Source organism: Leucopleurus acutus (genome assembly GCF_964270905.1).
Source record: "Leucopleurus acutus genome assembly, chromosome: 8".
NCBI classification, from domain to species: domain Eukaryota; kingdom Metazoa; phylum Chordata; class Mammalia; order Artiodactyla; family Delphinidae; genus Leucopleurus; species Leucopleurus acutus.
Genome location: NC_139151.1, coordinates 100051301 through 100121054, shown reverse-complemented (window position 1 = coordinate 100121054; position 69754 = coordinate 100051301). Strand labels below are relative to the sequence as shown.

The 69754-nt window shown below is 54.4% G+C and overlaps 2 protein-coding genes across 2 annotated transcripts; one reads left to right on the top strand and one right to left on the bottom strand.

The window, feature by feature from the left end:
• Window positions 1-1124: 1124 nt before the first annotated feature.
• FADS3 (fatty acid desaturase 3) lies at window positions 1125-16360 on the top strand. The gene is made up of 12 exons (XM_082844045.1): window positions 1125-1394; window positions 10486-10596; window positions 11085-11282; window positions 11678-11779; window positions 11912-12034; window positions 12299-12359; window positions 12917-12993; window positions 13476-13573; window positions 13924-14020; window positions 14133-14212; window positions 14397-14522; window positions 16191-16360. The coding sequence occupies exons 1-12, from the start codon at window positions 1188-1190 to the stop codon at window positions 16240-16242; spliced, it is 1332 nt and encodes a 443-aa protein (XP_082700171.1). The 5' UTR covers window positions 1125-1187; the 3' UTR covers window positions 16243-16360.
• Window positions 16361-22984: 6624 nt separating this feature from the next.
• FADS2 (fatty acid desaturase 2) lies at window positions 22985-56237 on the bottom strand (the record flags this gene model as incomplete). The annotated part of the gene is made up of 12 exons (XM_082844044.1): window positions 22985-23071; window positions 23428-23553; window positions 24003-24082; window positions 24389-24485; window positions 24748-24845; window positions 29604-29680; window positions 30090-30150; window positions 38926-39051; window positions 45220-45321; window positions 45441-45638; window positions 47159-47269; window positions 56031-56237. 12 exons carry the CDS (start codon window positions 56235-56237, stop codon window positions 23020-23022), a joined length of 1335 nt encoding a protein of 444 aa, XP_082700170.1. The 3' UTR covers window positions 22985-23019.
• Window positions 56238-69754: the final 13517 nt, after the last annotated feature.

Genomic DNA, 69754 nt, shown 5'->3' with positions numbered 1-69754 from the left:
CCCCAAACCAGGACATCCGCATCTCCACATCAGCATCACCTGGGAACTTGTTAAAACACGATTCTCTGCCCCCAAAGCAGACCTGCTGAGTCCCACTCCGGGGATGAGCCCAGCAGTCAGTGTCTTGACAGGCCCTCTGATGATTCTGACGTGCACTCAAGTTTGACACTTCCTGCCCTGTAGCATAACCTTAGCCTGATTTCATTCGGTGTTAGGTGTGAATTCTTAACTTTTAGGAACGCGTACCTTTGTCTCAAAAAAACTACAAAGTGTAGGGGAGCAACAACCTACACTCTCAGAGGGAATTTAAGTAAAAAGTAGGCAAGGGCACCGCACCAAGCAAGCCCGCCAGTAGAGCAACCACATCCGGTGAATGACAGCACCCCACTCCCCACTCTGGCGCCCCTGCTCCCCTTCTGCCCCAGTGGCCATCCCAAGGCATCACCGACCCTGCAGCTCCAAAGGCAGGAAGCCCACCGACTTCCATAGATGGGCGGGGCGGGGGGAGGGCGGTCAGGCCAGTAACCTCAGCCCCGATAGAGGGGCCTCGCTGAGCCGATTCTGGGGACCCAGGGTTTGAGAGCTGTTCATGGTCACCCCGAGGTAGTGTCCCCACCTCTGAGCGCTCAGGGTTTAACGTTCTAGGAGGCGCGGCGGGAAGCCCATTCTTCGCAGACTCTTGTTCTGGGCCCCACTGGGCGCGGACCGGACCCCCGAGGGCGCGGCGGACGCCGGCTGTGGGCTTTCCGTCCCTCCGGCCCCGCCCCGCCCCCGCACTGCCGAGCGCAAAGCCCGGCTGCGGACGGTGCCCCCCGCAGGCCAGGGTGTTGTGGCCGCGGAGCCTCGCGGGCGGGGCGCGCCAGCCTCGACACGGCCCTCCCCGCCAGCCCCGCCAGAGCGCGGCGCAGCCAATGGGGGCCAAGGCGCTGCGCCGGGATTGGGGCGGGCACGGGGCGGCGGCAGGGGCCGGGGTGCGGGGAGGGCGAGGCGAGCGCTGTCAGCGCGATTATAAGGGAGTGAAAAGTTGCCGGCAGACAGCCCGGCGCACGCTCGTACGGCGGCCGCAGCGGCAGGGCGGGGCCGCGGAGCAGCGGGTGGCGGCGGAGGAGGTCTTTGAACGCGGCCTCGCTCCTCAAGAGGTCTCGTTCGGCGAGGTCCCGGCTTCGCGAGGACTTTTGCACGCAGCCATGGGCGGCGTCGGGGAGCCCGGAGGGGGACCTGCGCAGCTGGGGGCGACGCTGCCCACCTTCCGCTGGGAGCAGATCCGCCCGCACAACCTGCCAGGCGACAAGTGGCTGGTCATCGAGCGTCGCGTCTACGACATCAGCCGCTGGGCACAGCGGCACCCGGGGGGCAGCCGCCTCATCGGCCACCACGGCGCCGAGGACGCCACGGTAAGGCCGCCCACCGCTGGCGGGGTAGAGCCCAGCGCTCGCTGGGGCCTGCTCGTGGGCACTGTGCCCTGCTCCACCGGCGGGGCCTTAGCATCCTTCTTACTCTCGCTGACCTTTGACCTCCCGGCCGGGGACCCAGAGTTGGGATCTACTAGCCGGGGCCTGATGTGGAGTAGGGAGACCACATCAGCATGGAGGACCCATACCCCCGGCAGTGGACCAGGGCTGGGCTGGAGCAGATCTGTGCGGGGAGGAAGGGGCTCTCAGAGGTGGGTGTGTCATGGCAGGAAGCACTGGCCCTTGGTGAGGGGGCTCCCTGATGCTCTGAGGTTCCTCCTCTCGGTGCTGGCTCTCCCAGACCAGGCTCTTCATGCCGAGCGCTTGCTGGATGCCAGAGGTAGGGCGGGTTCCCCAGGGGCTGGCAAGGATGTGCCTGCCATCAGAGGCTGGAGGCTGGGCAGCAAAGCTTGAGTGAGGCCTAGAGGTCTGTGGCTCCCAAGAGCTGCTGTAAATGGCTCTGAGGAGCCGTGACTCACCTCTCGTGGGCTAACAGCTGCATGGGGGAGAATTTCGCTAGTCAGGCTGGGTGGGCCTCTTTGGGAAGCACGTTCACCCCAGGAACAGGCTGGCCCCTGTGGACCCCAGCTTCCCCTTTGCAGCCACGTTCAGACATGTTCTGGTCAAGCAGGAATGTGGCCTGTCCAGTGGGACCATCTGGCAGAGCAGCATCAGGATGAGAGTCCTCACCAGCCCCTTTTCCCACAGTCCCCCAGCTGGACAATAGGACCTGGGGCCGTGACACTCTGTCCTTGACCATCCAGAATTCTAGGCTGGTCCCACTGGGTACCAGGAAGGTCTTCAAGATTCCAGGGGATGAATCCCTCACTGGCGGAACTTTAGATAACAAAAGCGATTGTGTCCTGTCGCAGGAGGGTCAGTGCCCCTGTTGCCAGAAACATCTGCTCTCTGCCCACTGCCTTCTCCCGTGGCTTGCGCAACCTTCCTGGGACTCTTTTAGGGGGAAAAGTGTGTCTTCCTCACTTCCCCAGGAAGCTGAGAGGTTAGGGTCAGAAACCTCCCGAAACCCTAGAAGCTGACCGAGAAAGCCTTGTGGGTAGTGCCGGGCGGCCCGGCGGTGGCCACGGAGTTGGAGCTGACTGTGGGCCAGGGAGTGCGTGACCGTGTTAGGCCTGTACACGTGCGAACGAGGCGTGTGTTTGTGTGCGTGGTTATACATGTGTGTGTTGCTGCCAGGGCGTGGGGGGCGTGAGGTGCCACAGCCCCTCCCCCCTCAGCCTGGCTGAGCCCTGGCCACCCCTCCGGGATGCTGGGGGCAGCTACTCTGGCCTTTTTTCAACCTCTGACCTGTCGGACGGGATGGAGGCTGGCAAGAGGAAGACGATGGAGAATATTTATGAATCGTTTTTTCCTGCTTGGTGCCCAGGTCTGTGCTGGGGGCCCTCCCGTGTGGGAACCCCATTTAGCTCTAGACCCTGAGACCGCCCCCCCGCCCCTGACAGGTTTCTCACTGATTCATCACCAGTAAGGTCTGTTTTCCCATTTCCATGAAAACACTCTGTCCGTTCCCTGGGGCCAGGTCCCGGCTCTGCCGTTGGAGGCTCTGAGGGACCTGGAGCCAGGCATATCACTCCTCTGAACCTCAGTTTCCTCATCTGTAAAGTGGGGACAGCTGGGCCAGACAGTGAGCCGGCTGAGGGCAGGACTGTGCCTTCTCAGCTCCGTGGCCCCAGAGCTGCTATATAGTTGTTCCTGGTCAGTGTATGTTGCCAGCGGAGAAGTGTGAGTGTGCCCTGCAGACTGTAGAGTGCAGTGGACAGCCACGGCATAGCCACGTCTTTGCTGGGTGACCTTGTCTGGTTCATTCATGGCTGTAACAGGACATGATGTTAGGCCATCTCTTAGCTTCCCCGAGGCCCCAGACCCTGGGCTGGAGTTGCCAGAAATACCTGGTCTGTTCAGGCCAAAGGGGTTGTGAGGAGGCTGGGGTTGGGGGACCCCAGTCTTTGTCTGTGGTGGGCCCACAGGGCACAGCAGGGATCAGATCACCCCAGTGCCCTGTGTGGTCCAGCCCAGACCCCAGGCACGCCATCCCCGGCCCTGGAACACAGGTGGGGGTGGGGCAGCCATCTTGCCGGGCTCTGTTCCCGCAGCCACCTTTTAGCAGCCCCTGCTGCCCATCAGCTGTTCTCCTGTTCACGCCACAAAAGCCTTCCTGCCAGGAAATGCCCAGAGTTCCTGCGCCGTGAAGTCAGTCTGTGGCCATCCTGGGATACAAAGCCGGGTACCCTGGGGAGAGCGCTCTGGGCCTTGGGCCAGGTTTGTCTAAGAGTCACAGGCAGCCTGAGACTAGTGGAGCCAGCCATGGAGGGGTGAGGCCCAGCCGCTGCTGATCATGAGTTTACCAGGCCTGGGTGCCGAGCACCTACTGTGTGCCGGGCTCTGAATTCAGTGCTTGACTTATAGATACCCCCTCTCTGAATCCTCATGATACCTCTATGGGACAGGTACTGTTACTGCTATTTCCATTTTAAAGATGAGAAAACAGACTCAGAGAGGCAAAGTGACTTGACATTAAATGATGGGTCTGGGATTTGAATCCACAGCCCATGCTCTTAACCACCCGTTTCACTGCCACTTAGCTGTTTATTTCATTCATTCATTCATTCTTCAATTATCAAATCATTAAATCCAACAGCAGATATGCAACGAGCATATTCTACGTGCCAAACCCTGTTCTAACCTCTGAAGATACAGCTGTGAACAAAAAAATGTGCTAGGAGGGACTTCCCTGGGAGTCCAGTGGTTAGGACTCCGCTTTTCCGCTGCAGGGGGCACGGGTTTGATCCCTGGTCGGGGAACTAGGAACCCACATGCTGCGGGAAAAAAAAAAAAAAAAAATCTGCTAGGAGGATGTTCCTTGGCAGAGGGACCAGCTAGGGCAAAGGCTCGGAGGTGGGACTCCGTGCATTTAAGGAACAGCAAGGCTATCCGCTATCAGCGTGGCTGGAGCACAGCAGTGAGGAGAAGGGCAGGCAGTGTGGTCCAGAGGTAGCAGGGGAAGCAGGACTTTTGTTTTATTCTAAGGGGAGCTTGAAGGGCAGAGCAGGGAAGCCAGGGGAATTTGATATACATTTAAACAGATCCCTGATGAGGAGGGGGAAGGCAGAGCCTCCTAGGAGAAGGGGGAGGCATTAAGAGAAGAGATGGTGGGGACCTGCCCTCCCCAGGGGAGGCCGCTTGGAAGAGGTGGCCATTCACCTGGGCCCTGGCATGCAGGTACGTCCAGGGCAGGGGGCAGGTGATGCTGTGGGCTCAGGCACACCAACAGGAACCATTAGGATTTAGCTCAGTGTGGTCTCGAGAAAACAAGCTTCAGAGGTAGTCCTAGCGTTAGCCCATTTCGCAGATGAGGAGACTGAGGTTGAATATGGGTGATTTGAAGGGACCTTCTTGGAACCCTCAAAGGGCAGGGCCTTTGTCCTTGGGCTTGGAGGGTGGGGTTTGTATCTGGGAGATCTGGGCAGATCTGAGGCTGTGGAGCGAGGGTGGGGCCGGAGACAGGGGCTGGCCAGGAGCTCAGACAACCTGGCTCCAGAGCTGAGGAAGCCGTACTCTGCTTCCGCTTACCACGCCAGCTGCCTCGAGAGCTGCCCAAGGGCCACTCCCTGTGAAGTGTGACCTCTCTGGGCTCTGTGGGTGTTTTCTGCAGTGTCCCCACCCACCCAGGCCCCTGGTGGGGCAAAAGGGGGATGGCAGTGCCCTGGGGGAGGCGTCGGATCATATGGTGCTGGGCAGGAAGTTGGGGAGCAGGGGTGGGGATGCTAGTATCCTAAGCACGCCGGCAGTCCCTCTGCATTTCCTCCCAAGGATGCCCAAGTGGCAGCCATGGGTTTCTCAGGAAACAGCAGCGGGAAAGAGCCAGAGCTCAGTGGTGGAGAGAGGACCCGGGGCCAGAGGGCCTGGCCACTTCAGGCCACCGCGGGGTCAGTGACACCTGTGAGGCCAAGGGTGCTGGATGGAGGACCCCCCCACCACCACCACACCTGTCACCAGGGACACGAGGGGTGCTGGGGGGACAGGGGCAACTTCCTGAGGACATCCGTCCTTGAGCTGGGCTCTGCTGCTCCAGCGGGAGTTGATGCTCATGTTCAGGGCTGTGTGCCCTTTGGCCTCAGTTTCCTCATCTATAAAATGGGGATACTGATAGTGCCTCCCCATTGGCCTCCTGTGAGGAGACCCAGGGAGAGGATGGGAAGGAGCATCTGACCTGGGTGTGAGATCCTGCTTTATCTTCCCACCCAGGAGAGGGAGGGAGGAAGAAATTCCTGGGTGTGTCCACTCTCCCATCCTCACAACCCCCTGCTGCCTCCTGAGCTGAGGTTAAGAGGAGCAGACCCAGACCACCTGAGCCCCCAGCAGCCCTGCTTCCTTCCCTGCTCTACCCCCTTCCTGATCTGGAACATTCCAGATTCTTTGGAGAAGTGACCAGAAATGCTCCCCGCCCCTACCTTATCCTGGGGTGGAAGGAGGCTGCCAGCCCCTCCTATTTCCTAGCCTCAGGCTGGCCAGGACAGTGACCAGCAGGGCGCACCTCCACCCTCCTGCCTCAGGCCTGCGGGCCTGAATCTCACGGGACACCAGGCCCCTTCTAAGTGCTCTGCCTGCACTGACTCAGTCCTCCCAGCAGCTCCACAAGATGGGTATTTGTGGTTCCTGATTTACTGAAAAAATATAGGATGGAGGGGGGTGCGACCTTGTCTGTGGCTCCAGGGCTCAGCTCCTAAGTGGCGGCTCAGATTCCATCCCCTGCAGGCTGGCTCCTGAGTCTCCCCACTCCCACCCTTAACCAGCTGCTACCTGGAGTTCAAGGCGGGGCTGGGGGCAGGGCAGGAGCCACTCTGAGGCTTCCAGGGACTGAAGCAAGGCTGGGTGGGAGCTCTGTCCTGGGAGAGCAGGGACGTCACAGAAGATAGACCTGGATTCGAATCCCAGCTCTGCCACTACAAACTCTGACCTGGGCAGGCCAGAGCCTCTGTTCCCTCACGGGCAGAATGGTTCAGACGCCTGGCTTGTGCGCTCCCTGCCCACTTAACGCACACCTGCCATCCTGCCCCAGCTCCGTGCAGGGCTCTGAGGCCACCCCTGTGAACAAGGGCCTGTCCCCGTCAACCGCAGCTTATGTTTAGAGACATCGTTTGGATTCTAAAAGTTTCACCCAACTCTGTTCCAAGAACCCGTGAGAGGCCTCAGTTGCCATCCCCGTGGGGGAGGGTCACAAAGTTTGCACCTATGCCCCTGGGAGGACGTTTCCAGGCGCATCAGGGGTGGGGCCTCCTGCAGTACACTGAAACTTGGTCAGTGCAGCCCCAGAAGCACCAGGACCACCGTCCCGACCCCCACAGCCCGGTCTCCGAGCAGCCAGATCCTTGGCTCCCCGGGATGGTGACCAGCCTCGTGACGAGGGCCCCTTCCCTCCACCTGGGAGACCCACTGCCTCCCCTCTGACCAGGAGTGGCCACCCTGGGGCTACTGCCGAGTGGCCACAAGCAGTTTTATGGTCAGACCAAGTTCTGGTCCAACCTCCATCAAATGGAGCTGTGTGACCTCGGGTAAGTGGCTCAACCTCTCTGAGTCTTCTGCCCAGCTCCTGAATCCTTAAACAGAGGCCAAAGAGGACTGAGTCACATGGCCCCAGCCAATGTTCCAGGAAAAGCTGTTTGCTGAGGTTTTGGTCTGCGGCCAGGGACCCACCTTGTTGGTACTCAGACTGCAAGAAGCGTAGGCTCAGCAGTGCCCACCCAGCCCCAGGAGCCCGAGCTGCTATCCGAGGACCTGGCACAGCCCCGCGCTTTCCCACCCACCAGCGGAAGGCTTGTCCACCAGCTCTGGGATGTCCCTGCCCGGACCTGAGGGGGCGCACAACTTCTCTTCTCAGTGCAAAGGACATGCCTGGCTGGGGGTCCCTCGGGCAAGCCTGGCTCTGTCCTCCTTCAGGGCATTTCCAGGCCTGGCTTGGGTGAATCAGGACCAAGGGAAAGGAGTTGGGGAGGGAGAGCTGCTCCCACAGCTCCTCAGCATGGCCCTGGAGTATCTGAGGTCTGCCGGGCGCCGGGGCGGCCCCAGAACAGACACAGAGGTCGTGAGAGCGCGGGGCTGGGAGAGAGGAAAGCCTGGGGCCGGAGCCACAGCACACACATCTGCTCTGTGAGTCTGTGTGTGTGCCAGGCCGTGTCTGTCTGGGTGTTCTTGTGGCCTTGCCTGTGCGCGTATTCCCAAGCGTGTCTGGGAGCCTTAGTGGGTCGGTGGTGGTGTCTGCACGCGTGGAGGCCCATCCTTAAGGCACTGCACTTCCGTGACACGTGTGCACCTCTGGTGTCACGCTCTTTGTAGCGTGCCGTGTGCCTCTGTGTGCCACCAGGGCGGTTTCAAAGAAAACGAGAGGTAATCAGAGTCAACGCTCGCTCAGCCTTAAAAAGGAAGGAAATTCTGACATGCACACATGGATGAACCTTGAAGACATGATGCTAAGTGACGAGTCCGTCACAAAAGGACAAATACTGTATGATTCCTCTTCTACGAGTCAATTCTTCTTTTTTCGGCCGCACCTCGAAGCAGGTGGGATCTTAGTTCCCTGACCAGGGGTGGAACCCGTGCCCGCTGCAGTGGAAGCGCGGAGTCTTAACCACTGGACCGCCAGGGAAGTTTCTGTGAGTCAATTCGTAGAGACAGAAAGCAACACGGTGGTTTCCAGAGGCCGGGAGGAGGTGGAAATGGTGAGCTAGGGTCTCATGGGGACAGTTTCAACTGGGGAAGATGAAAAAGGTTTGGAGATGCATGGCGGTGATGGTTGCCCAACAGTGTGAGTACACTTAATGCCACTGAACTGTACACTTCAAAATGGTGACGATGGTCAATTTTATGTGTGTTTGACTATAAAGAAAAAGAAAAAAACCTTAGTGCTCTATAGTCCAGAGCCCGAAAGGCCCTGGGGGCGCGCCCCTTTGATGTTCCCCCTGGATTTGCCTAGTTCCAGGCAGGAGAACAGCCTCGCTCAAGGTCACAGTAAGCGGGGTCAACCAACCACAAGAGCAATCTTCCTCTTAGCTCCCCAGCCAGTGCCGCTCCCGCGGCTCCCCAGTAGGCCAGCGCCCGGGCAGCTTCCCGTGGGGCCAGCCTCTCCTCCCCCCCTCCCAGGGGTGCTGCCCCTCCACAAGGCTCTTCCGTCGTGAGGGTGAGGTCTGTACCTATACAACCCCTTCCCCTATTATGAGCTCCGCGGAGGGGCCCCAAGTCAGCCTTCGCAAGGGCCTAGGTTATCCCAGAAGCTACATCCTCTGAGCCCCCAGGTCCTCAGACTGCCCTGCGCCAGTAAGAGATCAGGCAGCAAGAAAGGGGACCCCTTGGGTGCATCCTGCGGGGTGGCCTTCAGGTGGGAGCTGGAGGGGCCTGAGGTGTTTCTGTCCCCGGGGATGGGACGGTGTGGGATGTCCTGAAGTGAGTACAGGGCCCTGCTGTTGTAACACCCACCAGGCAGTGCTAGGCTCACTAGCAGCCAGCAGTCACCTTCCCGGCCCAAGGGGACCCGCCACTACTCCAGGCGCTGCTTCCACAGTTGAGGCTGCTGGCCGGCTGGGGGTTGGCTCTCTCAGACAGAGCCTCCGAAAGTGCAAAGATAAAAAGGGGTTGAAGAGCTGTGAACAGCAATGAGCCCGTGACACCAGGGCTAGATCAGGAAGACTGAGTGAGTCCCGAGCGTGAAGTTCAAGTTTACTCACACTTCAGAACTGCCCGGTGCTAGAGGTCGGGGTCACCTCCTGACCGGTCCCTTTCCACAGCCCTTTATCTTTCCTGGGGCCGCTCTCTTCCTCCAACCCCTTCTCCTGCTCTGCACCCTGCCCCCATGACAGAGAATCACAGGAATGTTAGATTATTTATTTAACTTACTGTTTAAAAAACTTATGTTTTCCACTCCTGCTTTTAAAATCAAGCGAGTTTAACTGTTTGAGCATCTTCGGGCTGTGTGGTCCTCGACTGATTTTTTTTTCTCCCGGTGGCCCAGTGGTCGTCAATTGCAAGTTTCCTCACCCACATTTTACCCACTGCTTGTGTTTGTGAAAGGTGATTAATCTGATGTTTGTGACCCAGTAGAAAAGCATATGATTTCAAGAAAGCTTTCCAGTGATCTTTTTGGAAAAGTCAAACCCTTTCAGGAAAGGAATCAGAGTCTTCCAGGGAGAATTTTCTGTAAATCCTGATTTATTTTTTTTAATTAATTAATTAATTTATTTATTTTTGGCTGCATTGGGTCTTCATTGCTGCGCCCGGGCTTTCTCTAGTTGCGGCGAGCGGGGGCTACTCTTCGTTGCGGTGCGCGGGCTTCTCATCGCGGTGGCTTCTCTTGTGGCGGAGCACAGGCTCTAGGCATGCGGGCTTCAGTAGTTGTGGCGCACGGGCTTAGTTGCTCCGTGGCACGTGGGATCTTCCCGGACAAGGGCTCGAACCTGTGTCCCCTGCATTGGCAGGCGGATTCTTAACCACTGCGCCACCAGGGAAGTCCCAATCCAGACTTTTAAAAAATACATTTATTTATTTATTTATTATTGTGGCCGCGCCGGGTCTTAGTTGCAGCACGCGGGCTCTTAGTTGCGCCATGCATGTGGGATATAGTTCCTCCAACCAGGGATCGATCCCGGGCCCCCTGAATTGGGAGCACAGAGTCTTACCCACTGGACCACCAGGGAAGTCCCCTGTTAGTCCAGATTTTAAAATACCCGACCAAATTTGGGGAAGGGCCCCACGGCGGCGTGAAACAGCTGGATCCTGGCAGGCGAGGGGTGTCTGTTGGGACACCCAAGGCCTGGGGAGGACCAGGGAGGGCTCACAGGCAAGGCTGACCCGTGTGGTCCTAGTTCTGTGACGGCTGAAACACCAGCGGACTGCCTGCCTGCCTGCCTGTCCGTCTGTCTGCTCTGCCCTTGCATCAACAGCCCTTCCACTTTGTCTCTGCCTGCTGCCTCTGGGTGCTACTCCAGCCGTCTGTCTGTCCACCTGACTGTCTGCTCTCCTTCAGGATGCCTTCCACGCCTTCCACCAGGACCTCAATTTTGTGCGCAAGTTCCTGCAGCCCCTGCTGATTGGAGAGCTGGCCCCGGAGGAGCCCAGCCAGGATGGACCCCAGAATGTGAGAAGGGCCCTGGTGGAGGCTAAGCCCCCAGTGGGGGGGCTGGAGGGGATGGAAGGCGTTGCCAGTGGCAGCTTCATTCGAATTATCCCAAGGGGCCCTGGGGCCAAGGCTGGGTCTGCTGTCCCTTCCTGGGCAGACAGTTGTAGGCAGAGCCGTAGGGACACCCGCACCAGCGTTTGCCGGGCGACCCCAGGCAAGCCCCTTCCCTGCTCTGGGCTCTGCATCCCCATCTATGATGAGGATTTTGATGAGCTGCACTCTCGGGGTTTTCCCTGCTTCTCAGGTACCCCACACCTTTTGTGGGTGGCGGAGGAGCCTTTGCCGCCAGCCAGCAACCCAGCTCACACCCCAGGCTGGGCACTCTGGTCCCTCCGTCCCCTTCGGCCACTGGGCCTGACGCTGGGAGGAGTGGCTGTTGGGGGGGTTCCGGGGACGCCTGGGGCCTCCCTCGCTTCCTCGGCTGACCGGCCGTGCCGCCGTGGCAGGCCCAGCTGATCGAGGATTTCCGAGCCCTGCGCCAGGCAGTCGAGGACATGAAGCTGTTTGAGGCCAAGCCCACGTTCTTCGCTTTCCTGCTGGGCCACATCCTGGCCATGGAGATGCTCGCCTGGCTCGTCATCTACCTCCTCGGCCCCGGCTGGGTGCCCAGCACCCTGGCCGCCCTCATCCTGGCCGTCTCCCAGGTGACCCCAGCACTGTCTTGCAGACACCTAAACTGACCAACAGACACAGGGCCTGGCACACACGGACACTCGGGACATACTTGCTGAATGAATGAATGAATGAATGACCAGTCCCATAAGTGTGTATCTGTGGGTCAAGCTACAGTTTAAATATGCGAAGGAAGCTCTTTACTTAATAAGCCCAGAGGGAGCCCACGGCTGGGAGCTGGACGGCTGCCGCCCACAGCTGCATGACAGACCCGCAGCCCCTGGACCTCCCGAGGAAACTGGCCTACTAGGGTCTAGAGTGGAGTGCCAGCTTTGGGGGTGCCCTGCGAGCTGGGAGGGCTGGCCGGGGCCCAGGGTTGGGCCCCAGGCGGCTCCCTGCCTCGGCTCCTGACCCTGCGTCTCCCCAGGCCCAGAGCTGGTGTCTGCAGCACGATCTGGGCCACACCTCCATCTTCAGGAAGTCCCGGTGGAACCACGTGGCCCAGCAGTTTGTGATGGGGCAGCTGAAGGTGAGGCTGGGGGCAGGTGGTGGGCAGCCAGGGGCTTAGTGCGGGGGCCACACTGGGTCTGCGCAAGTGTGTGGTTGCCATGGAGAGGGGGGCGCGGCCTGGCCCCACTCCTGAGAGCCCCCTCCCCTGCAGGGCTTCTCTGCCCACTGGTGGAACTTCCGCCACTTCCAGCACCACGCCAAGCCCAACATCTTCCACAAGGACCCGGATGTGACCGTGGCGCCCGTCTTCCTTCTGGGGGAGTCGTCTGTCGAGGTGCATGGGGGACACGCTCGGGCTGGGCCTGCAACAGAGGGGAACTGGTAGTCCCTGAACCCCCTGCTGTGGCCCAGCCCCTGACCCAGCCCCCGACTGTAGCTCCAGGCTGAGCCCCTGCTCTGGGGGTACCCCTTCCCCCTTTCCCAGTTGGCTAGAATCCAAAGTTGCCTTGGCCCCTGGGCCCCAGCCGGCTCCCTGACCCTGCCTGGGACAAGGAGGGCCTGGAGAGCCGCCCCCCACAACGGCTGCCTGTCCCCACAGTACGGCAAGAAGAAGCGCAGATACTTACCCTACAACCACCAGCACCTGTACTTCTTCCTGAGTGAGTGTCCGCTTGTCCCCCTGGGGGTGGGAGCCATGCCGGGGCCTGCACGGTCCACCTGATGCTTCCAGCCCCCTCAGCACGGCACCTCCAGGTCTCTCCCGGCCTCTCTCTGGTGGCCCTAGCCTGCAGCCCATGCCGACTTCCATCGCCAGGCCTTTGCCCCAGCCCTTCCCTCTGCCCGGGGTACCTTCCGGCAGAAGGAAGCAACCACAGTCTTGCCTGGAGCTTTCAGAGTTCTTTCCTACCCTCACCGCAGGGCGAGCCAGAGCTCTAGGGCAATCGTTGGGGCAACAAGGTGAGGATTAAAGGGCGCGGATGTATAAGGCTGGTGCCGACCTGCTGAAGAGGCACAGGAGGTGGCGGGGCGAGGACCAGCCTGGAGAGGCCCAGACACGGAGGGAATGAGTGAGGACCGGGCCTTGTGGGTGATGCGGGCTCATCCCAGCAGGATGGGACCAGCACCGAGTGCCGCTGGCCTTCCTGGAGGAGCAGAGCCCCGCCCCCAGCCCTGTGCCCCGCCCCACCCCTGAGCCCTCTCACGTCCCTCCTTGCAGTCGGCCCGCCGCTGCTCACCCTGGTGAACTTCGAGGTGGAAAACCTGGCGTACATGCTGGTGTGCATGCAGTGGATGGTGAGTGGGGGCCCCGCTCGGGTCCCCTGGGCGTACAGCTGTGGCGGCAGGACGTGGGGCGTCAGGGGGCAGCCCCTCGCAACCAGCGCAAACAGGTGTGCCTGTGATGGTGCGGTAGGCGTGTGCACCCGCGCAGGGGGCGTGAGTGTGTGCCTGTGTGTGGTTGCAGGGGGAGAGCGGGCGTATGCACGGGGCGTGCTGTGGGTCTCTCACGGTGGGGTGTCCTCCCTGGGGCTAGGGATCCACTGGGCCCCTTCTGCCAGGCATTTGTCTTCCCGGCAAGGCTTCCCTCAGCCCGCGCCCCTGCATAGCACCTTCACCTCCACGGTCAGCCCCCTGAGGCTGGCAGGGCAGGGATCCTATCCACTTACTGGGCTGAGACACCCAGGCCCAGAGAGGGGCGGTGACGTGCCGTCCAGGGTGACCCAGCTCCCCTTCCCAGCTGCCTCGAGGCCTCTGCCCTCCTCCTCCCTCCTCTACAGGACTTGCTCTGGGCCGCCAGCTTCTACGCCCGCTTCCTCTTTTCCTACATTCCCTTCTACGGTGTTCCTGGGGCGCTGTTCCTCTTTGTGGCTGTCAGGTATGGCCGGGTTTGGCATGGCGGGGTGTGGGGAGCTCACACACAGGCGGCAGGGGCCCCTGACCTCAGCCCTCCATGTCCCCATCTGCAGAACGGGGACAGTACTGTCTCCCTGGGCTGTCGAGTGGCAAGATCCTGGGGGTGGCAGGCCTCAGGGAAGCGGCCCCGGGGGTGTCCCCCGTCTTGAGTAGGGCAGCTCTGGCAGCCTGGCGATGGCCCCTGCACCACTCAGCTGCTTTAAACACTAGCGGGGAGGGCTTGCCGCAATCCCATAGCACAGATGGGGAAGCCGAGGCCCAGGCCTGCGTGGTCAGCTGGACGCGGGGTAGCGCCTGGGCCTCCCCTCACAGGGTCCTGGAGAGCCACTGGTTCGTGTGGATCACACAGATGAACCATATCCCCAAGGAGATCGGCCACGAGAAGCACCGGGACTGGGCCAGCTCTCAGGTGGGCAGCAGAGGTGGGGTCCCAGCGGAGAGGCAGGGGGGCGCTGACGGGGCTGCCACGGGGTCGGGCTCCGTGCCAGCCCCCTCACGTGTGCCCCGCCCGCTCCTGGCAGCTGGCGGCCACCTGCAACGTGGAGCCCTCCATCTTCCTTGACTGGTTCAGCGGACACCTCAACTTCCAGATTGAGCACCAGTGAGCGCGGGCCCCGGGGGCCCACGGGGGTGGGAGTGAGGCCTGAGCCTCTCTGTCCAGTCTTCCTCCAGGGAGGCCGAGACGTGAGCCCTGGATTTCCTGGAGGGCCCGGGAGAGGTGGTGAGCGGGGCCCGGGGGGCGATGGGTGGGTGGGGGTGCCAGCACACGCTCTCCCCGCCCCCAGCCTCTTCCCCACGATGCCGAGGCACAACTACCGCAGGGTGGCCCCGCTGGTCAAGGCCCTGTGCGCCAAGCACGGCCTCAGCTACGAGGTGAAGCCCTTCCTCACCGCCCTGGTGGACATCATCGGGTACGGGTTCTTTGCTCACGGTGGCTCCCTGGGGGCCCCTGCCCACCCTCGGCCTGGTCAGCCCCGTCCTGAGCACCCACCTGGCTCTCTGAGCTCACGTGGGCTCCTCTGTAGAAGCTGGCATCCAAGGCCTTTCCGATCAGCCTTTCTGCCCTCAGCCCGTGACCTCCCTTCCCAGTGTCCGCCCACGTAGCCAGGGTTTAGGGAGCACCTACCATAGGCCCAGGCCCTGTCCTTGGTGCTACAGATATATCAGTGAGCGAAACAGGCTGACATCCCTGCCTTCCTGGAGCTGACATCTGAGCGGGGGAAACAGAAAAAAGGCAGTTACAATAAGTAAATTACAGAAAATGTGAGAAGGGGAGAAGTGCTTCGGCAAAAAACAAAACAAAACCACAAAACCTGAGGGTGGGGGCAGGAGAGGGACTGGGTGGTGCAGGCAGGGTTGCAATTTTTAGTGGGGTGGCACGGTGGGTGGTATTAAGAAGGCAATGTGTGAGCAAGACAGGGAGGAGGGGAGAGGGCTGGCCATGGAGAAATCTAGGGGAAGCAGATTTGGGACAAAGGAATAGCCGTGCAAAGGCCCTGAGGCAGGAGTGTGCTAGGTGAGTGGGAGAGTTGCTGAATGGAGGAGGAGCACGACTTTGGAAAGATGCTCTGACTGTGGGAATGTACTGATGGGGCAGAAAGAACAGAGTGGGGGTTCCTGCAGCTGTCCAGGGATGACATGGCTTGGCCCTGATGGTCGCCTTGGCCGTGGGGAACAGAGGCCGGATTCTCAGCCAGAGCTCTTCCACCTCTGTGCCTTAGCACATGCTGTTCCCTTTACTTGGATGCCCTTCCTTCTATACTGGTGTTGGAACACCTACTTCTCCTTTTTTTCTTTTTTTTTTAATTAATTAATTAATTTTTGGCTGTGTTGGGTCTTTGTTGCTGCGTGTGGGCTTCCTGTAGTTGCGGTGAGCGGGGGCTACTCTTCGTTGCAGTGCGCGGGCTTCTCACCGTGGTGGCTTCTATTGTTGCGATCATGGGCTCTAGGTGCGCAGTCTTTAGTAGTCATGGCTTGCGGGCTCTAGAGTGCCGGCTCAGTAGTTATGGCGCACTGGCTTAGTTGCTCGCGGCACGTGGGATCTTCCTGGACCAGGGCTCAAACGCGTGTCCCCTGCACTGGCAGGCGGATTCTTAACCACTGCGCCACCAGTCCCACCTACTTCTTCATGGCCCTTCCCAGCCCAATCCTTGGGGCCACTGCCACTTGGCATGGCGCCTTTAGGACACCTGGCATAGGGTTTCCTAGCAAGTTCTTGATGTTTCTGGTTCCTCTGCCTGATGTCAGGCTCCTGGTGGGCAGATTCCAAGCCTTAGCGGGGCTCAGCAGGAGGAAGCCACAGAGAGAGCTGGGTGAAGGAGAGACAGGCCCACCCTGGTTCCTGCCTGGACTTGGCCTTGGCTGCCCCCCTCCCGACTCAAGGTCTAGGTCCCGCTCCAGTTAATGAGCGTGTAGCCTCCTCTCCCAATCCTCCCCTCCAGCCCCACCCAGCTGCCTGCCCCAGGGGACAGGGACTCACCGGGGAACGGGGACATCTCTACTCACACTCCTCATCGTGGGGGGAAGGGGTTAATATTTGCACTTGAGTCCCTTACCTCTTCCTGCCCCCCGCCTCCCAGGTCCCTGAAGAAGTCTGGCAACATGTGGCTGGAAGCCTACCTCCACCAGTGAAGGCAGCGGCACCCAGGGCCCCAGCGCCACCCAGCCACCCAGCCGGGCTCCCCCACCTGCCCCCACCTTGCCCTGCCTCAGCCTGAGGACCCTGCCTGCCGTCCCGGGCCCCCTCCCCGCCTGCTCCACGCCCCTTAGGCCATGGCTCTAGACCCCACGGGACCAGGGCTGGGGGCGCGGTATAGAAGGCCACACGGTGAGCATGGCATGTTTTCCTAGCGCAAAAATTTAGGGAAAAAGGTTATTTTTATATAAAAACAAACCCAGATATATTATGGAGCAGAGTATTGAATTCGCATGAATTTTGGAGCTGGAGTGCAGATCCTTGGGCCGTCAGGGTCTTGGTGGGGCGAGGGGGTAGTGGTGGATGGTGGCTTTCCGAGTTGCGCTCCGCTTTGGGTCAGGGAGCTGGCATCTGCCTCGGGCTCAGGTCACCTGAGGGCCTGGTTCCTTCCTGTTCTTCACCCACTCACCAGCAACCTTGGCAGATCACGCTGGGCTCCCCTCACTTTACTCTTTTGCACAGTGGGACAGGGGCTGGCAGCAGATGGGGCCTCAGGGCTGAGCGCCATGTCTGCAGGCGCCCTCGGGGGGCACAAGAGGCACCCTTGTCCTGGATCTGCACTGGTTTCTTGCAGCCTCAGCCTCAGCGCTGAGGGGCCTCAGAGGACCACGGGCAGTGGGTCCCCTGCTGATCTCCAACCCACACTTGGCATCACACCTGTGGAGGTGCAGCTGACCATGCTCAGTGACCTCAGGAGGTGATCCCGGATCCCCCCAGTGCCTGCCCGGGGCCAGGTGCTTGCCTGCAGTGAACCATTCAGGCGGAACCCCTGGGAAGGGGCTGTTTCCGTCCCCAGAGTCTGAGAGCACAGCGCTGTCCTTCACTAATAAGCCTTGGGCTCCTCATCTGGAAGATGGGTGTGGTTGGCCTGGGCCTGTGGTGTTTGGACACTTCTGGGGAGGGATTTGAGTTGCCTCTTGGGGCTTCCTGAAGGTGGGAAGAAGGGCTTCCTCCGCTCCCAGTACACACACACTTCGGCAGCTCCAAGCTGAGCAGAAGGTTTCATTTGAAGAAATGTCAGCAGCTTAAAAAAAAAAAAATTGAAATGCTGAGCTAGAATTTCTCTGAGGGACTTTCTGGAGTGGGAGCCGGCATCTCCCCACCAGCTGCAGGATTGCTCCCCACTCTGTCTGGGCTCCCATGGCCCCAGACTGGGTTCCCTACAGGAGGTGGAAGAGGTGCAGGTACCGCAATTCTTGTCCAGTCTTTCCAGGGACCACCCAGCCCCACCCTGACCCCCTCCACGCAGCTTCCACCCCCTCTTCTCTGGAATCAGGCAGCCAAGGGAAAGACCTGCCTCTGCCTGGACTCTGGGCTGTGACCTTGGGGAAGTTATGCAATCTCTTTGAGCAATAGTATGACCTCCTAGGGTGATGGAAGATCAAAGGGATGCTTTGAAAAAAAAAAAGGGGGATACTATGTAGGGCTCTTTGCTTAGGGGCTCCAGCAATAGGGCTTAGACATTTATTTTTAAAATGTTCTGCACAGAGTCCATGGCCCTGGGGCCATCACCTGCTCTCACCTGAGAAAAGCACTTGGCTGCCTCCAAGCCTGTTTTGTCCTTGAAAGGTACTTCCTGCCCTGAGAGCAAATCCTTGTGTGTAGGGCAAGTGCCACTTCCAGGGCCCCTGCACAGGCTGTTCTCTTTGTGGGAGTCCCTCTTCCTGTGGTCACCTGCTGACTCCTGGTGCCTTGTGGGCCCTGGGATGGCAATCCCCCTGGGCAGATGGTCAGTGCCTTTCCTGCAGTGACTCTGATGCCCTTATCAGGGAAATGCTAACACACTAGACTCAGGGACAGCGGGTGCCCACCCAGCGGGAACGCTGAGCCTGCAACGGCCCCCAGAGGTACCTGGAGTATCTGCACCAATGTGGGGCAGGCCGAGCTCCGTGCTGCCCCTGGTGGTGGCTGAGGGCAGTGGGCCCTCACAACTGCAAATGGGTAGTTGCCTAGTAACTTGCTGAAAAGACCATTGGGAAGGCCCCCTGGCCTCAGTTAGCCACCCCACTCCCTATTGCCTGAAATCCTTCACTGGTGGGTCATCTTTGCCCTTGTCCCTCTCTGTCCCCCATGCTGGAACCCCTGAGGACAAGTCAACCACCCCTCTCCCTAGCTGAGTTCCCCCTTCTATGTCTATAGGTTTCTTATGCAGTCACGGGGCCTGGGCTGGGTCTGTACAAGGAGGGAGGGAAGGGCCTTGGCGGAAACTCTAAGAAAGGCCGTGGCCCTGCTTTACAGTCTGCAGTCTTGGGCCCAGAGGAGAAGCAAAACTCCTTAGGGAAGCCATGCCTTTTGCCGCCTTCAATCAATCAGCATTTAATCAGTCTTCTGTGAGTTGGCCTGGGCAGATGGGGGAAAAGGAGATTCACAAGACCCAGCCCCTGCCTGTAATGTTGGGAGCAGCTGGTAGGTTATGTGACTGGACAGGTGGTGGGTCCTTCCCGCCCCAGCCCTCCCCACACACGCCCTGGCGCGCCCGGCTGCCTCCGTCTCCTTGGCCCTTTCCAAGCCCCTGGTACCTGTCGCTAGTCCTCCTGGATACTTACTCTTAAACCAGATAATTTGGAAGAAAGACCCAAATGCCTTCGAAACTCAAAGAAATGTATTTATAATAGCAGAGGACAGTAGAGACATGATCTTTAAGTCCTAGCCTGCTAGGTGTTCTCTTGTTCTGTTTATGCGCGGGCTAGTAGCTCCAGACCTGCCTGGGCCCTGCCTTCCCCCTCCAGGCCTCGGTTTCTTCATAGATGGGGTAGGTACCCTACTGGATCCACAGCTAATCATTTCCATATCACACTCAGACCAGGGGTGAGAAGCTGCGTTCTGTCCAGAGGGGCACACCTCTCCAGGGACGGCGTGGCTGGGACAGCTGAGGAGTCCCCGAGGCACTGTGTCACACAAGCAGTAGCCTGTCACTCCTGAGGGCCGTCTGTGCCCAGTCTAGGTGGCTGCCACCTCCGCCCTGCCCCTCCCACCAAAGGCCTCCTCTCTCCTCCCAGTGGGCCAAGAGGGTCTGAGTGTCCCACTGGACGCCTGAGGAACTTGTCAAGCCAGTGACCACCTCTGGGGCTCCAGGTCCACAGGCTGCTCTGCCAGCCCCTCCTCTGGGCGCGGTGCCCAGCACATGTCCACGCCACCCACAAAGCTGATAGCCTTATCAGGGTAGCCACCTGCCATGGGTGAGCTCTTATCCCCTCCACAGGGACTAACTCCCTGCGTGTCTCCACCCCGTCCACCCAGCCGCTGGGCCTCTCAGGAGCAGTCTGACGTTTGGCCTGATGGGATGGGAAGAGCCCATGGTCTGGGAAACGGCCCTTCCCTGGCGGCGGCGAAGGACACGCCAGGCGGAGTGCAGGGTGAAGAGCCGGGCTTCAGCTGCTGCGCCGAGTGCCCTCAAGCCAGTCCTTTCCCTCTGGCCTCAGCCTCACCTGTGAATGGAGGTTTGGTCCTGTGACCACTCAGGGCCCTGCACGTTAGGGTGTCATGACTTTGGCAAGGGGTGGGGATCAGAAACCCACGATTCTGGGTTGGGCAAGAGCCTCAGCAGAGTCTGGGGACAGGAGGGGCGCTTGGACAGAGAGCAGGTATGGATGTCCCCAGCTTCTTGCCCCAAAGGTAATCCATCAGGGCAAGGTGGGGAGTTGGAGGGGGGGAGAAGTCACAGAAGATCCAGGTGCCCATCAACCTGGGCCAAGTGCCCATCGACCTGATGCCCTCAGAGCCACCACTCTCCTCCCCCTCCTGGGATCCTGGTTGTCACTGGTGATGGATGTTGGACTCACAGCTGGCAGGGGTACAGAGTTGTGTGTGTACTCTACCATCCTGCGAGTCAGGGTGCGAGGCCCAGCCCAGGTAGGAGGCAGAACACAGGCACAGGTAAGAAGGATGAAAGGTCTGTTCCCCAGTGTCTCCCAGATTTGAAGGCTTCTAGTGGGTGTCCAGGCAGGGCAAGGCCAAGGGCTCACAGTGTTGGGATATGACAGCATCCTTGGAGCCCTGTAGCCCACTGCCTTCTTTGTACAAATGGGGAGACTTCAGCCTTGAAGGCTGGGGCGGGCAAAGGACTCACCCAAGGCCACTCGGTGAGCCAGGCCTGGGTCTTTGCCTCTTGGCTCGAGGCTTCTGGCCTAGGTCCTACTCCACAGTCTGTGCCCACTGGGGACTCACACACACACCCGACCTGGATCAGCTGGCTGTCCCTGCCGGCTATACTGAGGTCATAGGCAAAGCGAGAGTGGGGGCAAGTGTCTGCTGTGGAGCCTCCCCAGCCCTGCTGGGAGGAGGCGCAAGGCCAGGTGGGGAGCCTCCGGGACCCCCGTGAACCTCTTGGTTCTCCCCTGGCACAGCCAGCTTGACCTGCCAGCTGAGCCAGCCCAGAGCAGGGTCATCAGAGAGCAGTGTGGGAGCCACTGGGAGGTAAAAACTGTACGAGTGCCCCTGGCGCGTTCCTGTGGACTCTCCAGGCTTGGGGACTGAATGAGCCACTGCACGGGCACAGCGGCCACAAGACATCTGGTCCCCAGGGCTTTCCTCAGCCCCTTGAGACTCTCTGCCCCCAGCGCTCGGTACAGTGACCAGAAACGGGTAGAGGGGAATCCAGCAGAAGCCAGCTGATGTGGGCCTGTGGGCAGACAACTGGTCCCTAAAGGAGGAGGGGGATGGGAATGAGGATGTCAGGAGGTGGCCTGTGCCAGCCCCCTGCTGCCCCCCGGAGACCTTCCGGAAAGCCTCACTCCGGTGGTGGTGGTTTTGCGGGAGCTGCGGAGAGTCCCCAGCCCCCAGGAAGAGGAAGGAGGGCTCATTTATTTGGGCCATTTGTCCAAAATTCCTGGCCTGGAGTGCACTGCGGGGAAGGGGAGAGGAAGTCCTCTCCCGAGAAAAGGCGTGGCGGGGGGAGGGGCTGGGGAGGGGTGGACAGAGGGAAAGGGCTCCCAGTGCAACATGGGCCCCCTCCTCCACCCTCCACCGACATCCCACCCGGCATCAGCATGCAGGACGCGGCCAGCGCTGATCACGGAAGTGAGAATAAAATCACTTCATTTATTTCCAAAAATGTAGGGGTGGGGAAGCAACATGATAAAAATTAAGATCAGTTCCCTATGGATCCATTCTGCCCCAGGGGAGGGACAGCGGCTCTTCTGGCCAGTGTGTTCTCAGTGGGAGGGCCTCAGGCGGACCCTCGTTGCCATGGCAACCTGAAGGTCCATCACCAGCCAGGGCGGGTCCCTCCTGGCTGGCCAGCGGCGGGTTCCTGTCCCGCCCTCCCCTGGAGCTACATAATGGTTAGTGGGTTAATTTCCAAATGCAGCAGCTCTGGATCCTCCCAGGGGCACCAAGCTCCCCACCCTCCCCTCTCACTTTCCTGTCCCCTCAGCTGTCTGGCCTCCAGCCCCAACCCCTCCTTGTCCCACTAGGTCCCCCCCAAACCCCCGACTCCTCAGGGTCACCTCCTCCGGGACTCCTTCCTTCTCTGCCTCCCGACACTCAAGGCCACCGTGGCCTCAGTGAGTGAGCCCAGCTCAACCCACTGTGGGGCCTGGGGAGGCTGCAAGGGGCGGCTGGTAACAGGCAGATTGTCACATGGCCCAGTCCCGTTGCCACCCCCCTCAGAATGCATCCTGTAGCAAAAGGTTAAAAAACCAGGAAAAGACACGACAGCATAGAAGATGGTGAAAGAGAGTGTCCACGCGGGCAGCCCCAACCTGGGGAGGGGCTGGGATGAGCCCCCCGGCTCCAGTGCCCGCTTGCAGCCTGTGGGACCCAAGTCTGCACGGGCCAAGCAGCCAGGGACTGGCTGGCACTGCCCAGTAGGTAACGGAGCACTCTGGGGAAGGGTCTGATTGCTCCGGAATTTTAGGCCTCTCAACCAGGACAAACATCTGAACAGGGATGGGGGGACAGGGCTGAGCCTACAGGCTGGCTGACCCCTGACCTGGCCATTGCTTCTGCTAAGCCCATCTGTGGCACTGCCCCCTTGGACCCAAAGTCCCAGGCTCTGGAGCTGGGAGGCAGCAGGGTGGAACTGCTCGAGCCCTGGGTCAGAGGGCTCCAGTGGGGCCAGGAGGACATTTCCCTGGGCCCCGAGGCCTGAGCTGGCTGCGCTACAGGCACAGGGAGCCTGGCGTCAGGGCCCAGGGTCTGAAGACATCTGAAGAGAAAGTGGGGCCTGCAGGGACGCCCCAAGTACCGATCCTGGCGGTGGGAAGGAGACCCAGGCACAAAGCACGCCACCCCACATAGGGGCAGACGGTGGGCGGCCATCAGAGAGGGTGGAGCCAGGCTTGCAGGCTCAGGGAGCCGTCCTGCTGGCTAGGACCCAGCCCTGCAGACCTCAAGAGCATCGGAGGGAGAACAGAAGGCGGTGTGAGGCCTGGAGGCCAGGTGCAAGGGGGTGGGGGCCACAGGCTGCACCTGTGCACCTCTGGTCTGCAGATGCTTAGGGGCAGAGGGTAATGGCCAGGCTGCAGCCACCTGGCTCTGCTCCTAGGTGGGGAGAGCCGGGCTGACCGGGCAGGCCCCAGGAGGGAGGGTGCTGGGGGGAGGCGCAAAGGCAGCCAAACCAGAGAGCAAAACAGGAAAGACCGAACCCAGAGTCTGTGAGCCAGCAGGTACCACAGCCTCATGACACCCCCCTGAACCAAGTCCCACCCTTCCCTTTGGCCACCATCCCCACCTGGTCCCCCTTCCCCATGGGCACCCGGAGGGCTGCAGCTTCATTTGTGGAGGTAGGCGTCCAGCCACAGCTGCCCAGACTGCCTCAGGGACCTGGGAAGAGAGAGGGATAGGGACAGTCAGGGACCAGGGAGCCTCAGGAAGCAGGGGGCTGGGAGCATGGGTGCCTCCTCTCAGCTCTCAGCCAGGGGCCTGCGGGCCTGCTAGCTCAGGGCTCCCCGGGAGACCCCGTGGAAGGACCAAGGGAAGGTCCTCATCCAACCCACACAGAGGCCAGGCAATTCCTGGTGACAGAGGGGCCGGCGGGGGGCACCAGTGCCAGCAGGGCCTCGGCTCCTCTCGTCACCCCTGTCTTCACCACGGGTGGTCCCAGCTACATGCCTCTCAGTCTCCCCCCTGTGCCCCACGGACCTCCAGGGGCGCCAGCACCCGTGCCCGCCAGCCCTTACCTGATGATGTCCTGCAGGGCCTGCAGCAGTGGCTTCTGCTGGTACTCAATGCCATGCTTGGCGCACAGGGACCTCACCAGCGGGGCGACCTTGTGCAGGTTGTGCCGGGGCATGGTGGGGAAGAGGCTGGGGAGAGTGCGGGGGGCCGGGCGTGAGGAAGCACCCACCTCCTCTCACAGCCCACTTGGAGGCTGGCCGGGCCCAGGGGACCCCGTCCATCTCTCCCTATGTGCCCACAGGGGCGGCTGGCATGTGGAGGGGGAGGGCTAGGCCTCGGGTTCCCTGGCAATAAAGGGACCAATCACCTGCCCTGCTAGGCTCACGGGACCAAGGAAGATGCCAAGCCACACGTGCAGGGGTGGGTGTCACTATACCATGTGGCCCAGGGCAGGAGAACCCCTCTCCAGGCTTCGGGGGGGCGCTGGGGTGGAGGGTCGGTGGGGGGACCTCACTGGGGAAGACAGAGGTAGTCCCCAACTGCTGCCCTCTGCCGGGGAGGCTGGTGGCTACTTCCCTCCACTGTACGCCCTCCACCCTCCACCCACCCCCACCTCCCCGCCCGCGCCCGCGCTCACTGGTGCTCGATCTGGAAGTTGAGGTGGCCGCTGAACCAGTCATTGAAGAAGGACTGCTCCACGTTGCAGGTGGCTACCAGCTATCAGGGAGAAGGGGGATGAGTGGCCAAGAACCAAAGCACAGAGGGCCCCGTCTCCTTCCCACGAGGCCCAGCCTTACCCAGGGGTCTCACCGCCCTGCCCAGATTCCCCACTGGTCCCTCCAAAAGCTCCCAGCCACTCTCTCTTGCCCAGCCCTGTTCCTCCCAGCGGAAGGACAAAGGCAGCCCTAGGGAAGCGCAGGACGGCGCCGGGCCCACTGGGCAGCCACGTTCCCGGGAACCAAGGACATGGACCTCAGGTCCAGGCTCCGCAGGGCCCCGGTGGCCAGCTCTGGCCACCCTCACCTGGCTGCTGAACCAGTCACGGTAGGGCTCCTGGTCAATCTCCATGACGATGTGGTTCATCTGCGTGACCCACACAAACCAGTGGCTCTCCAGGAACCTGGAAGCGAGCTCGGCTCAGCACTGGAGCCCGGCATGCTCGGTCTCCACGGGGCCCGGGGAATCGGTGGGAACAGAGCCTCCCTCCCGACCCCGCGCAGCCCAGGGCGGGTGGGGGGTGAAGCGAGTGCAGCCCCTGATGAGGGGCTGGGGCAGGAAGTGGGGACCTCTGAGCCTTTCCTCTTGGGGGCCTCGCATCAAAGCCCCCATCAGTGCCAGTGCTCGAGGGGCCCAGGGATTATTAACCAGCAAAGCGCAGGCACCTGATGAAGTTGAGGAAAATGATGGCCCCCAGGACACCATAAAAAGGGATGTACGTGATGAAGAAACGGGCATAGTAGCTGATGGCCCAGGCCAAGTCCTGCGGAGAGAAACAGTTAGATATGGGAGTGTCCCGCCCGCCCCCCGGCACGGCTTCCCGACCACAGGTGTGTGTACACAGCACCTCCCTCTCACTGCTGGGCCAAGGAAGCTCAACAGGCCTCCGTGAAACTGGGCACCAGGCCCACTGAGGACGCGACGCCTGCCGGTGCAGGGTGTGCACGACTGTCTTTATATGTCTAGGGAAATGCTGAGTGTTTTAGCAACAGGAAGGGGGCTGCAAGCTCTGCATTTAGGGAAGTAAACAGGGATGGGGACCAGCAGATGCCAGCCATGGGGAGGGGCCGGGGGTCAGCAGCTCTTTCATGGTCCCGAGGATTCTGAAGGTGCATTACCATCTGCACGCACCCCTGACACCTGCAGGTTCACAAACGTCTCATCAGCACCCGGGTCTCCTTCCCGGACATTCACTCCAGCACAACAAAGGCCAGGGACACCATCCATCGCCCGCCTCTGGGCCCTCCCAGCAACGTCTGACACTGCTGGCCCTCTTCCCACACCTGATTCTCCTCCTGGCCCCTCTTCCTCTCGGCTCTCCTCCCTTCCTGGGCAAGCACCTCCCCCAGCTGCCCCAATGGCTCCGTAACCATGGCAACCAGAGCGACCATCTTAGCTCCAAGCAGACTCTATCTTTCCCTAAGCCCTCCCATCCCACCTAGATCAGCCCACAGGGATTGGGGACCACTGTCTTCTCAGCCACCCTGACCCAGCCTGTTCCCACCTCAGGGCCTTTGCACTGACTGTTTCCTCTCCCTCATCACTTCTCCCAGACACTCGGCAGGGTAGTGATGAGAGCAGAGGCTCCGGGTCAGGCTGCTGGCTGTTAATTATAGCTCCACCCTACTCTGTGTAGCTGTAAGTAATTTTCTGAGCTGTGCCTCAGTTCCTCCATCTGCAGGATGGGAAGAGAACACCCCCACACCCCCTGAGATTCTACATGGCTTAAAGGTGTTGCAACAATAAGCACAGTCCACAAGCCTGAGCTCTAAAGACTCCAATCTGGTCTCTGCACCACTTTGCTACCATAGAGACTTTCCTAACATGCAAGCTGGACCACGCCACTGCGATCCTCAAAGCCATCACGGGCCTCCTTCCCCGCCGGGGGATAAAGGATAAAATCCAGCCCCTTAGTAGGCTGCACGGCCCTCACATGCCTGCCCACCGACCTGGCCTCATCCGCAGCCCATCTCCCACAGCCAGGCTGTGCTGCAGTGTCTGCGTCTCGCTGCATCCACCTGGAAGCTCCTCCCCTTATCTGCTCAGCAAACTCACCCTTCAAACGAGCTCTGTTCAGTTAAGCTCCACAAACACTCAGTAAATGCCTTCTCTGTGTCAGGGACCGAGTTAGGTGCTGGGGGCAAAAGGAAGCCCTTCAGAGCCCCTCGTCTGGAAGGACAGACTTATACAGAGATCCCTTCAATATCATATGGAAGGGGACACACAGTCACAGGGGTGATGGGAGTGTGGCGTGACGTCCCGACCCGATCCTGATTTAGGAAAGGCCCCATCAGGAGGTGGTGCCTGTGCTGGGCTGGGAAACGCCGGACGTCAGCTAAGCAAAGAACAGTAGGATGGATGTTTGCAGAACGATGACAATACAAAGAAAAGCCCAGAGAAAAGACCGGGCAAGGGCTGTGTTTGCATACAGATTATATGCTCCATATACCCCAGCCCAAGCGCTCGAGGTGGAGGCGGGAGACCAAGGCCAGGTCACGTCCGCCTGGGGGGACTGGCCTCTACCTTGCTGGCAATGAAGACCCACTGAGAGCTTTAAACAAGAACGTGGTCCCTTCTGGACCTTAAACTGGATCCCCGCCAACTGGAGGTGGGGAGATTCGGTTATTCCAGTAGCTCAGGAATGAAATGACAGAGGCCGAAACCAGGACCCACGGCACTGAGGAGGAGATAACAGATTCCAGAAATATTTAAGAGGCAGGGACAGCTCCACCTGGGGACTGCTTGGTCATGAGGAATCTGGGCTGGTCCCTGGCGTGGGTACCATCAGCTGGGGTAGAAAGGGGTTGGGGGGAGCGGCTGTGGAGGGGAGTCGAAGGGCCAGCGGTGGGCGGAGGGCAAGACCTCAGGACCGAGGCGGTCTAAACATTCATTTTAATTCCTTGTTTGTGTGTAAGCAGTGCAGTAGTATGTACGTATATATTAATGGAGGTACGTGCTTAGGTATTGTGTGGAGCGATACGTGACTGTGGGACCACTGGTTTCACAGGTAAGGGATGAAGGAGATGCAGGGAAACAGGTGGAGGAGAACCAGCAGAGGCGGCATTTGGAAGCTGACACGGAGAATTTTAAGAAGGAGCAGTAAGTGGTATCGGATACGTCGGACCTCCAGGAAGTTGAGGCCGGGAAACATCCTCAGGATGTAACCACTGGCAACGCTGGCTGGCATTTGGGGCTGGATAATTCTCAGCTCTGGGGGGCTGTCGTGGGCACAGTAGGATGCCCACTAGAGGCCAACAGCTCTCCACCCCCCCTGAGTTGTGACAATCAGAAATGTCTCCCAGGACTTCCCTGGTGGTCCAGTGGTTAAGACTCCGAGCTTCCACTACAGGGGGCACGGGTTCGATCCCTGGTCAGGGAGCTAAGATCCCGCATGCCGCGGCCAAAAAAAGTCTCCCAGATGTTGCCAAGTGGCTCAGTAGAATTGCCCCTGTTGAGGACCACTGCCCAGGTCACAGCCACACGTGGCACCCAAGCTCACTGTTACCATGAATCAGAAAACCACAGCGCAGGGCCTGCCTCTGCCCATGTGGGCCCCTGAGGGGAGCGCTGGGTCTGGCGCCATGCCTGGCTGCAGTCAGCTACAGTTTTGTACTAGAAACCCAAGCTTGAACCCTACTCCCCAGCGGGAGAGCTCTGCCCTGAGGGGCCCGATCAAATGTCCCTGGCTGGGCCACCTGAGCCGGTTCAGGTACAAAGTCTGATTCCCTTTCCCGCTGTCCCTATGTAATGCTTTGTTCCTTAGGGAACAAACACAGTTTAAAAAATAAAAAAAGGATTAAATATTCATGTCAGGAGTCATTTGCCATGAAAGCAGATTCAAGTACCCCCGGCGGCAGCAGCGCGGTCCCTTTCTGCTGTGACCCCTTCCAGGGCCCAGGTGAGCTCAGGTGCAGGAGACCTGGATTCCAATTTCCACCACTTAACTGATCAAGAAACTCCGTCCCTCTGGCCTGTACCTGCCTTGCTGGCAAAACAGGGTTAGATGACACGACGTAGGGGGCAGTGCTTAACCGTTCCCGGAACACAGCGGGTACGGATAAAAGAGCGTGTCTTAGAAGAGTGTAGTACAGGTTTTACCAGCACGGGGCTGGCAGAGACCTCAGACTCCCACCTCCTCCCCAAACAGCCCCACCTGCTCCTGAGTCCCAGGCCTGGCCCTCTTAGCAGAATCAGCAGGCACCTTTGCCAATAACGCCAAGGAGAGAACGTAAGACAAAGTACTTTGAAGCGCTTCCATTGCTGTACAAACATGGACAGTGGTGGTTGGGGTGTGGGGACAGGATCCAGGTCGTGGCATCGGGAGGTCTGGGTTCTAGTGCCTGACCCACCCCTCGGTGTCACCTTGGGCAAGTCCCAAGCTCTTAGAGTTTCAATATCTTCATTTATGAAACTAGGTTTTTTTAAAAAGACCAGCAATACTGACTCTGACTCTCCGCTTGGTCCCGAGGGCAGGGGCCCTGTCCCCGCCCCAGGGAATCCTGCTCTGCCCAAAGCAGTCTCTGCCTAGGGTCACTGCTCCACCCAGGGCATCCTGTCACGGGCACATCGTCCTCTTCCACAGAGCCACGCCTTCACATCTACATCAAGCCAAGGACCTCTGTGCACCACGCCACGCGGCCCTCTCCAGGGTCCCTTTCTCTCTCTGGAGTTACGGGCTGGATCACGTCCCCTAAAATGAGTATGTTGAGGTCTTAATCCCCAGGACCTCACAGCGGGACCTTATTGGGACATAGGGTCCTTGCAGATGTAACTAGTGGAAATGAGGTCATTAGGACGGGCCCTAATCCACTAGGATTAGTGTCCTTATACAAAGGGGGGAAACTGACACAGATACAGACACACACAGAGGAAAGATGAGGGACACAGGGACGAGATGACGGTCATTCACAAGTCAGGGAGAGAGGCCTGGACTGGATCCTTCCTCAGAGCCCTCAGAAGGACCAGCCCTGCAGACACCTTGATCTCGGGCTCTAGCCTCCAGAGCTGCGACACATGCGATGCTGTCGCTTAACAGAAACGCCACTCGGTTTGTGGCACTCTCTCATGCAGCTGCAGCAAACTAAGTGCCCGTTTAACAGAAACGCCACTCGGTTTGTGGCACTCTCTCATGCAGCTGTAGCAAACTAAGTGCCCGGCGGCTCTCCATTTACCAACCAGAGTGCAGTGTGGCCCGGTCCACCGGGTCTTAGGGGCCACACGGGGACACAGGAGGGCGATGGCTGGAGCAGAGCCTTGGATGGGCGGGCTCATACGTTGCCTTCAGGAACTTTCTGAGGAGCTCTGCCAAGGCCGTGGCTCTCCCAGTGGGTGCCCTGTGTGGGGGGATCTTTAGGGTTGGGGTGCTATGGCCTCCCTGGCTCCTGGCAGCCTCAGAGCTAGTCCCTTCCTGAGGGCGACAAGGTAGCCACCCCAGGAGGAGATGCCAGGGGCCCTGCAGGCCCCCAGGGTCCACTCGCCTCAGTCACCCTCCTCCCCACACTCCCGGGCCCCCTGGACTCACCACCCAGTCTCTGTGAACGATCATGGACATGATGATCTGGTACTGGAAGTATAGGGGGATGAGCAGCGGTGGCCCAACTGCAGGAGAGAGAGGAGAGGCACTCAGAGGGCCTGTCTTACCCGGGTGGGCCTGGAAGACGGGAGGGAGCTGGGGGCAGAAGCCGGAATGTGGTGTCAGCTCTGCAGCTCCCGGGCAGAGGCGGCCGGGGCCCCGGTACCCGAGGAGGGGGCTGGGAGCAGACAGCACCTGCCGGCACCCCGCCCAGCGATCATGAGTGTGGGACCCTGGGCAGGTGTCTGGGCCCACGTCCCTTCTGCATCATGGGCCACGTGGGGTTTGCCTGGGGACTGCTGTGGTCCCTTCTCCTCTCCCAGGTCTGGTGTCACTTTCTGGGTCTGGAAGGTTGTCAGGTGGGAGGGGAGACAGAGGGCCACACTGGGGTGAGAAGGGGGTCCGGGTCTGGTTGCGGGGTGCCCCAGCACTCACTCAGGAAGAAGTACTCGTGCTGGTGGTTGTAAGGCAGGTATTTCAGCTTCTTCTTGCCGTACTGAGGAGAGAGCAGAGACCGTGAGCCCCCAGCACCCCTCAGGCTCCAGCCTCCCGTGCTCTCCTCCACCTGCTCTGCAGCACCGTTCCTTCCTCCTGCCCAGGGGGCTTCTGTCCTCTGCACCCTGGGCTCCCGAGGCTGGGCCCCCGTGGGCTCCCGGCCACTCCGGCCAACACTTCCTCAGCCCTTGCTGGGCGTGCCAATGCCAAGCTGCGTCCCATGCTGGCCTCGGCTCATGCGCTCCTCTACGAGCGGTGCTTCCAAAGCTGAAGCTCTGGGTCAAATCACTGCCCGAGGCCACAGGGCCGGCTGGGATCTGAACCCAAGAAAGCGGACGCAGAGCCCATGCGACAGGCACTAAATAAATGCTGAGTGAATGCACAACTCAACAGTGCACGTGGGGGGCACAGACACCCAGAGGGAGTTCCTTGGCCAGTTTCCACCCCTTTGGGAGACAGAAAAGCTCCTGGGTCCCCCTGAGAAGCTCCCTGGAGCCCGCAATGGGCAGGAGAACTCAGGTAAGGGCCTGGGGAATTGTTAACAGGCACCAGGCCAGGCGCATCTACCTTCTCGGAGCCCCCTGCAATTCCCAGGCCGAGACTTTTCACTTGAGGATGCCGGTGGGCCAGAAGAGGTCACCACGTGGACCACGTGGACTCTTCAGGCCACACCTGGTCACCTGGTCCTACCCAGGGCACCCTGACACCCAGACATTCAAGTGAGATGGGCTGGGAGGGCTGGCTGGGGCGTGGGCATCCTCACTGTACCAAGTGGCTCAGGCCACACTGAGCATGAACCCGGGTGCGGGGACCCACGGCCCCACAGGGCCCCTGCAGCTCCTTAATTCAAGGTCCACCCCCCCAGGGACCAGCCCACCTGGCCCTTAGGGGACTGAGACCAAAAGATGCTGCTCGAAGAGGGGCACCTGCGATGCTGGGGGTCTGTGTGGGGAGCCTGGGCTTCGACTCTGCCTCTCACCTGCGCTCAGACACCGCACAGGTCGCGGAGCGCGCCTGAGCCCTGTTTGGCATCCAAATCACTGGTTGTCAAGAGGAGCCAATGAGAACAAGGGCGCAAATGCCAGGGGCTGACCCCTGGGCCACAGCTCCTCAGCCCCCCTCCCCCAACCCCACCCCCCCGCTCCGGAGGTTGGCGCCGCTCTCATCCAATCATGTCCACTGCTGCTTCTTTCAGCTGGGAGATCAAAGCATGATATGGACGGCGAAACCCTGGACGTCCTCTAGACCTGTGCTCCTGTTCTTGAGGTGAGAACACAAGAGGGAAGGGATTGCCAAAATCACAGGGAGAGCCCACGGACAGAGGGGCCCCGGTGGGAGCAAAGCCAAGCCTGTCCCCAGGACGTGCGTCTTGGCACAGAGGCCATGGCCGTGGCCCACCCAGCTGAAGCACCACCAGAATCAATCCCTTTGTTCCGTGCGGCCCCCTGTGCCTTGGCAGGGGTCTCACCCATCCCCAGAATGCACGTCCTTTGCACAAAGGCTGTCAGTGAGATTGCGGCTGGCCTTGGAGAGGTCCCAGCCCGGGGACACCAGACACAGTTCTGGACAACTTTCCAGAGGAGGGAGGGATTAGAGGCGCCCCCTGAGTGGCCGGTCTGGTGGTCTGAGTTCTGGGGAGCATGGGGCCCATAGAACAGGCCCCCAGGTCTTGCTCTAACCTCCTCCCAGAAGCCAGGAACCGGGCCCAGACTTTGTCTGCAGGCTTCTCCAGCCCTGGACAGGAGGCCTCCTACATCTCTGCCCCACAGGTCAACCCAGTGGACAGCCCCAGGCCCAGAAGACCCTCAGGCTGGTCCAACTCTACTCGGGGAGTGAGCACTGAAGGCAGCGCAGGCTGGCTGGCGGAGGGACCCCACAGAAGGTCTCAGGGGTGGGCGCAGCTGGGGAGTTGGTTTGAAGCTGCATTTGCACAGTAAGCACCCTATTTGCACTGATCCATGGTGCCCTGTAGGGGGTGACAGGAGATTACACGGGGCTGAGGCTCCCCAGCTGCCCCTGGCCACTTAGCACTGCAGGCTCCCATGTGTGTCCCCTCAATGCCCCAGACTGTCGTGTGGGAGCTGCCGAGTCCCTGCCCCCAGGCAGCGGCAGGCCTCCCCTGTCCACCCCTGAGGGCTCCCAGCCTTAGAGAGGCGGGGGCTCAAGATTTGGAAACAATCTGTTATTTGAGCAAATTGCTTTGCTGTCCCCGCGCCCTCCCACCCCATGAGCTGTGGGCTCCTTATTTGTCAAGTGGAGGTATGATGGGTACTTCTTAGGGCTGTCGAGGGCCCGTTGGTGATGGGGCCGTGAAAGCACTTCAGGACCGTGGGGGAAGGCCAGTCACGGTTACACGTGCGCCCGTGTGTGGTAACGTGCGAAATGTCACGGGACGCCTGTTCCCGTCTTGATGACCGCAGTTAGGGGAATTGCAAGGTCGCCTGTCAGGGTAAGGCTGATCCAGGGCACTAGCTTTCTTCCGAAAACCAGCCAGGCACAGCTGTGGTTTGGTGATGCCAGGCCCGGCCCGGGGCCAACCTTCTGGTTTCTTGACTTTCACACGCTCAGTTCTTTGCAACACTCAGTTGTATGTCATGGGCACAGGGAAGGGATGGGGAGAGCTGTTTCAAGATGTACCAAGCTAGGAGGAGGGGCTCCTGGCTTCTTAATTCATCAGGAAGCTGGAGGGATCCAACAAACACAGGCCTCTAGTGTCCAGCAGGTGGTGGCCCCAGGCAGGGCCCCACAGGACCTGGAAGCCCTGGCTGGGAGCCAGGCAGCCTGGGTTTGGATGGCGGCACTGCTCTTCTAGCTGTAGCCTTGAGCAAGTTATTTCTCTCTCAGCCTCAGCTGCTCCATCTATAAAATGGGTTTGATGAGGGCTCCTGCCTCCTGGTTAAGCAAGGATTAAGTGACGCCCCACGTGCAGCGCTCGGCACAGTGCTAGGCCCGGGGACTCAGTAAGGGTCAACCTTCCTCCCCAGTGGGGACCACAGACCTGTGCCCTCCAGGACAGTCCTTATCACACACAGGGAGAAAGCTCGGGTCATGAGGCCATCACAGGGGAGTTGCAGGAGGATAGGGGGTGCTTCCACTCGAGCTGCGGGCGAGGATCCGGTGGCTTGTCGTGTCCAGACCCCAGGGAGTGGCGGCACGTGCAGATCCTGCTTTGACACGTCCTCAAGCCGAGGCTGAAGGGAGCACAGGCCCGAGGCAGAGGGAGGTGGAGTACGGCCAGCCCCGGCGGCCTGTCTTCCCGGAGGCCCACAACCCTGGGCCCCGGCCAGCTGACCCTCCTGTGCTCAGCCTCTGGAAGGACCACAAGGCCGGGCTTGGATTATGGGCTGAGGGGGTGCCAGGGGCATGTGCAGGGGACTTTTCAGCATTGGAACAAAATATCTGAGGATGGGCTTCCCTGGTGGCGCAGTGGTTGAGAGTCCGCCTGCCGATGCAGGGGACACGGGTTCGGGCCCTGGTCCGGGAAGATCCCACATGCCGCGGAGTGGCTGGGCCCGTGAGCCATGGCCGCTGAGCCTGCGTGTCCGGAGCCTGTGCTCCACAATGGGAGAGGCCACAACAGTGAGAGGCCCGTGTATCGCAAAAAAAAAGAAAAAAAAGTCTGAGGAATGACCAGGCCCTTCCTTGTCTGTCAGGGGAAGGGGGAGGGGAGCAGTTGCAAAGCCCTGCCCAGACTCACACACAGAAATGAGGAACATGGCCACGGCAGGCATGCAAGGTGGCAAGACTCCAGCCCGAGGGCCCTGAGAGGAGGGCCACAGGTGCTCCAAGGGGATATTTGGCCTGTTCAAGAAGGAAGCCTGGAGGGTCAGCTGCAGACAGGCCGCGGGGCAGGGAGAGCCTCCCAGATGGGCGGGAAAAGCAGGATCTCAGGCAGGAAGGCAGAAACATCCCCAGCTTCTGAGAGCCCGTTTACAGAGCTACAGGGCTAAGGGCCTCCTCGTTCCCCCCCATGATATGGAAAAAAAAAAAAAAAGTGGGTGGTGGAGGGGCAGGATGAGCAAAACAAGACCATCCTTGACATCACCACGAATTCTGTTCTGAAGTTCCAGTAATGCCATAAAACCCAAGCCAGGAATAAGAGTGTAGAGCAATTAGAAAGAGTCTAAATTTTCATTATTTTCAGGGATGTGACTGTCTACCCGGGAAATTCAAAAAAATCAACTGAAAAACAACTAGAATCATAAGCAGACATAAGTGGACACTAGCTGGACATAAGATAACTAGCCAGACATCAACAGGTTTCCTGAATACTGGAGAAACCCCTATCATAATGACAAAAAATAGAAGTTACCTAGGATTTAATTGAAAAAAAAAAAATTCACAAGACATATAAAGAAAAGGAGGACTTCCCTGGTGGCGCAGTGGTTAAGAATCCGCCTGCCAATGAAGGGAACACAGGTTCAAGCCCTGGTCCGGAAGATCCCGCATGCCGCGGAGCAACTAAGCCCCGTGCGCCACAACTACTGAGCCTGCGTGCCACAACTACTGAGCCCACGTGCCACAATTACTGAAGCCGCGCGCCTAGAGCCTGTGCTCTCAACAAGAGAAGGCACCGCAATGAGAAGTCCGCGCGTGGCAATGAAGAGTAGCCCCCACTCGACGCAACTGGAGAAAGCCCGCATGCAGCAACAATGACCCAACACAGCCAACAATAAATAAATAAAGAAAAATAAATTTTTTTAAAAAAGGAAAACCTTTCTAAGAGATATAAAAAGGAGACTCAAGCATAAATGGAGAAAGATGTCTCATTTCTGGATGGAAAGGTTGAATGTAAAGACGTAAATGCTTTCCGGGAGGGAAGTCGGCCCACGACAAGCTTGCAGTGAGCTCTAAGGAGCCATCGTGGATAGATCGGCACGGATCGGCACGACGCCCAAGTCACCCAGACAGCGTCCCGTGCTGACGCTCAGCCCAGACCAGGTGCTGGGGTTCAGGAGAGGATACCCTCCCACTCAGAAGGGGTGGCGTGACCCGGTGAGGGGGAACCAGGAAAACTGGCCGACTCCTGAGAATTATGAAGGTTGACCAGCAGTCTTAGCCAAGTCCCATTTGGCAAGAGTCAAGCATTCAAAAGTGACACCAGGGGACCTCCCTGGTGGTCCAGTGGTTAAGACTCCACGCTTCCACTGCAGGGGGCATGGGTTCCATCCCTGGTCGGGGAACTAAGACCCCATATGCTACAGTGCAGCCAAAAAGAAAGAAAGAAAAAAAAAAAGAGGTCCAGGGAACCAGGCTCTGATGGGGCTCCACCACTTCTCGTCCACAGCCAGACCCTCTCCACCTACAGACCCCTCTCGACCCCGTAGAACTCTCCCCCTTCCCTGGGTGCAGATCCCTGCTGTCAGCACTCCCTCAACTCCTAACACCCTCAACAGAGCTGCTGGCTTGAAGTCTCCTGCTACCCCCTAGAGGGTAACATGCCCATCTGAGGGCGCGTCTTGGCTCCTTCACTGGGCTGGGAGTATCCTGGGAAGAGGGACGATGTCCAGCTCTGAGCCTCCAACTCCCAGCCCAGGCCAACACAAAGCAGCTTATTCATTCAACAAACATACGCTGAGGGCCTACTATGCACAGGCCCTGGGGACCCAACGGAGAGCAAACCATATTACTTTTTGATTATTTATATATATTTTCCAGGACTCTAATTCTCTCTTTAGCTCTGTCTAATCTATTTAACCCATTCTTTTGGAGATATACATCTATATCTACACTTCATTTGGTCATTCAAAAATCTGTTTGGGGGGCTTCCCTGGTGGCGCAGTGGTTGAGAATCTGCCTGCTAATGCAGGGGACACGGGTTCGAGCCCTGGTCTGGGAAGATCCCACATGCCGCGGAGCAACTAGGCCCGTGAGCCACAACTACTGAGCCTGCGCGTCTGGAGCCTGTGCTCCGCAACAAGAGAGGCCGCGATAGTGAGAGGCCCGCGCACCGCGATGAAGAGTGGCCCCCGCTTGCCACAACTAGAGAAAGCCCTCACACAGAAACGAAGATCCAACACAGCCAAAAACTAAATTAAAAAAAAAAAAAATCTGTTTGGTTCTCTTTAATAATCACTTGTTTATTTATCTTAAGTTCATACATAACCTTTCTATAATGTACATAGGACCTGAGTATCCGGGGTTCTATAGCATCTAAATCTGTTGTATGTTGTTTCTTCTGATTCTCACTCATAGTGGCTAGCCTCCTTCTGTGCTGGCGATCTCTGATTGGGAGCTCATTACTTGGTATTAACCAATGGGAATCTTCTTACCTGTATTTGGACACTTCCCTCCAAAGGGGATTTGCCTCTGCTTCTGCCAGGAGCCAGAGGGTGCCACCAGCATGGGACACTTCAGTCCTCCTTGAGGGCCCTGGCTTCATATAGTTGCCCAAGATCCAGCTCCCCCAGCTCCTCCTGGCCAACCTCCCAGCTTCATTCTAACTTTTCTTTTGGAGGCAGGAAGTGGGTTTTGGAGATCTTGGAAAACAACAGGGCCTCAAGGAATCATGGCCTGTCTTTGCGGGATATTCTTTTTCTGTAGCAAGAAGGTTCCTCACTGCTCTAAGTCCACCATATGAGAAGGAGAAATTCTCCAATCCCAGGTCCAGGAACTAAGATCCCACATGCCACATGGTGCGGCCAAAAAAATTTAAAAAATTAAAAATTATAAATACATAAAAGTGAAACCAGGGACTTCCCTGGCGGTCCAGTGGTTAGGACTCCACGCTTCCACTGCGGGGGGCACGGGTTCGATCCCTGGTCAGGGGACTAAGATCCCGCATACAATACGGCCAAAAAAAAAGTGAAACCATGAAACACTGAAAATATATGAAGAACTTTCTAAGCATAAAAGAAAGCATGGTCCACAGCATGGTCCTGTGGACACCAGGGTATGGCTCAACCAGGAACCCAGAAACAGCTGGCCTGTCCCCCGAGTATGTGAGAGAAAGGATTTCATGGAGCACCGTGGCCGTGCCCACCGTCTTTCAAGGCCACTGGCAACAGGATGGCCAGATCCCCAAGTCCTCCCACCACACCCCCTCCCCAGAAGTCGGCATTCGAGAGGCGTCTAGGGAGAGATGTTGGAAGAAGTTTCGCTGGCCACCACACAGAGAGGAGAGACGCCTTGTTGCCAGCATCACTGGTGAGACTAGATTTCGTTTTCAGGGACACAGAGAGCGTTTGTCAAGCCCGTCAACAGCTCTACAGCATGAAGCCTCACCCAGAAAGGGAAGCCTTTGTCTTCTTATCAGATGGACCCAGGTTAATCAGTCCTGCTATCTAGACACCTCAAATCAAAGCGAGCAAACTCTTTCCTAGAAGGAAAACGTAAGCATGTATTTTGGCAGAGAATAAAATCCTTGCCCAGCCAGAGAGCCTCCACACTTCCAAAGTACTGAATTTTGGCTAATTTCCTCTGAATTGACAACGTCACAGAAAACCCACGTTTCTGCTCAGATATTCTGTCAGATAGATATGAAACAGGAGAGGGGGGTACCAACCAGGATTGAGGGGACAGGCTCTCTTCTCTCCCTGCTCCAATCCTTGGAGGCCAACACTACTGGGAATACGACCAACTAAAGACACTGCTCCTTACTGAGGGTAAACATGCCTCTCTTGGCAAACGCTTATCGGGCCCCTACTCTGCGCGTCACACTTAAGATGTACATAAAAGCAACAAGGATCTTCTAAACTTTAGTTTACATCACCAATGTAATTCTGAAAAGTAAAGCATTTGTAGATTTTTTTAGAGGCTGTCACATAGAGGCTCTACTTTTTACAGAATGTTAAATGAGGACAGTCTTTAAATTCTTTAAATGCATTGGGGGGGGCCTTTATTCAAAGACTTAGCAACACCAATTTTTCCTGTCATAAAATAGTGTGGGTTACATTATGGTATAGAAATACGACAGAGCACTTGGACAGCCCCAGGTGGAGGCCCATAGACTTCTGACTCCAGCAAGGAAGTGTACGTTTGGTGAGGCAGCAAGTTGCAGAAAAATTGTTTAAGTTTTAATTTTTGTTTTTTAAAAAAGATATGTGTGTGTGTCTACACACATAGAAAATATCTGGAAGGATTTTGTAGTATGTTGTCAACCGTGGTCGCCCTCCGGGGCATGACACTAGAGGCAAAGGGGGGATGGTAGAGATAATAGGAGACTCACTTCTTAGTTTGGTCTATTTCTGTTATTATTTAAATGCTTGTCACAGGTATGTTCTATATTTATAATAATAATAATTTTTAAAAACTAATGTAAAAACAAGGCAGTGTGATGGAGTGGAAGGAAATGGCCTAGTTGTCAGATATGGGGCCTCATCCTAGACTGGCCCAAAAATGATGTGACCCTGAACACACACCCTCCTCCTGCCAAGTGTCGCTTGGCATCTGTGGTGAAGCAGGTGGGACCAGACCCCGTCGAGGTCCCTCCCAGCATCGGGGACTGTGACCCTCCAAGTAAGGTTTCCTGGGGCTGGTCTTCGGGGACCAAGCTTGAGCTCTGGAATTGTGCCTTCCTGCTAAACTGGAAGGAACAAGCCAGGAAATGCTCTTCCCCGGCCCATGGGAGGTGGGGAGGCATCGACCACTCTGATAAGGATCTGTATCCATTATTTACACAGGACGCCATCCCACAGACATTTCAGCTTGAATAATTCAGGGTGTCCAGGAAAGGTTTTCGTGTAAACATCAGACACTCTCCACCCTACGGGATTCCTCCCCTGATCCCTGCGCAGGCCAAACACTCCCCACGGCCACTTGGTCCCCTTCATCGTACCTCAATGGGCTGCCATTTACCCAGGACAAACACATGCAGCATGTTCACATCCGGGTCCTTGTGGAAGATGTTGGGCTTGGCGTGGTGCTGGAAGTGGCGATGGTTCCACCAGTTGGCAGAAGCACCCTGTTGGGGGAGGAATAGGGGGTGAGCAGTGCAGTCCTCGGTGCGCAGGAAGGGGATCCACGACAGGCCCAGCTCAGGACCGGTTCCCAGCAGGTCCAATACTCAGGGCTGACTTCTCCATTATACACAGGGCCTCGGGCCCCTGAGAGTCAGAATGCAGTCCTGCCGATGCTGAGTCCAGAGTGCTTCCATATGGAGCCAGGTCACTCCCCCCCTCCAGGCCTATTTCCCTGATCATAAGACGGCGCTGGGGATGGACGGAGAGGCACATGCTTCAGCACGTGCGGTGGAGTCTCAGCTCTCTGCCAACACCGGGCGTGAGGCTCCACCTCCCTCATCCTCTGCTGGCCTCCTGTTGGCGTGTGTTGCGCAGAGGGGAACCCTTCTGTTTTGGGAACAGTAAGAAGTGGTCCCTACCATATGACCCAGCACTCTGCCCCTACGTGTGTACCCAAGAGAAATGAAAACAGAGCCACACAAAGACTTGTACACAAACGTTCCAGCAGCATTATTTAAAATAACCAAAAAGCGGAAACAACCCAAAGGTCCATCAGCTGATGAATGGATAAATACAATATGGCAGATCCGTATGATGGAATACGTTTGGCCATGCCACAAAAAAGTGTGAAATACTGACACGTGCTACAACGTGGGTGAACCTGGAAAACATGATGCTAAGTGACAGAAGCCAGACACAAAGGATTCCATTGATACGAAATGTCCAGCACAGGGAAACCCACAGACAGAAAGATGAGTGGTTACCTAGCGCTAAGGCTGGGATGAGGGGGTTGGGAGGGGATGGCTAAGTGGTGTGGGGTTTCTTTTGGGGGTGATCAAGATGTTCCAAAACTGATTGTGATGGTGGTTGCACACATTCGGTTTGTACACTTTATTTCTGCCTTGCCTCGCAGCATGTGGGATCTCAGTTCCCTGACCGGAGATGGAACCCACGCCCCCTGCAGCGGAAGTGCAGAGTTTTAACCACCGGACTGCCAGGAATTCCCTGGTTTGTACACTTGAAATGCGCAAATTGTATAGCATGTGAATTAAATCAAGAAAGCTTTAAAAAAAAAACCAAAAATGAACACAAGCTATCCCTGCTCTCAGATGGCCCACAGAGTAGCTGGCTAGAGACAGCCCAGCAGCCAGACATGCCGCTGCACTGAGAGGTGACAGCTGAGTCACACCACGCCCAGAAGGCTGGCGGAGCTTCATAAGCAGTCACCAACAGAGCTTCCTGGTTCTAACGGTCTAGGGACTTCCCTGGCAGTCCAGCGGTTAGGACTCTGAGCTTTCACTACCAAGGGCCTGGGTTCAATCCCTGGTCGGGGAACTAAGATCCCACAAGCTGTGCGGCACGGCCAATAATAATAATAATAATAAAATTACAATTCTAGCAGACAAGAAGCATCGCATGAGTATTTCGTTCAAGGCCACAAATTTCTGTCTCACCAGCTCCAGCTCTGGGCACATTCTGAAGGCACGTCCCTCTGCAAAGTCACCCAGTGACGCAAAGAAGGAAACAAGACTCCTCTGACTCTTCAGCATGAGGACTTCACTGTTGCTGGATCAATCAATGCTTTGGCCAACGGTCTGGCCATCTATAAAAAGGCCTAACTGCGAAAACAAATATTTTACTTGGAAGACGTTTTGATACAAACATAGTCTCTGGACCCTAACGGACATGGGCGGGAACAGCTCTGAGCAGCTGTGGCCTTTGCAGTGACCTCAGGCCCCTGTAAGCAGGAGGGCCTCAAAACCCAACAGGGCAAAAAAAAAGTCAGCGAATGAGAGCTTAGAGGATTAAGAAATCAGATGACACATTGGCCATTCTAGACAAAAGGAACCAAATTCCTGGGAAGAGCTCAAGGGAGTCCCTGGCACAAAGAAATCAAGGGGCAAGGCGTGTACGCAGGATGTTTACAATACACCAACCAAGAGATGTTTGTTGAGTAACTGGAGGAAAGACAGGCTATGAGCACCACGGGGATGAGAGGAGGCAAGGTGGGGCCATCCCCGAACTTGGCATCGGCTGTAACAACAAAACATTTTTCGATGGTGCTATTCTGTGCTGTGATTCTTCTCCATCCTTCTTCACTAGGCCCAACCCTACGTATCCTTCCTGGGCACTGGGAAGCCCCGCCTGCCCTGGAACAGTGACTCAGTGCTGTGCTCTCGGAACATGGTGCCAATGTTGCCTGCCCTGGGGATGAAGTGGGGAAGGAGGCGAGCCCTTGTCGAGCGAGGGAGAGTAGGGTATCACTCCACACTGGGGTGGGCTGACGGAGCTGGAAAAGTTTCGGGAGGCCACTCAGAAGGCCTGCCCTTGGGCAGCAGGCTGGGCAGGAGCGGGCCGGCCAGAGTGAGGGTCCCTTTTCTGACAGAGGGAAGAGCCTAGGTGAAGGCCTTGGGGGAAGGGGAGCGTGGAATGTTCCAGAAGCCAAAAGAAGGCCCCCTCAGTTGGGCCAGCAGTGCTGGGCAGAGCCATAGCAGACCCTGAGGCAAACTCATCAACAATATTTCTAAAAATCTACGCTTTTGCCCATCCCATTTTCAATTGAGAGAACCGCCAAGTTTGACAATTTCTCTCAACCAAGTGACAGTCTTAAATAATTTTTTAAAAATATTTATTTATTTATTTGGCCGCGCTGGGTCTTAGTTGCGGCACGTGGGATCTAGTTCCCTGACCAGGGATCGAAGCCGGGCCCCCTGCGTTGGGATTGCGGAGTCTTAACCACTGGACCACCAGGAAAGACTCTTAAATAATTAAAAAAAAACTTTTTTTCTTTTTTAAAAAATTAACTAATTTATTTTTTGGCTGCATTGGGTCTTTGTTGCTGTGTGTGGGCTTTCTCTAGTTGTGGCGAGCGGGGGCTACTCTTCGTTGCGGTACGCAGGCTTCTCATTGCGGTGGCTTCTCTTGTGGAACACAGGCTCTAGGTGCGTGGGCTTCAGTAGTTGCGGCACATGGGCTCAGTAGTTGTGGCTCACGGGCCTAGTTGCTCCGCGGCATGTGGGATCTTCCCGGACCAGGGCTCGAACCCGTGTTCCCTGCACTGGCAGCTGGATTCTTAACCACTGTGCCACTGGGGAAGTCCCTTAAATAATTTTTAATTAACTTAAACTGTAAAATAACAATAAATTCGGTTTCAGTATAAACAATCAATTTAAACTTCATATTAGGATTTTTAATATACCACCTTTCCAATTTCTAAGTAGTTTCCAACTATTTTAATGCTCTGGGGAAAAAAAATCAACCATTAGGATTTCCCTGGTGGCATGGTGGTTGAGAATCTTTCTGCCAATGCAGGGAACACGGGTTCGATCCCTGGTCCCGGAAGATCCCACGTGCTGCGGAGCAACTAAGCCCGTGCGCCACAACTACTGAGCCTGCGCTCTAGAGCCCACGAGCCACAACCACTGAGCCCACGTGCCACAACTACCGAAGCTCGCGCGCCTAGAGCCCGTGCTCTGCAACAAGAGAAGCCACCGCAGTGAGAAGCCCGTGCACGGCAACGAAGAGTAGCCCCCACTCGCCACTAGAGAAAGCCCATGCGGAGCAACGAAGACCCAACGCAGTCAAAATAAAATAAATAAATTTATATTTAAAAAAAAGCATCTACCATCAAAAAAAGAAAAACACGACTACATACAAACACGTATGTAAGGTACAAGTTGTCCTTCAGCTTCAGATTCCAATATGGCTCAACACAGTCCTGACCTTTATTTGAAATGTTGGTATTTTGTTCATTGTGGATTGTTTTGCATTAATTTTGCTTTTTTTTCTTTAAATATTGCATTAAAATGTTACTTATCTCAATTCCTGACTCGTTTTGGTGTCCCCTTAAATTCTGTGCCCCTGGGACACACTTGTGTGCTCACTTGCCTCACCCTAGTTCTGGCCCTGGTGGCCCCAGATAAGGTTGTGAAAAGGCTGTGGGTTCCGAAGATTTCCATCTCCAGATGTAGAGCCTAGATGGCGCCAGGCCTGGTGGTTTGCATTTTATCCTCAGTGCAGTGCCAAACAGAGATTCGACCTCTCAGCACTGTCTCTGTACAAGATCACCCTTGGGAAGAAATGTCCAGCGGAAGTGACATGGGCTGAGGAAAAGGGGGAGTTGGGAGGTGGAGGGCTCACCCGTGGAACCCTACAGCAGCGCAGGCTGACGGTAAGAAGCGGGTTCCAACATCTCGAAGCTTGCAGCACTCTGTTCAGTGCCCTCACTGTCTTGAGCTAAGACATCCAAATTGGCAGGGCACCTGGGGACCTCCCTGCAGCCAGCTCCTTTCTGTCCCAACAAAGGGACCAGAGGAACAGCTGGACCGACAAGGCTTGTCTGCAGCTGTGTGGCCACTGGGTGCCAGAGCGATTCCACAAAAGCTGTGATGCTCCTCGCTCTGGGGCACCCCTGCCCAGCCACACCACTGGCCTGGACACAGCATGAAGGACACACCTCGCAGCGGGCTGGGAAGCCATCCGCAGAACCCAGGTCCCTGACCTCCTGTAGCCTCCCAGCCTGAGTACCCTGTCACCCCAGAGTTTACAAGTCAACGTTCTACATGGAGGCCAGTCTTCCGTCCTGACTGCATCTTCCGTCTGATCCAAGAGCTGTGCCCCAGGGCCCTTCAAGGACCAAGAGATATCAGGCGGGAAAAGCCCTCCCGCCCAGAGTCTGAAAACAGGACACAGTCCATCTTTGTTAAGTGTGTGGGGATAACATGGGTCCGGAGTGAAATGTTACTTTCAGTACCCAGGAGATTTTCTCCAACAGAAAAGAATATAAAATGAAACAAAGTGGTCAACTATGTGCAACCTTCACCCCTGAAATTCTGGAAAGAAACCAGGTTCTCAGACAGCTCCAGGCTCAGGTCCAGGCAAACTGTCTGCTGAGGAACTGGTTACTAGTTCAATGGTAGTTCACGCCCAGCCAGATCCGCAGCCGGCAAGCCAGGAGCTGGATGGGGTCAGGTCGCAAGGAGAGACGATTAACCCGGACACGGAGCTCTTCCGAAGCCAGGGTGGGGAGGGATGGGGGTCTTTAGGACACAGCTTTTCTTAGGAAGCAGCTGAATGATGTAGAGGCAGGGCTGGGGTGGGGGATGAGATCTGTTTCCAGGTGAGAAGTGGCAAGGACTTACTCCCGAAACCAAGGCGATAACGCCTATCACAGCAGCACAAGGTCGCTGGCAAGTCGAGCTCGCCTTTTTACAGACTTGCCGAGCTAGAAGGCTACTGCAGGTCTGCCTCCTGATCTGGAGGGTGGTGAGAGAACTACCTTCCCTTCTGAGTTTGAAACAACTCTTGCCCTTTGGCTCAGCTGATCAGTACACTGTTTGATTTCCCTTATCTAAAAAGACTTATATGAGACAATATTCCCTTTTCATGGCCCCACATACTTCCAAAACGTACTGGAGGTGGCTTCTGATAAAGGACTCGTCTATAACAGAACGCTTAAAGATAAAAGTGTAAATGACAGGTAGCGGGAGGGGAGGATACATACAAGGAGGACGAAGATTAGGGACAGTTGCTGTTAAATGTTTTGCTTCGTGTTTCCTGGCATCCAAGGGGGAAAAAACAGCGAAACACAATGTATCAGAGAGCAAACATCACCTGATGGAGGGAAGCGAACCGATTTATCAAGAGAGACTGCTTCTTCAGATGCAAACCATTCTATATAGAATGAATAAACAACAAAGTCCTACTGTGTAGCACAGGGAACTATATTCAATACCCATAATGGAAAAGAATATGAAAAAGAATGTATATATAAGAATGTATATACATGTATAACTGAATCACTTTGTTGTACAGCAGAAATGAACACAACATTGTAAAACAACTCTACTTCAATAAAAGAATTTTAAAAGAGAGAGAGACTGCTTATCTACCAGTCCCAAACTGAAAGGAATTTATTAGTAAGTCCTTAGGTAAGGAACAAATATAATCAACTAAGAAGCATGGGCTTGTTTTTGTAACTAGGACACTGGTTTTGCATGTCTAATGTGGTTAGGAGACAGGGCTTGGAAGTTCAGAGAAGTGGAGGGTTGGCAGGTCCTGCAGGTCAGCCGGGACAGTGACCTGACGGTGGACCTGGTCTGAGTAAAGTGAGATGGTGCTACGCCAACCACTAACTGAGAGGACAGATGCCCAGGGCGGCTGACATTTACCTTTAAGTGACCAATCATGAACTTGTGGGCTATGTGGTTCCACGTGGACTTCTTGTAAACAGAGAGGTGGCCGTAATCGTGTTGCAGCCATCCAGCTTGGGCCTGGGGAGAGAGGGCCACGGATGCTTTCCCAGCGTTGGCACCCAGGCACCAGGCCTCTGCCAGCTGGGGGAGTCAGGGGGCGGGGGCTTCAAGTGACAGGTGAGAGTGTCACGCCTCACCTGAGAGGTAGCGAGGACGAAGGCCGTAATGACGGTTGGAATCCAGCCGTTGCCAAAGTAAAAGATGGTGAACCAGGCGATGCTCTCCATGACGATGATGTGGGCCAGGTAGAGAAGGAAGAACAGGTGGCTGCTCTTGAAGAGGTTCATGTCCTCAGCCGTCTTCCTCAGGGCCCGGAAGTCCTCAGTGATCTGGGACTGTTGAGCCAGAGTACCGGGAAGGAGTCAGCCTCCCAGCTGCTCCAGAGGGGACCGATTGACACACCTAAGCTCCACAGGAGCCTGGCCGCCGTTCACTGCAACAGCTGCCGTCACCGCATTACCTGCCTGAGCCTGGCACAGCCCTGGGGAATGTGTTTGTCCACAGCCAGTTCAGTGGCAGAGAAAGGACTTAACTCAAAAGCTTGCATTCTACACAGGAGCATTACTCAAAATAGGCAAAAGGTGGAAACAACCCAAATTCCACTGATGGATGAATGACTGAACAAAATGTGGTCTATACATACGGTGGAATATACAGCCTTCCAAAGGAAGAAAATTCTGACACTTGCTACTAATGAACGAACCCTGAAGACATTAAGCTGAGTGAGATTAAGCCAGACACGAAAAGACAAATAATTACGAGTCCTCTTATATGAGGCACCTAGACTAGGCAAACTCATCAATAGAAAGAACAGTGTTTACCAGGGGCTGGGGGGAGGGACAGATGGGTAGTTAATGGTAATGGGGGCAGAATGTCAGTTTGGGGTGATGAAAGTTCTAGAGATGGGTGGTGGTGACGGCTGCAGAACAACGTGAATGTGCTCGAAGCCACTTAACGGTGCGCTTACAATTGGTTAAAATGGGGAACTCCCTGGTAGCCTAGCACTACCAGGATTCCGCACTTCCATTGCGGAGGGCCTGGGTTCAATCGCTGGCTGGAAAACTCGGATCCCCGCAAGCTGCCCAGTGTGGCCAAAATAAAAAAAAAAAGTTAAAATGGTGAATTTTATGTTGTATCTATTTTACAACAATTTTTTAAAATACAAGGTTTATAGCAAATGTTTTCTTTCCTTTTTTTAAAAAAACACATTATTTATTTATTTATTCGGCTGCGTGCGGGGTCTAGTTCCCTGACCAGGGATCGAACCCGGGCCCCCTGCATTGGGTGTGTGGAGTCTTAACCACTGCACCACCAGAGAAGTCTCACAACAATATTTTTTTTTTAAAAAAGCTTATTTTTCCACTACCTGACATGCACCAGTTTTTCCGGACACTCTATCAGGCAGGAGAGGGCTGGGTGGGCACTGGGCATGTGGGGTCAGGGAGATAGAGGCAGAGTCAAGGGTGGCTCTGGGGACAGGAGGGCATCACTGGGACAAAGAGGGAAGCTAGGAGGCAGGGGCAGGGCAGGAGGGGGAAGAAAGGCCAGATACAAGGGCAGGGGGCTGGGCAGGATGGAAAGACCCTGTGCCCAGCCTGGCACCGCTGAAGCCCCAGAGGTGGAGAGGCTGGGAATGAATTACTCCAAGGTGAGGGCCAGCCCAGGCTGGCAGCAGGAGGGGGGCTCACCAGGGCCATCGGAGGCTCTGAGTCCTCCCTGACCCTAGGTGATGAGCAGTGGCTCCCCCTGGACTGGCATAAAGGCTCCTTTGCCCCACGCCCTGCACTCTCCTTCTTGGGGCGAGACCCCCTCCCCCCACAAACCCTCCCCTTCTTCCTTGTGAGGCCCGACTCACATTCTTGCTGTGGTCCTGGCTGGGCTCCTCAGGGGCCAGCTCGCCAATCAGCAGGGGCTTCATGAACTTGCGCACGAAATCAAGGTTGCGATGGAAGGCCAGGAAGACATCCTGGGGAGCAGGGGACAGGTGGTGAGTGGGAGACCCCGACCTCGGCCAGTGCCTCCACCCCAGGCAAGACGGGGCTCGCCAGCAGAAGCTCTGTCCCACTAGGACATCAGGACACCGAACGGGTCTGCAACCATCCGACCCCAAATGCTCTGTCAGCCTCATTCCGGCAGGTCCCTAAGTGCCCAATTCCAGTGGAGGTGTCACTTCGGGCTCTGCCCTGATGAGGGGCCGCTGAACTCGCCATGGGTGTTTACAAAACCGCAGAGACGTGCGGCCTGCCGCTGGGCGAGTCACAAAAACGCGCCCCTGCAGGGCTACACGGCGTGGGCACCGGGCGGGGCACAGCCGGGAACCCGATTCTCCTCCAGCTGCTCCTGCGGCGTGGGCTGCCCGGTTTCCGACGAACTGCACCACCCACCACGTGGTGCACACGCCTATCAACAGAAAGAACAAGTCTGGAGCCTACCGCAAGCATGCAAAATGTGCTTAGCTCATGTTAAACCAGAAACAAACGCAGAATTCCGTAAAATGCATTTCTGGAGGGGTGGGGGCAGCATTTTCATACTTTGAAAAGGTATGAAAATAATTGTGTAGATTATGAAAACTTTTTTATGTAGAACTCTAAACTGTTATGTGTTAAGGTGGTGGCATTATGCCTTGCTTTCTCTTAGTTTTTCCAAACTTTCTCCAACATTGCTGTATTGCTTTTAAAAAAATTTTTAAATTAAGATTGTGCCTTTTAATCTTTTTTTCCAATTATAAAGTAATGTGCATAGTTTTGGCAAATTTAGAAAATGTACAGAAGAATAAAGAGGAAAATAAATACCACCCAGAGTGACCACCATTGCTAATATTTCAGGATTTTGTTTTCCAGTTTTTTTCTATACATGCTATGTAAATTAGATAAAACAAATACAGCATCTCCACTAGAGATGTGCTGACCACAGACCGCCCCCTCCCACCGCATGGGATACAATATGATGTCGCTGTTCACCTAGCATCAAACCAAGCTTCAAGGTGAAACTCACATAATATTGTACGTCAACTATATCTCAATTTAAAAAAGTTTTTTAAAACAAGTCTTGAGGGCTTCCCTGGTGGCGCAGTGGTTGAGAGTCCGCCTGCCGATGCAGGGGACGCGGGTTCGTGCCCCGGTCCGGGAAGATCCCACATGCCGCGGAGCGGCTGGGCCCGTGAGCCATGGCCGCTGAGCCTGCGCGTCCGGAGCCTGTGCTCCGCAGCGGGAGAGGCCGCAACAGTGAGAGGCCCGCGTACCGCAAAAAAAAAAAAAAGAAAAAAAAACAAGTCTTGAGACTTTGCTAGGAGAGAGGAACAAGTTGCCTGATACCTCGAGAAACAATCAGAAAAATCAATGTAGTGGGAAAAAAAAGTCAGGGCGCACGCGTGCGTGTGCGTGTGCGTGTGTGCGTGTGTGCGTGCGTGCGCGTGCGCGCGCGTGCGTGTTGGGGGAGGGGTCCTAGATTAAAAGAGACAGAAAAATATATAACAAAAGGTTATAAAAACTGCAGTGTTTGATTTGAAAGGCTCCCATTGGAGGGCGAGAAACCCAGCAGTTACCCAAGACATTTTGATATTGAATGAGAGATTTTGGATCTGGACAGGATATCTGATCATATTAAAGAATCACTATTGGGACTTCCCTGGTGGCGCAGTGGTTAAGAATCCGCCTGCCAATGCAGGGGACACGGTTCGAGCCCCGGTTCGGGAAGACCCCATATGCCGCGCAGCAACTAAGCCCGTGCTCCACAACTACTGAGCCTGTGCTCTAGAGCCCGCGAGCCACAACTACTGAGCCCGCACGCCACAACTACTGAAGTCCACGTGCCTAGAGCCCGTGCTCTACAACAAGAGAAGCCACAGCAATGAGAAGCCCGCGCACCGCAACAAAGAATAGGCCCCGCTCGCCGCAACTAGAGAAAGCCCGTGGGCAGCAACGAAGACCCAACGCAGCCAAAAATAAAATAAAGTAAATAAGTTTATTTTTGAAAATGTGCTCAGCCTCCCCTCCCCCCACCCCACCCCCCTGCCAAAGTAGCTCACAATTGCCCTGGCACCAAGCCTTTTGCCTGGTCTTTGTTCTGCTTGTGTCTAGAACAGACTCACAAAGCAACGCTTTGTGCAGAGGAAAACTGGGCCCAGAGTCTTTTAAAAATGTCTGCACCCCCCTCACTGAACAGAAAGGGGTGGTAGCAGAGGATGAGAGCAAGTGTATCTTCAGAGGAGAGATGGGCTGCTATCCCAGGGGCCCTGAGAGGCAGCGAGGAGCCTGTGGTCCACGCTGGGCCAGCTGCCACCCAGCCCCCCAGCCTCCGTCTCCTCTGCAAGGGAGGACCCTCCCAGCTCCAGTGTTCAAAGGCCCTGGGAAAGGGCCTACCAGGAGCTTCCAAAGTCAGGGCTCAGGCATTGGTGGTAGGGCAGTGAGCACAGCTGCCTTCCAAAGTCAGAGCCGTAAAAGGCCCTTTCCTTGGCCCACCTCACAAGACACCACGGCTGTTGAGAAACGAAGGGGGACGTCCTTGGTAAGGCAGTTTCCTGAGGAACGATGGCTGATAATAAATAACGAAACAATCTCTACTCTTCACTGGGAGACAGACAGCCTGCAAGCGCATCACCTCTCCTCCGGCGCCCGCTGCCCCCCACCAGGTCCAGGTCCCACCTCCAAGCCTCTGCCTGGGCTGAGGAACCTGGTGGAGCAGACTCCTGTCCTGACTGAGGCCATCCCTGGGTCAGTTCCAGAGAGCTCTTGGGTGGCGTCATCTCCCTGAGGCCAAGGGAGAGGAAGGGCCACGTGCCAGGTGGGGAGCCAGGAAAGTTGTCTCTGTTACCTCCCTGATGCCTCAAAGCCCCACTTTACAGTTGAAAGCACTGGAGCCCAGGAAGCTGACACCCAAGTGGCAAAGTCAGGGTCAAATCCAGGTTCACCCGATCCAGGGACCGCAACCCCACAAGCCTCACGCAGGTTTAGAAAGCCGAGCGCTGTTCAATTATCTCATTATCCATGTTAGATCCAGCAGCTTTCCGAGCAGACCTGGTGGAAACCACGCTTGAACCCACCAAGCTGGTTTCTACACCAGGGCCTCTGGCTCTTCCTTCTGCCTGGAGCCCTGCTCCCTCAGCGTCCCGGGGCTGGCTCGTCCCAACCTACCACCCTATCTGAAAGAGCCACCCTCCAGCCTCATGCTTTCTGGGACATCACTCTGTTTTAACAGTTATCAAAACCACAAGCTCTATTACGTGCTCACTTCTTTATTGCCTGTTTCCCCAACTAGAATATAAGCTCCACTAAAGGGCCAAGCCTGTCTCGTTTGTTGCAATAACCCCAGTGCCAACAACGATGCCTAAGAGAGGCTCACAAGACCCCACAGCTGTGCACCCTCTCAGCCCTGGAAATTTTCCACTCTTCAGTCATTTTGCACAACCCGGCTTGTGCTTCTGCAACATCTTCACCTGCTCAGCGGCTGAGATTACACAGGTCAGCCACTGAGCCATGGGCTTTGTGTGCGTAACCCACGAATCTTTACCAGACTCTGTGAGGCAGGTCCTGTTTTAGAGGTGAGAAAGGAGGCTGATGGAGGTGAAACTACTGGCCCACGGGTCACACTCCAGGTCCGCCTAACTCTAGACTTTTCTGCTGTTCATACAAAAGCCTCGATCAAAATGAGCTTCCTCCTCCTGAGAGTTGATCACTTTTTGTGTCTCCCCCTTGCAAGTGTCACAGATGTGCCTCACCAACTTGTAGCGGGTTCCCAAAAGTTAAAGTGTCTGGCTGGCACGAGGCAGGACACGGCCAATCCAAACGTTGACTTTGGAACAAGAATTGGAAGCAGGCTCTATCCTCGTCCGACAGGGAGATTGGAGGCAAAGACATTCCAGGAAGAAGGCCGGGGACACAAGTAAAGGGGAGGGAGTGGCCAACAGTTCCAGCGGGGGCAGATCCACCCCCAGGAGGGTAGGTGTGCCTGTTGGGTGCTGGGGAGGTCAGGCTGAGGATGGAGGGACAGAACACCCAAATTCTCAAATGCAAGACCTTCACCAGTTCCTGCTTCTGCCATCGCCCGGCTCCCATGCCAGCCCCTTCTGCATGAAGACATCCTCCCTGCCTGGCTCCCAGGCGCTGAACAGAACTCACAGCTCCTCCTGCACTGAGCAGCAGGCGTCACGTCTCGTTTCTGGCCGTGTCCACCTTCTCTGCAGAGCAAGGCGAATCTCTAATCCAGCTTCTCATATCTGGGCACACGGCCAGGGACTGGGGAAGCGCAGGAGAAGCAAACTCAGGGAAGACAATGCTGCCGGCAGCAGCCCTGGGAACCAAGACTGTGGAGCACGGGGTTAGGGAGGGAGAAGCAGAGGAGGGACCCTACGTTCTCAGCTGGAAATAGGGATGCTAGCTTCCTTTCCATGGCGGAGAGATGTGGGCAGGATGTCCCCTCCAAGGGAAAGAAGCGATGGCGGGGGGGTGGGGGGGTGGGGGGCGGGGTAGTGCTCTGTGGCCAAAGGGCCCTTGGCGAGAGCGTCCCTGCTGATGCCATGCACAGGCAGCCTGGGCATGAAGGGATTACAGCAAAGGAAACACACCTCGATAAGATGCCAAAGATACCAGGGATGCTGGGCTCGGTACGGGGTCTTCTGGGGGCTGCAAGGAGTTGACTGCTCCTACCAAGATCTAGCTGAGGGGGTGGGGCTGCCCTTCAGGCACAACCACAGGAGGGATTTCAGGTAAACGCCTTTTACCTTTGGCGAAAAGGAGGTCACCAAGGTTCCTCTGCTTCACCCTTGTTCTTTTCCTGTTTACTGAACCCCCTACTGTGCGTGCTGGGAACATGCACACATGTGCTCAGGAGGCTAAGGGTTCCACGGTAACGTCCCCTCACACTTGCAGAGAGAACGATCTCATCTACAGCCAATTTGAGCCTGATAATAACCTTCCCATTTCCTAGACCTGGAAAGTGAAGTTCAGGGTTAAGTGCCTTGCCTAGAATTCCTAAAGCTGGGACTCGAACCCAGGTCCTCTGCCTCTCAATACCTCGACCCTCCTGCCCTAAGGAGGCCAGAGATTCATTCCATTTTCAACCTGTTGCCTTTTCCCAAGAACGGCATAGGAGCAAGTTCAAAGACGGAATGAATCCTGATCTCTTCTCGCCCTCCCTGGGTTCCAAGGGGCGACTGACGCAGACAGGGCAAAAAAAGTCACCGAGACGAGCGGGGCAGAGGTGGGGAAGCTGGTGCCTGGAGGCAGAGGGTCCAGATTCAAGTCCCAGTTTGAAAGGAGAGAAGCAAATCCAGCAGATGCACTCACTATCTGTGATATTCATCTTTGTGCCCAGGGCCAGCTCGGAACCACAGAGACGCTGGAATAAATGTGCGATGAGTCTTTGTTAGAGATGAAAAGTTCTGGGGAACTTTTATAACTCTGTATATAACTGAATCGCTTTGCTATACACTTGAAACTAACACAACATTGTAAATTAACTATACTTCAATTGAAAAACAGAAAAAAAAGTTCTGCCCTGAAAGAGGAGAGACACCCCTGGGACCCAGGCGAGGGCTCCCTTTGCCCACAGCAAGGCAAAGACCAGGGAAGTGCTGGAGGAACAGAGGGGAAGAAACCCAAGGTGTAAACAGGAAGGAAGGAGGAGAGGAGGAGGGAAGGGAAGGGGGGCTGGGAGGCCTCTGTGTTGGTAGATCCTGAGTTGAGGTCTGACTGCTGCGAAGACAGCAAGGTGTTTAAACCCAAGGGAGCTACTCCCTACAGGGCTGATCGAAGCACTAAATGAGGTGATCCGCACAAATGTGCTTTGTGAGCTGTAAAAATTTAGTTTCATTTTTTATTCTTGCAGAGAGAAGGACCACATGACGATTGGCCTTACCCTTCACTAAGCCACCCTTCTGGGGAGGAGGCCGTCCTGACTTCTGAGGTCTTCTCTTCTTCAGTAACAGGAAAATCCCCTATGGAGGCCCCAGCTTATCGGGCTTCCTTGACTGTCAGCCTCTGGTGAGGATACCACTGCATCAGGATTGGCTCATAACAGTGCATTCAAGTGCTCCCTGGAATCTAACCTCTATCTGCAGATCGGTCCTTCCCACACTTCACAGGACCATAAATACTCACTCCCCCAGATCTGAAGAAGTCCATGCCCCAAGGGCAAAACCACCTGCTCAACAGCCCAAAAATAAAGAGACAGAGTCTCTCCATGCCTAGCCTGTTCCTGCCCCTCTCAAGTCCCCTGCCCAGAGACCCCAGACTTCCTGTGGCCTTTTTCCAACCTGGTCCCAGAAAATAGAGAAAGAGGGAGAGGGAGGGAGAGGGAGGGAGAGAGAGAGAGAAAATATCCAGTTGCTCCGTCCACCATTATTCAACTCGATTAGTGCATTTCATGCCCCCAAAGTTTTATCTCGGAAGGCAGTAAGCTCTGGGCATAGGGATTGTCTTTATATCTTGCTACACCAAACAGAGCTGGCATGGATTTAAAAAATTTTCCTCCAAATTCCTCTTTGTTTACTTTACATTCTAGCTGTTACATAATCCTCACTCTTACCGCTCACTTATCTGATAATGTAATACAGAAGAACCTTTTGCATTCTATTACAAGTTAATCACTAAAGGGATGTTGTCTATAAGCTTAAATTATACATAATGGCCTATCTCTGGGAACCCTGCTTCTCAGGTAATGAACATTAAGCTACAATACCTTTGCTGAGCTCACAGGAAACATCCTGACCAGGCCCACCTATGACTACAGGGAGGAAGAAATGAACACACACATCCCCTCCAGAGGCTGACGGGAACCAGGAAATGTCTGATTTTACACCCTCCCCTTTTAGTATAAAAGGAGCCTGAATTCTAAGTCAGGCAAGATGGTTCCTTGGGCATGAGCCCACCATCTTCCCAGTTTGCTGGCTTTCCGAATAAAGTCGTTATTCCTCTGCCCCAGCAACTCGTCTCTCGATTATTGGCCCGTCGTGCGATGAGCCATATGAGGTTAGACTCGGTAACAGTAAAACTCCATTGCATTTATCTAGTGCTTAGTTTAGGAAATGCCTTGCCGCAAAAGAAAGTATATTTATTTCACACTACGGAATAAACAGACCAATCCACTGGATTTGACTTTTCCTTCTAGGAAACATTTCGGTGAAGGCTCAACCAGGACAGGAACCTTCAGGATTCACCTATGAAAGATCTCAAACCAGGAGTCAGGTCTTTACTTGGGAATCACTCTTACCCCACCCCCTCACAGGGCTGTGGGAAGGTCCCAGTGAGATAGTATACTGATGGTGCTTGAAAATCTTATACCCACCTAAGTTACAATCGGTATCCCAGCCCCAAGGGCTCAAGGCGAGTTCACAAGCAGGTAAAACGGGATCGGGCCCAAAGCTGTAGGCACTATTGCTGACCCTCTGCTCGCCAAAGCAGCGAGCCAAGCAACAGCTTACACTATAGCTGCCTGCTCTGCCCCCCAACACTTGACTCTGTCTGTCCCAATTAGATAGAAGAGGTAGGGAGAACTAGAGTTCCACCAACTGACGGCCCCATACAGCTTGCCCAGCAAAAGCCCAAACAGGTCAGCATGCCAGACCTCCAGGTGGAATGAGCTATGTCAAGCTGATCTCTCCCTAGTCACCCTTCCCAAATTCTCCATGCCACCAGACCTGCTCTGCTTCCAGCTCACTGCCACCAAGAGTGGCCCCTTCCTTCCCTCCCGGCCTCTGTTCTTCGAGTCCATGGGGTGGGGATGGGGGGAGCAGATCCAGCTGCACCCGAAGAATAAGCAAGGATTTGGGGCTGGGGGGTAGGGGGCGTGGTGGGGTGCTGTGTCATCGCAGAGCTGCAGGTCTGGTGCGCAAAGGTGAGGGTAAGATGGACAGCCCCGGCTCCAGGAAGATCCCAGAGTCCCACTACCTTTCCGAGGGCAAGATGAGGGAGGGCACTCCTGGCCGGATTTGGGAACAGAGGACCATTGAGTTGAAGTCCCAGAGTAACCTCGAATGCAGCTGGACCTGTTGCCAAGCTAGCCTAGTGCTGCTAAATCGTCCCGTCTCAAGGCCCCTCTCCACCTGGGCTTTACAAACTCCAGCCCTTTTTCTTTCCACCAATTCCCACCCGGGGCCCCCAAGAAGGCCGGCCCTTGCCGGGGGGGGGGCGGGGGCAGGGGGTCCTGGTAGTCTCTGAGAGCGTGGGAACAGGAGCTACCAGGCGGTGTCTCCGCGGCAGCCATTGCGGACCTTCTGAGACTGGAATTCCGGCAGGAGCGAGCCCTGGCCGGGGACGAGCTTTCCTTCCCCGCCCCCTAGTCTGGCTGGCGAGTGGGGGACGCGCGCGGAGTCCCACACCTGGCTCCTCTCCCGCTCCTCTCCGCGGGGCCCAGGGGCGGCCATCTTCCACGCTGGGGGCGTCAAGGCTCCAGGGCCCCGGCGCCCTCTCTGGGGAGTCCCAGGCTCCGGCTGAACTCTGAGGAAGGAACGGACGCAAGGATCCCAGTGCGCGCGGTAGATCCTGCATGGTTCTCCACCGCTCGAATATGCCTCTTGGGCTCCAAAATCCGACCCCCACAGCACGTTGGCCCAGCTGTCCCAGAGGACGAGGATTCGGGGCGGGGGATGAGCGCAGTAGACTCTTTCCTTCCCTCCAGGACGCCCCAAGCTCCACTCAGCGCTGGAGGTCTTGTTTGGCGCCCTGGGACCCATGACTCCTGATTCCCTCCTGCAGTAGAGAAAGGTGGCGGGAGAGGCCCCAGACCCTTACCGTAGCATCTTCCCCTGCGTAGTGCCCGATGACCCGGTGGCCCCCCGGGTGCCGGTGTGACCATTCGGTGATGTTGTAGACCTTGCGGTCGATGACGAGCCACTGGTCCGTGCGCAGGTTGTGCTTCTGAATCTCCTCCCAGCGGAAGGCAGGCATCGGCGCCTCGCGCTCGGTGGCCCCCTCGCCCTGGTTCCCCCCCTTCCCCATGCTGCCTGCCGACAGGGTTGCCCCGTGCACTGCGGTGTGTGCGGCCCGGGGCCTCCTAGCTTTCGGCTTTTGTCTTCTCCTACTCCTCCCCCCACCGCGCCCCCTCCCCCAGCTGCCTCGCCTTCGCTCCGGAGTATCCTTGCCTTCCCTCCAGGCTTCCCAGTGCCCCCAAGCGGTCCCCTCCTTCCGCCCCTCCCTCCGCCCGCCGGCCCGCAGTGGACTTTTGCCTCCTGTAAAAACTCCTCGGTATTTCAGGGCCTCGAAGCCTCCTCTTCCCGCCCCGCTGGCTCCCCCCGTCCGGGGCTTCGCATCCTCCCGCGTTCCCCTCCGCCTGGGTTTCCACAGTGATCAGCAGAGCGCCTGCACCAATCCGGGCGCGTCGCCCCGCCTGCCATTGGCCCAGGAGGATCTTTCGAAGGCCAGCGGGCTGGAACAGCGGTCCCCGGCTCCCCCGGCTCCCCCGCCTGCCCCCCCACGCGGAGTCGAGAGGGACCTGGAGGTCGGTTACGTGTCCGAACTCCTCCCTCCCCCGCTCGAGCTGGGGGGTTGGAGGGGGGGACCCAAGGATATCCCAGGGTAGCTTGGCGGGCGAGCTGGGGCGGCGGCTGAGTTCCGCGCTTTCCGGGCGCTTGCGCGCACACCCACGGCCCGCGCTCCCGGGTTTGCACCTGATGCCGGCACGTAGAGGACCCGGCCGCTCCGCGCGCTCTGCGGTGGGGACCGGCCCAGGGCCCGGCTGGCGGGCGCGCAGGCGGCGCCGAGCCGCCGGGCTGGCGAGTTCCACTCTGGGACTGGCCTGGTTAGGTGACGCCCTCCCCTAACCCGTTGGAATCCGGACTCCAGTATATCCACATTGTCCGTGCTATCCACATTGGCGCCCTTCTGCAGCTTCCCTGGGGGAAGAAGCCGGCCTCCGGCTGGCCCAAGGCCTGTAATCAGTGGATCTTAGAAAAGAATTGTGGAACCTCTGATGTACTTTCCTATGTTAGGCGCCATGGTGGAGGGAAGCGGGGGTGGGGGTGGGGGGGCATGGGAGTGGGGACTGCAGGACTTGGTTCTTTCCCTGAACTCAGGAATCTCACAGCCGATTTGGGAGAGGTACCATGGAAACAATACAGGACCTCATAGGATTAATTGTTCAGTGATGTTATAAATAACAGGAAATAAAAATGGGGGTATCAAAAGTGTTGTGGTCCGTGCGCGGGCTGGAAGAAGAATTTCGAGACACGAAGTATTTTAGAAAAGAGTGAGTTTATTGAGAACAAAGAGCAGAGTTAGGGGCGCTGCAAATACCGCGGGCGACTTCCTGATAGCCCAGGGCGAGCCGACCCCCTTTGTGGGCTAGTAGCCAACTTTTATAGCCTCAAGACAAAGAAAATTCCTGCTGGCAGGATGGCATTAGGTGATTGGTCAGGATGCTACAAGGTTACTACATGGCGATTATTTTGCCTAATATGGAATGGGGGAGGGGGGCTGTCTGGTTTAGATTAGGAGCGCGCATGGCAACAGTTGCTATGGGGGCTCCGTTAATTCCTGAGTTTTTGTCCTGTGTCCTCGATGTAGGGTGTCCTCGATGTAGGGCTCCGCACTTCCCAGGGAGGAAGAATGGCATGGAAGCCTTACTGGTTGCACGAGACAAAACGCAAATTGGCTCAGAAAAAAGGAGGAGTTTGTTGTCTCGCTAAACTCAAGGAGGGACTTCCCTTGAAGGCTGCCAGGTCTCTCCCTCCTCTGTTCCTCCTTGAGGTCACCTCTTTCTCTCTCCTTGCAAACGAGGGTCTGGTGGAGAGACAGCTGAAAACTACTGAGTCTTAGATCTTACGGCTGGCTGCGTTGGAAGGTAGGCCTACTAATCTCTCGAGGTATAAACTCAGACACAGAAGGAAGAACTCTGACTGGCACGCCCTTCTCGGATCAAGTACCCATGCCTGGATGAGTCAACTAGGGCCTGGAGATTAATCTCAAAGAGTCCACATGTTGGAGTGCGGAAAGTGTCAAGGTATGAGCGCAGGTTGGAGAAGAATTTCCAGACATAAAGCAGAACGTAAAGAAGATAGAATTTATTAGAGGAAAGGGTCGCTGCCAGAACAGTGGCCCGAATTCCTGGTAGTCTGGGAGAGTCGAGCCCGCACATGTGTTATTGATCCGTTTTTATAGCCAGAAAACAAAGGAATGGTCCAAGGTGAAAATTCCATTTACTGATTGATCGAGGCACACCTACCTTCCTTCTGTACAGTGGGAGTAGGACAGGGCATATGCCTTTCTTTATTTGGGACAGGTCCCATTGCCCAGGTGGGCATCACCCAGGTGGGCTCAGGGATTTCAAAACCATCTCAACATGGTGGGGAGGGCGATTAAGAGTCCAGTAACTTTTTCAGGCAGGGTCATCCTTCGTCCTTGAAGCACCATTGTCCTTGGAGCACCACACTCCCCCTTCTCTTTACGTGTAGGGCCAATTCCTTGGCCTTATTGAATACCCTACTCATATCTACCTAACTGCCTAATTCCCTCTCAGGCATTCAGGAAGCCCTTTTGGGAGGAGAAGGGGCGATGAACTCTCTCTGGCCGCTTCCTGCTGAGTGAGGGCGTCGTGGGGCCCTGGGATCCCTTGCCTGCTCTCTGTCAGGGTGCATCTAGGGAGGAGTGTGGGCCCCATGGAAAGAGATGTTGGCTTGTTCAAGGGTTGTACGAGTGTTGACTGTCCAGTATTCTTTTTTTCTTTTTAATAAATTTATTTATTTATTTTTGGCTGCATTGAGTCTTCATTGCTGTGTGCGGGCTTCTCATTGTGGTGGCTTCTCTTGTCGCAGAGCACGGGCTCTAGGCACACGGGCTTCAGTAGTTGTGGCACATGGGCCCAGTAGTTGTGGCTCGCGGGCTGTAGAGCACAGGCTCAGTAGTTGTGGTGCACAGGCTTAGTTGCTCCATGGCATGTGGGATCTTCCCGGACCAGGGATTGAACCCGAGTCCCCTGCATTGGCAGGCAGATTCTTAACCACTGGGCCACCAGCAAAGCCCTGTCTGGTATTCTTGTTGTATCACCATTTGGAGGTTTATTTGTTGTATTCTGGAAGAGACAAACTTAACAAGAAGGTTAAAAATACATGGCCCAAAGATTGGGCTGGACCTTGCCCAGATGGTTGACCAAAAAACAGCAATCCTCCTTTAATGTTGCACAAGTCCCTCCCTGATAAGCCTTTAGGAGGTCCAGAGCTCTTTTATTTTGTAAAACTACTCCTGCAGAGAAATTATTCGTCTTGTAGCATGTTAATTTGAGCTGCGAGGTTGGCAGTCTGTTGTATAAGTTCAAGAGAGAGCTGTAGGGATGAAAATAGGGTTTAAGAGTCCGGCTGAGCTTGTTCCCATCCCTGTTAGGAGGATTGAGGAAGAGCGAGTGGGACCAGAGAAGGAGGTCGGGGCTGAATAAGTAGCCGCTGTGTCACTTCGAAAGGTTATAGTAGCCCCTGCCACACCCAGGGTTACCTGGGGCTCCTCCGGTCTTCTGGGGAACATAGGGGCCTGTAGACTGAGACTTGGGCACCTTCAGTCATCCGCATCCAGGAGCCCCAGATCTTGAGCGTAATCCCGTTCTCACTCCTGGTGAGACTACCACCAACAGGGGCCATTGGCCTTGACCTCAGCCATGGGGCTGGGACCCAAGATACCCCAGGTGTTGGGTGGTTGTGGTGTTGGCCTACCACCTTGAGGGCGGCAGGGACAACTCCTCTTCCAGTGGCCCTTTTGATGACAGTAAGGGCACGGGGTGTCGGGTGGTGGGGTGCAGCCGTTCTTCACTGTGCGTCCCCGCTGACCACACGGGTCGCAGGTCAGCTGTGGTTTCTGCGACGGGAGATGGGCTGCCTTGAGTCCTTGCTGTGGGAGGGACTGAGTAATGACAAGAGCCGTATATTGAGCAGGTCGTGTTAATTTTTCCTCCTCTCTTTCTCGTCTGTTCCTAGAAGCCTCCTCCCTATTCGTGAAGACCTTAAAGCCCTGTCAATGGGACGGAAAATGGGGTCTGTGGCCCTTGCTCTAGTTTCCGTAATTTCTGTCTTATGCTTGGCGATGCCTGGCTTATAAAGTGAACCGCAGTACAGCCTGGACTTCAGGAGTCTCAGGGTCTAGTATATTGTCTAGTGTATAGTCTCAGGGTCTAGGTTGGTGTATTTCCTCATAGCCTCTGCCAATCGGGCCTGAAAAAGGGCCGCCTTCTCCAAGGGTTCCTGGGTAACTTCTCCGAGTTTCTCATAATTGTGCTGTTTGATGACTGGCCTTTTCATACCTTCAGTAGATATGTAGTCATGAAGCTTCTCCTAGTGAGCCCTCCTGCTGGCCCATTTTCATTTGCCTGGTATCTCCATCCTGGGCCTGCCCGTGGGACTGTCTCTTCCCCAGCTCGGTTCTCAGGATCTCGGGCGTGTGCCTCACCTGCCCAGGCCTGAGCCAAGGCCCCGATCCCAGCCTTGTCTTCGTGATGCAGCAGGTAGTTAGGACACAGGAATATCTGGCCAGGTTAAGTCAAAGGCTATAGTTAGGGCCTGGAATTCCCTGGTGAAGATGGAGAGGTCCTGGCTAAGGGGCCCAGTTTCCCTTGAATATGAGAGATCAGACATGGGGAAGGGGACATGAACCCTGATAGTACCTCGGTCTCCATTAGCAACCTCTCGTAGGGGAACCATGTTGGGACTCGATTCAGAGCGTTGGGCTGCTCGTGGCCGAGTGTGGGGAGGGGAGGGAAGGTCTGCTTGCGGGTAGAGAGGTGGGGGTTGGGGAGCAGCAGTTTGGGGAAGAGGCTGGTGAGATGGGGGACAAGAAGGCTCATCCTAGGGCTTCCCTGGTGGCGCAGTGGTTGGGAGCCCGCCTGCTGATGCAGGGGACACGGGTTCTTGCCCCGGTCCAGGAGGATGCCACATGCCGCTGAGCCTGCGCGTCCGGAGCCTGTGCTCCGCAATGGGAGAGGCCGCAACAGTGAGAGGCCTGCGTACCGCAAAAAAAAAAATTTGGTTACTGATTGGTCGAGGCCCATATACCTTCCTTCGTAAGGGTGGGAGTGGGACAGGCCTTATGCCTTTCCTTATTTGGAACAGGCCCCTTTGCCCAGGTGGGCATTGCCCAGGTGGGCTCAGGGATTTTGTAAGCAGAGCAACATTATGGGGAGGCCGATTAAGAGTCCAGTAGGGGGTGTAATGGTGAAAGTTCTTCAGACAGGGTTGTCCTTGTCCTTGAAGCACCATTGTCCTTGGAGCACCACGGAAAGGAGCCACTTTCAGAGGAGGAGAATGTTGCTACCAGAAGAAGAGAGCATGCTAGGCAGAAAACCAGAATCTGAAGGCAGAAACAATATGGGCTTTGGAGTCAAGACCAGCTTGGGTATGTGTCCTGGTGCTGCAACTGCTGTAGCTGGACTCTGACAGGTTACTCTGCCTTTCGAAGCCTCAGTTTTTTTGCATCAATGATACCTACCCCATGGGGTTGTTTCAAGCATTGGCAATAACATGCTCAGCATATATATCAGGGACTTCGGCCCTGACGGTTATTGTTCACTGTTTGCTTAGGTCCAGCACTTTGGACATTTCTGCCACACCAACCTACTTGTGCATCAAGCTTCAGAATATTAGGTTTGGAAGACGTCATTTAGTCATTCCAAGTACTGGTCCACAAACTGGTTCCAGACAGCATAGAGTTTTCAGCAGTTAGTTGAAAAACTAGAAAAATAAAGGAAAATGTAGAGTGTTTCATAAAACTAAGGGTATTCAATTTAAGTGACTGCCTTTTAAAAAATTCTGTCCTAATTTTCTGTACTAAAATGTTTTTTAATAATGAAATGGTAACAGTAGATGGTGGAGTTTTGAAAATATGTTTATTTCACAAAATGAAAAGTGGACAACTCTACACTCATTTCCATATTTAATTTACTTCTTCATGAAAAATTCGAAAGCACGAGAACCACTGATCTTGCCCAACTCTTTACTTTCAAGCAGAAAATAAATCAAGCCCTGGAGCGTTCACATAACTTGCTCATATCCCAGATTTAGAAAGTGGGTACTTTCAGACACCACCTAGCATTTGACTCAGCGTGGGCCTCTGACAGTTGGTTTTTGATTTTTAAGGTCTCTTTCATTAATTTTTTAATACACTTATTCTTTTTCTTTTTTTTAACAAAAACACCTTTATTTTTGTCTTCAAAGAACAAACTGTTCTTCTTTTTCCAACATAATCATGATTAATACATTTATTCTTTACGGTAATTTGTGGTTCACGGCAAAATTGAGTAGGAAGGTCAGAGAGTTCCCATATACCCGCTATATGTCCACACACACACAGCCTCCCCCATTATCAACATCCCCTACCAGCGGTACATTTGTTACAACTGATTACCAATACTGACACATCATTACCCAAAGCCCATTGTTTACATCAGGGTTTACTCTTTGTGTTATACATTCTATGGGCTTTGACACATGTATCTACCATAACAGTATCGTACAAGATAGTTTCACTGCCCTAAATATCCTCTATGCTCTACCTATTCACCCCTCCCTCCCCTCTATCCCCTGGCCTTTTACTGTCTCCATAATTTTGCCTTTTCCAGAATGTCATATAATTGGAATCATACAGTATACTGTGCACTGAATATCTGTGTCTCCCTCAAGTTCATCTGTTGAGATCTAATCCCCAATGTTATATGTGTGGAGATGAGGCCTTTGGGAGGTGATTAGGTCATGAGGGTGGAGCCCTCATGAATGGGAAGAGTGTCCTATACAAGAAGTCCTCGACCCTTCCACCATGCGGAGTTAAAGCAAAAAGACAGCCATCTAGGAAGTGAACCCTCTCGCCAGACACCCAATCTGCCAGCACCTTGATCTTGGACTTCCTAGCCTCCAGAGCTGTAAGAAATAAATTTCTGTTGTTTACAAGCTACCCAGTCTATGACATTTCTGTTACAGTAGCCCAGATAGACTAAGATACGTCTGCCACCTCACATAGTTCTTTTTGTGTGTATATATGGTGAGAACTTTTAAGATCTACTCCCTCAGCAGTTTTCAAACATACAGTACAGTATGGTTAACTGTAGTCACCATGCTGCTGTACGTTAGATCCCCAGAACTTATTCATCTTATAACTGGAAATGTGTGCCCTCTGACCACCATCACTCTTTCTTCTCCATCTCTCTGGCTACCACAATTCTACTCTCTGTTTCTGAGTTTGGTTTTCTTAGATTCCACATATAATTGAGATCATACAGTATTGGTCTTCCTCTGACTGACTTATTTCACGTAGCGTAATGCCCTCAAATTCCATCCATATCACAAATGGCAGGATTTCCTTCTTTCTTATGGACAAATAATATTACATCGTGTATATATATCATAAGACACAAAACCATAAAACTATAAGATAACCTGGGAGAACATTTAGATGATCTTGAGTTTGGCAATGGCTTTTTATGTACCACACCAAAACCATGACCCATGAAAGAGATAACTGATAAGCTGGACTTCATTAAAACTAAAAACTTATGCTCCGTGAAAGACACTGTCAAGAGAATGAGAACACAAGCCACAGACTGGGAGAAAATATTTCCAAAAGACATAGCTGATACAGGACTGTTATCTAAAATACAGAGAACTCTCAAAACTCAAAAAATAAGAAAACAAATGGGAGAAAATAATTGCAAACCATATATCTGATAAGGAACTCACACAACTTAATAGCAAAAATATATAAGGAACTCATACAACTCAATAGCAAAAAAATCAAATAATCCAACTTAAAAATGGACAAAGTATCTTGTGAGGTAATAGAAAATCTCTATTGGTCTCTGTCCCCAGTTCCTGAAACCCTTGTAATTTTCGGGGTGATAGGAGTGCCTTTTGTTCTAATGAGGTGACTCTGGGTGGGCTACTGGATGAGGGCTGGTCACCAGAAAGATCAAACCATAATCAGGGGCTTGGAGTTTTCAGCCCCATTCCCCCATCCTCCAGAGAGGAGAGAGGAGCTGGAAATGGAGTTAATGATTGATCTTGCCTACGTGAGGAAGCCTCCATAAGTACCCTAAAAGTATGGGGTTTGGAGAGCTTCCAGGTTGGTGACCACATGGAGGTGTGGCGAGAGTGGACAGGGCACGGGGGCTCGGCGCCACTTCCCGCATACCTTGCCCCCTACACATCTCTTCCATCTGGATGTTCATCTGTATCCTTTATCACATCCTTTTATAATAAACTGGTAAACAGTAAGTAAACTGTTTTCCTAAGTTCTGTGAGCCACTCTAGCAAATTAATTGAAACCAAGGAAGGCATTGTGGGAAGCTCTGATTTATAGCCAGTGGGTCAGACGTGCAGGTCACCACCTGAACTTAATACTGGCATCTGAAGTGGTGGTGTGTGGGACAGTCTGGTGGGACTGAGCCCTTACCCTGTAGGATCTGATGCTATCTCCAGGTACACAGTGTCAGAATTGAGCTAAATTGCTGGTGTCACAGAATTGCTTGGTGTGGGGAAACCCCCTTCACATTTGGTGAGCAGAGTGTCAGAAGTGAAGTGTTCTGTGTAAAAGAAAAGGACACACATAGGAAGAAAGGACTACTGGGGGGGTTTAAAATACAGACTGGAATAAACATTTTTTCCAGAGAACGTATACAAAGGTATACAAATGGCCAACAGATACATGATTTGATTTTTTTGCTATTGAGTTGTATGAGTTCCTTATATATTTTTGCTATTAAGTTGTGTGAGTTCCTTATCAGATATATGGTTTGCAATTATTTTCTCCCATTTGTTTTCTTATTTTTTGAGTTTTGAGAGTTCTCTGTATTTTAGATAACAGTCCTGTATCAGCTATGTCTTTTGGAAATATTTTCTCCCAGTCTGTGGCTTGTGTTCTCATTCTCTTGACAGTGTCTTTCACGGAGCATAAGTTTTTAGTTTTAATGAAGTCCAGCTTATCAGTTATCTCTTTCATGGGTCATGGTTTTGGTGTGGTACATAAAAAGCCATTGCCAAACTCAAGATCATCTAAATGTTCTCCCAGGTTATCTTATAATTTTATGGTTTTGTGTTTTACATTTAAGTCTATAATCCATTTTGAGTTAATTTTTCATGAGGGGTCTAAGGTCTGTGTCTAGATCATTTTTTTGTATGCGGATGTCAAGTTGTACCAACACCATGTGCTGAAAAAATTCTCTTTTCTCCACTGTATTGCCTTTGCTCCTCTGTCAAAGTTCAGTTGACTGTATTTGTGTAGGTCTATTTCTAGACTCTATTCCGTCCCATTGATCTATCTGTCTGTTCTTTGCCACTTCCACACTGTTATGATTACTGTAGCTTTACAGTAAGTCTGAAATTGTGTTATTATTTTTTGTTATTAGGAAAACAAGAGATGTTTATTATGAAAATCAGAAAATATAGATAAGTATTTTAAAATATTAAAATAATGCTTATCCTCTCTATTCAGAAACAATCAACTTTACTAGCAGTGTGTACAAGATCTGTGTGTGTGCGTGTGTAAACATATGTATAATGAAATAGAATAGCCCCTGGTCCCATGGAGCTCCCAGTGTGGAGAGGACACAGCAAACACATAACACTCACAAGATAGTGAGTTAAGTGCAAAGGAGTCAAGGGCTAAGTATTAAGGAGAGATACAGGTTCTAGAGTGACAGAGAGCCCAGAAGTTTGCATGGAATTAGCCAGGTGAAAAGGGACTGAGGATGGCAGAAATGTTCCTGGAAGTGAGAAGAGACTCCTGTAGGCACAGAAATCAGAGAGAACTTGGCAGCTCCTGAGGAGCTGAAAGAAGTTCAGTAGATCTGGAACACAGAGACAGACAAGAGGTGGGGAAGTGGAAGGGAGAACTTCCGGCAAGAAGAGTGAGATTTAAGGCCCGGGGTTGGGTGGGGTGGGGTGGAGGCAGCAAGCATAGCTCAAAAGGGCCTTGCAAGTCATGTTAAGGAGTTAGACTTTATGTCAAGGTCATTGAGAAGCCAGGAGATTGATTGGCCGCAGATACTGTTTGTCTTTCTCTGTCTGACTTACTTCACTTAGTATGATGATCTCAAGTGGCATCCATGTGGCTGCAAATGGCATTATTTCATTCTTTTTTATGGCTGAGTAGTATTCCACTGTATATATGTACCACATCTTCTTTATCCATTCATCTGTTGATGGACATTTAGGTTGTTTCCATGTCTTGGCTATTGTGAATAGTGATGCAATGAACATTTGGGTGCATGTATTTTTTTGGATTAGAGTTTTGTCTGGATATATGCCCAGGAGTGGGATTGCTGGATCATATGGTAATTCTATTTTTAGTTTTCTGAGGAACATCCATACTGTTTTGGTTTTTTTTTTAATTTTTGAATTTAATTTTATTTATTTTTTATATAGCAGGTTATACAGCACGCCCACCTGCCACCGCTTTCCCCGCCTTGGTGTCCGCACATTTGTTCTCTACATCTGTGTCTCAATTTCTGCCCTGAAAACCGGTTCATCTGTACTCCATACTGTTTTCTATAGTGGCTGTACCAACTTACATTCCCACCAACAGCGTAGGAGGGCTCCCTTTTCTCCACACCGTCTCCAGCATTTGTTATTTGTAGAGTTTTTAATGATGGCCATTCTGACAGGTGTGAGGTGATACCTCACTGTAGTTTTTTTTCTAATAGTTTTTTTTTAATTAATTAATTTATTTGGCCAAGTCGGGTCTTAGTTGCGGCATGCAGGATTTTTAGTTGCAGCATGTGGTATCTAGCTCCCTGACCAGTGATTGAACCTGGCCTCCCTGCATTGGGAGCATGGAGTCTTAGCCACTGGACCACCGGGGAAGTCCCTCATTGTAGTTTTGATTTGCATTTCTCTGTTAGTGATGTTGAACCTCTTTCCATGTATACGTCTTCTTTGGAGAACTGTCTGTTTAGGTCTTCTGCCCACTTTTTAATTGGGTTGTTTGTTTTTTTGTTATTGAGTTGTATGAGCTGTTTGTATATTCTGGAAATTAAACCCTTGTCTGTCACATCATCTGCAAATATTTTCTCCCATTCCATAGGTTATCTTTTCATTTTGTTTATGGTTTCCTTTGCTGTACAAAAGCTTGTAAATTTGATCAGGTCCTATTTGTTTATTCTGCTTTTATTTCTATTATTGCCTTGGAAGACTGATCCAAGAAAACATTGGTATAATTTATGTCAGATAATGTTTTGCTAATGTTCTCTTCTAGGTGTGTTATGGTGTCATGTCTTCTATTTAAATCTTTAAGCCATTTTGAGTTTATTTTTGTGTATGGTGTGAGATATTTTCTTTTTTTCATTATTCTTGCTAGAGATTTATCAATTTTTTTCAAAAAAATAATTTTTTATTGTATTTACTTTCTTTAATTGTATTTTATATTTCATTGATTTCATACCTTTTCTAAAACAAGCATTTAAAGCTATAAATTTCCCATTAAGCACTGCTAGTTGTAGCCCATAAATTTTGATGTTTTCATCATCATTCATTTAAAAATATTTTCTTTTTTAAAAAAAATAGATTTATTTCATTAATTTATTTATTTATTGGCTGTGTTGGGTCTTCGTTGCTGCGCGTGCCGGCTTTCTCTAGTTGCAGCGAGCGGGGGCTACTCTTTGTTGCGGTGCGCGGGCTTCTCATTGTGGTAGCTTCTCTTGCTGTGGAGCACAGGCTCTAGGCACACAGCCTTCAGTAGTCGTGGCACGTGGGCTTCAGTAGTTGTGGCACGTGGGCTTCAGTAGTTGTGGCTTGTGGGCTCTAGAACGCAGGCTCGGTAGTTGTGGCCCATGGGCTTAGTTGCTCTGAGGCGTGTGGGATCTTTCCGGACCAGGGCTCGAGCCCGTGTTCCCTGCATTGGCAGGCAGATTCTTAACCACTGCGCCACCAGGGAAGCCCCTAAAAATATTTTCTAATTCCTTGCAATTTCTTCGAGCCTGTGGATTATCTGGTAATATGATAATTTCCCAATATTTGGAGATCTTCTGAACAGTCCTTTGTAATCAACTCCTAATTTAACACAGTTGTCAGAGAATATACTCTGTATCATTTTATTTTATATTTAGTGATATTTATTTATTTTATGGCCTAACATATAGTCTATCTTGAAGAATGTTCAATGTACTCTTGAAAAGAATGTGTCTTCAGTAGTTGGATGCACTGTTTGATACATGTCAGTAGGTGAAACTGGTTGATGGTATTGTTCAAAATTCTATATTGATTTTTTTGGTCTGTTTTATAAATTACTAAAAGGAGGTGTTAAAACCTCCAACTATGATTATGGATTTGTCTTCTTCTCTTTTTAGTTGGTCAATTTTTGCTTCACATATTTCAATTATTAGATTCATACAAATTTTGGATTTTTATGTCTTCTTAATGAATTAATGATTTCCTTATTATGAAATTCCCTCTGATAATACTCTATCTCAAAGTCTATTTTATCTCATATTAATTAATGTAGCCATCCCAGCTTTCTTATGATTACTTTTTTAATTTAATTTTTTAAATACAGCAGGTTCTTATTATCTATTTTATACATATTAGTGTACATATGTCAATCCCAATCTCCCAGGTCATCCCACCCCCACCCTGCTTTCCCCTCTTGGTGTCCATACATTTGTTCTCTACAACTGTGTCTCTATTTCTGCCTTGCAAACCAGTTCATCTGTACCATTTTTCTAGATTCCACATATATGTGTTAATATACGATATTTGTTTTTCTCTTTGTGACTTACTTCACTCTGTATGACAGCCTCTTGATCCACCCACATCTCTGCAAGGGACCCAATTTCCTTCCTTTTTGTGGCTGAGTAATATTCCATTGTGTATATGTACCACGTCTTCTTTATCCATTCATCTGTTGATGGGCATTTAGGTTGCTTCCGTGACCTGGCTATTGTAAATAGTGCTGCAATGAATATTGGGGTGTATGTGTCTTTTTGAATTATGGTTTTCTCTGGGTATATGCCCAGTAGTGGCATTGCTGGGTCATATGGTAATTCTATTTTTAATTTTTTAAGGAACCTGCATACTGTTCTCCATAGTGGCTGTATCATTTTACATTCCCACCAACAGTGCAAGAGGCTTCCTTTTTCTCCACACCCTCTCCAGCATTTGTTGTTTGTAGATTTTCTGATGATGGCCATTCTGACCGGTGTGAGGTAATACCTCATTGTAGTTTTGATTTGCCTTTCTCTAATAATTAGTGATGTTGAGCACTTTTCAGGTGCCTCTTGGCCATCTGTATGTCTTCTTTGGAGAAATGCATATTTAGGTCTTCTGACCATTTTTTGACTGGGTTGTTTGTTTTTTAAATATTGAGCTGCATGAGCTGTTTATATATTTTGGAGATTAATCCTTTGTCTGTTAATTCGTTTGTGAATATTTTCTCCCATTCTGAGGGTTGTCTTTTTGTCTTGTTCATAGTTTCCTTTGCTGTGCAAAAGCTTTGAAGTTTCATTAGGTCCCATTTGTTTATTTTTGTTTTTATTTCCATTACTCTAGGAGGTGGGTCAAAAA

Excerpts from the sequence above, each read along its gene's own strand:
- FADS3 (XM_082844045.1), top strand. The coding sequence starts at position 1,188 with ATGGGCGGCGTCGGGGAGCCCGGAGGGGGACCTGCGCAGCTGGGGGCG. Across the intron at positions 12,360-12,916 it reads GCACCTGTACTTCTTCCTGA|TCGGCCCGCCGCTGCTCACC; the intron begins GTGAGTGTCCGC and ends CCCTCCTTGCAG. Across the intron at positions 13,574-13,923 it reads TTCCTCTTTGTGGCTGTCAG|GGTCCTGGAGAGCCACTGGT; the intron begins GTATGGCCGGGT and ends CTCCCCTCACAG.